This window comes from Cyprinus carpio, chromosome B15, assembly GCF_018340385.1.
Source record: "Cyprinus carpio isolate SPL01 chromosome B15, ASM1834038v1, whole genome shotgun sequence".
NCBI classification, from domain to species: domain Eukaryota; kingdom Metazoa; phylum Chordata; class Actinopteri; order Cypriniformes; family Cyprinidae; genus Cyprinus; species Cyprinus carpio.
In genome coordinates, this window is record NC_056611.1 from 23,154,373 (window position 1) to 23,226,461 (window position 72,089).

Genomic DNA, 72,089 nt, shown 5'->3' on the forward strand with positions numbered 1-72,089 from the left:
AACCGTAATTTTACGAAGCTACGAGAATACTTTTTGTACACGTGATTAATGACAAAATTTTAATTTTGGGGCGGAGTAACCCTTTAAGGTCATGCTACAGCATCTCAATCAGATTTAAGTCCAGACTTTGACTTGGCCACTCCAAAACCTTAATTTTGTTTTTCTTGAGGCATTCAGAGGTGGACTTCCTGGTGTGTTTGCGATCATTGTCCTACTGCATAACCCAAGTGCGCTTGAGCTTGAGGTCACAAACTGACGGCCGGACATTCTCCGTCAGGATTTTCTGATAGAGTGGAGAATTTATGGTTCCATCAGTTATGGCAAGTCGTCCAGTTCCTGCAGCTGCAAGTGCTGTGTTGGTTTTACGCCAGATGTAACAGGACACACACCTTCCAGAAAGTTCAGCTTTTGTCTCATCAGTCCACATAAAGTCTTGGGGATAATCAAGATATTTTTTGACAAATGTGAGATGAGCCTTTGTGTTCTTTTTGGTCAACAGTGGCTTTTGCTTTGGAACTCTCCCATGGATGCCGTTTTCTTTTTTTTTCTTTTTTTTTTTTGTGATCAACTTTTTATTAGTCTTTTACATAAAACAAATAACATCCATTCAGGATAAAACGCAAAAACAACAACAACAGACATATCAATTTACATATTCCAATGAGAGGGGGGGGGGGACAATTTTTCTTTTAAAAAAAAAAAAATACACAAAAAAAAACAAACACAAACATCAACATTACTAATTCTAGCCTTATCAATAAGTGCTGTTGTACATTCACAGGCCACTATTTTAAGAAGACTATGGTTCCAATCAGGGCCGTCCTTATCTGACGCGGGGCCGGTGCGGGGTAGGGAGTGGGGTCCCCTCTCGGTCCGTTCGTCAGGGGGCCTCCACAAGCGCGGGACCTGGTGCGACCACACCAGTTGCACCCCGCTAAGGACGGCCCTGGATCCAATAATTCAGCAGGTTAAACTGAGGTTAGACCACACCCTCTCCCGGTCGACAGATAAATTAATGTCAGATAGGAACTCCATATGCTTTGAGGGCAGAACGTAACTGAAAAAAGACAAAATATGCTGGTAAACAAAACTTAATTCTTAATGCCTGAAAAGAACAAAGGCCTTGGTCATCATATAAATCACGTTTATGCACTTTTATTGCCTAATGAAGACCAAGATGGTTGGACAAATGGATGATTTCCACATAAAAAATTGAGATTGTGCCATAACGGTGTACTGTTACAAAATTTGAAGAATCCTCCTATTAGACGTTTGACCATATTCCAGGTTCTAATAGAATTAGCTATAACCGGGCTGAATTTGTAATTATCGCCTTTTTTCCCTGTGCCAGCAAATAAAATATCTTGAAGTCTGTCTGGTTTAACCATGTCAGCTTCAATCACTCTCCATGAAACTTTAGACTGAGGGTCAACCCAATTATGAAGAGCTTTAAGTTGGAACGACCAATAATACAATTCAAAATTCAAAAATGTAATTTTAACTGTCTGCAAGTGTCTGCAAAATCAAGTATATGGAAGAATCAGCGCATATTGTCAGATGCGTGGCACCCCTTTATAAAACCAGTTTGATCCTCCTTGATCAAACCATGAATTACCTTCTCCATGCGAAAGGCAAGAACATTTAGATCACCTGGGATAAGTGATATATGTCTGTAGCTGGAGCAGTCTAACGAATCTTTCCCTTTTTTAAGACGTAATGATATAAGTGATGTGTTTTGATCTCTATGAAATATACCATGCTCAACTGCAAAATTAAATGAGTTAAGCATGAGTGTCCCTACCAACTCCCAGATTTCTAAATATAATTCGGGAGAAGACCGTCTAGACCTGGCAATTTGCCTTTTTGTAGGCTTTTTAGTGATTTATGGAGCTCCTCCAAAATGAATGAGGCCTCCAAAGATTCTTTATTGATCTGGGAGATCTAAGGTAATTCTAATTTAGCTAAATACTGTTTACAAACTGATTCCTCAGAATCTGTTTCAGCTTTATACAAATTTATATAAAAATATTTGAATATGTCATTGATCATCGTACTGTATAATTCGTGGTGACCTGACCATCTGATGTATGCACTGATATATGCTTTGGACTCACATTCCCTCAGCCTAAGAGTCAGTAAGTGGCTAGGTCTCTCCGATTCGCAATAATATTTTTGCCCTTTGAAAGATTAGCTCTGAGAAAGCTGGCTGCATCGGAGCCCTCCGCCCCCTCCGGTAACTCCACCAGTCGTATGTTGTTTCTCCTGCTTCTGTCCTCAATGTCATTTTATTGGTAAGTTGTTCTAGCTGTTTTCTCAAGTTCGTGACTGTCCTTCTATCCTCATGTGCAGCTGCCTGAACGGAATCTACCTGGTTACACGTCTGTTTCATTGCACTAGCTAACTTTTCAAGTTCTGCTCTTAGCTCTTTAACAGAATTATTGGTCACTTGTATGTCCATATGTAGGTCATGCAATGCTGGGGTCAGTACAGAGTCTATCACATCTCTTACTGTTGAGGCCACAACCGAATCCAAAGTACTCTGTTGTTCTTTAAGTGCTAGCTTGATACCGTTAGCAATGGCGCCATCGAGATCCTCTCAGGAGATGGTGGAATCTTAGAATTTTTTTCTTGATTTGTGATTGCTCGATCTCTCTTTTCCAATTGTCCTTGACCGTTGAAGTACTTATGATGGGTTAGATAGAGAGTGGTTCGAAATTTACTATCAGGATAATAGAATATTTGACAGAGTGAAATAAGTGCATCGCCATGTGATCTCCCATGGATGCCGTTTTTGCCCAGTCTCTTTCTTATTGTTGAATCCTGAACACTGACCTTAATTGAGGCAATTGAGGCCTGCAGTGTTCTAGGGCTTCACAATATATCAAAATTATTGGAATATCGCAAATGTAAATATTGCAATATGAATATCGCAAGGGCGTGTGTTTTCTGAATCATTTTAATAATAGGCTACTTAAATCAAAACGTTGCAAAAGCTCAAAGTGTTAGTTCGATGCATATAGCTGAGAATTGCTTGATGTTAAAAAGAGTTAAGTGCAATAAGTTGCAGAAAACAACTTTTTGCTGTCTTGTCTTGCTGTCTGACTTGCATCTGAAGTGTGCGCACAAGCCGCATCTCGCACAGCGTCTCTTCAGTTCTGCCGCACACTTGCAAAGCGAGTACACACACACAGAGACGCGTTTCAGATGGTGCGTGAACACCGAGTTCATTTGTCTTTCGCATCTCCTTTCTTATGTTTGAACAGACACTTACACACAGAATTAAGTCAGTAGTACCCATCTCGATGATCATTCTCGTAAACGCAGTCTGTTATGTTTTAAATGAATGTAAACAGCTGAGAGAGAAATCGGATGTGTATTATTATACTGGATCCATGCAGTCAGTTTTAAAGTGACAGCACCCTATAAATTTGTGCTGCTGAATATGTCACTAATGCAGTGGTCTCCAACCCTGCTTCTGGAGCGCTACCGTCCTACAGATTTCAGCTCCAATCCCAATCAAACACACCTGAAGCAGCTAATCAAGGTGTTCAGGGCTACTTGATAATTACAGACAGGTGTGTTGGAGCAGGGTTGGAGATCCCTGCACTAATGTTAATCAAACAACAAAACAGCTATAACAAATATTGATCTAAATTTAATTCATACAGTGAACACTTTGCAGTGTTATTTTACACTTATTACATTTCTGTACCTGAATACTATACTGTTTATTTTATCTATGCTTGTAAATTGTGTATTTCTTTTTTTCTTTACTGACTGTTCACCTGCCTTTAATCATGATTGAACTTTCTCAGACTATAGTTTTGCTGTGGTATATGAAGAAGTATTTAAAGTGTATGGAAAGCAAAGTTACAATTATATAAAATTAGTGTCATTAATTAGTGTCAGTTATAGTGATTACTTTTTTTTTTTTTTTTTTTTTTTTAAAGAAAGAACGTGAAACAAATTGGTTATATAATTTTCATTTTTAAATACACTTTAAGCAATATCGTATCACATATCGAATATCACATTTTTTAACAAGGTATTGCATTTTTCTTCAATATCGCACAGCCCTACAGTGTTCACTCTTGGAGTAATTTGGTTTGCCGGCCACTCCTGGGAAGGTTCACCACTGTTCCAAGTTTTCTCCATTTGTGGATAATTGCTCTGACCGTGGTTCGCTGGAGTCCCAAAGCTTTAGAAATGGCTTTATAACCCTTTCCAGACTGATATATGTCAACTATTTTGTTTCTCATCTGTTCTTGAATTTCTTAGATCACGGCATGATGTGTTGCTCTTTAAGCATGCTTCACTTTGTCAGACAGGGTCTATTTAAGTGATTTCTTGATTCAACAGGTCTGGCAGTAATCAGGCCTGGGTGTGGCTAGTGAAATTTAACTCAGCTTTCTGAAAGAATGTGGTTAATCACAGCTCTTTCATGATTTAACAGTCAATTAATTTTTCACATAGGGCCAGGTAGGTTTGGACAGCTTTTTCCCTTAATAAATGAAATCATCATTTAAAAACTGCATTTTGTATTTACTTGCAGTACCTTTGTGTAATATTAAAATTAGTTCAATGATCTAAACAAAAAAAAACCAAAAAAAAAAAAAACACAAAGGGGGCAAAAACTTTTTCACGGCACTATATATATATATATATATATAGTGCCGTGAAAAAGTTTTTGCCCCCTTTGTGGTTTTTTTTTTTTTTTTTTTTTTTTTTTTTTTTTTAGATCATTGAACTAATTTTAATATATATATATAATGTGTGTGATCTCTTATTTTTTTTTTTGTATATGTTTAATATAAAATATAATTTTGCTAACTTTTTTCAATTTGTCCCCATGCATTTCTCAGTTTCCCTCTGCTTTTCTGCCCATTCTGGTATTAATATTAAGCTTGTCTTTCTTTCTTTCTTTGTCTGTATGTTTCTTTGTATAGGAATGAGTGTGGGGTCAGTATTATTCAATGTGAACCATCTCTCTGTCGTTATCAGAAGCAGACATGTTTAAGCAAGCTCTGTCTCGTCTTTGCTGTCCCATATCCAGACCCATGTCTCTCACACACCTTTGTCTCTCTCTCTTACGCCCTCTGCCTGTCTCCTCCATCTCCATCTCACCACAGATACGCCACATTTAAAGAGTAAGCTTTGAATTTGGATTATATTCATGTAGTGAAGGTGAGCGTTTTTAGTTAAGTCTGTTATTTGTACTGTGTTTTGCTAGAGATTTAGGCCACATGTTTTGGGATTTTCATGTTGTGTCAATTACGTTGTCTCGCAGGAGAGAATTTGTCAAAATTCCAGCTTCCAGCTAGCAGAATGTTTATGTTCAAAGTAATACAGAGAAAGTCTGAGAGGCTTTTTTGTGGTGGGGTAGAAATGCAGGGGAAATGCCAGGAATGTTATGAAGTCAATAACCTCTGCATCAGCCCTGAGGGTGAAGATATCATGGAGGAGAGAAAGAAGAGCAGCATGAAACACAGGAAACTTGTCAGGAAACTTGTCTCTTCTCTTCTCTCCTCTCGTCTCTTCTCCACTGCTAAAACTTAATCCTATATCCCGACTGTGACCTGTGTGTTTTTAGTCCCTGGATTCAGTGCATTGTCCAGCCTGCCTGTTGATTTAGAGTCCCTCTATTCATATAAAGCCAGTAGGACCCATCGTCGCCCACTGGGGGATTTACAGATGCAGTATGGACCCTGGCATGTTTATTTTTCTGCGTGTTTGACCAATCAGAAGGCCTGACTGAGCTCAGCCATTCCGAGCTGCAGAAGGTCAGAGTGGTAGTGATGTGTGCGTTCAATGGATGTTGGGAAGATGCTGTTGATCAGATAGTTTTCCAAACAATTTTGCCTGGAGCAGAATAAAACAGGTGACATCCTATAGACTTTCCTATAGGAAAGTGGTGTATTTTGACTTTAGCATGAAAGAAACCACCTAGCAATCATAAGTCTCTATATTCTTACTATATATCAACCAGATACCATACAAAAGTTTGGGGTCAGATTTTCATGTTTTTAAAAGAAGTCTCTTATTCTCACCAAGGCTGCATTTATTTGATAAATATGCACAAACAGTTATATTGCAAAAAATATTATTAGAATTTAAAATAACTGTTTTCTGTTAAATATATTTTCAAATGTAATTTATTCCTGTGATACAAAGCAGTTTTCAGCAGCCATTAATTCAGTGTCACATGGTCCTTTAGAAATCATTCTAAAAGTGCAACCACATTAGCAAATTTCAGCTTGCTGTTGGTCTGAAAAATGAATTGATGTGAATATGAGCAAAATCTGAGTGAGGAACTTTATCACCCTCAATTGAAACTCCCGATGGCTTGGATTCCTATTGGAATAACCAGGGAAATTTCGCCAAGCAGCAGTGAATGTGACTGCAACTTAATATGCTGATAGCATTTGATCTCGCACAATATTTTGTTGGACGGATTGGAGTCTAGTGGAATCATGGGCACTGCCCTGCTTGGTTTCGATCTTATCTAATGGGTCATACTCAATTTGTACAGCTGAAGCAGCTGACATCAAAGCCTTCATACTGTATGTTACTACTGGGGTTCCCCAGGACTCAGTTTTGGGTACTCTCATAATTTTTATTTATCTTCTACCTCTTGGTAATATTTATAAGAAGTTTGGTATTCAGTTTCACTGCTATGCTGATGACACCCAAATTTACCTGTCTTCCAAACCCACCTCTATTTTTCCTTCATCTGTCCTCTCAGATTCACATTAAATCTAAAAGACTTAGATCTGAAATCTAAGACTGAAATTCTTCTTGCTGGCTTAAAAACCAATCTGGCCAAGTCTAAAAGTTCCTTAGTGAATATCGATAATTTTTCTGTGTCTGTGTCTAAACAAGTTAAAAGTTTGGGTGTTATCTTTGATAGTACTTTGTCATTCCAAGCACATATAAACAATGTTATTCACTCTTCATATTTCCACATACATAATATTAACTGACCTTGTCTTTCGGCAAAGACCACAGCGATTCTTGTTCATGCTTTAGTCACTTCCTGTATTGATTATTGTAATGCTCTGTTCTGCCCTCGAAAGCTTCTCTATAAACTTAATTTAATGCAGAATTCATCTGCACAAATTATTTGCAGAACTCCTATAACATTACTCCCATTTTACAACACTTGCATTGTCTCCTGGTTAAATATATATTGAATTTAAAATACAACTCCTTACTTACAAGGCATTCAATAATCTTGCTCCTTCATACTTATCTGACCTTCTTCATATCTACACTCCTACTCATACTCTTAGATCATCTTCCGTACTCACTCTTGTCTCCCTCGAATTCACACAACTTATGAGGTCTCGAGCCTTTAGTGATATAGCTCCTTACTTATGAAACTTGTTTACGCTTAATATTTTTGTGGAAACGGTGATACGTCTTTTTCAAGGTTCTTTGATGATTAGAAAATCAAAAAAAAAAAAAAAAAAAGAACAGCATTTTTGTGAAATATAAATATTTTGTAAGATTTTTTACTTTACTGTCACTTTACTGTCACTTTTGATCAATTTAATGCATCCTACTGAATAAAGACATTTAATTTCATAAAACAAAAGTCTTAATGACCCCAAGCTTTTGAAAGGTATCCCATTCATATTTCATCTGGAAAAAAATATGGGTGTCTACTAAGAGACATCCAATGACTTGTGTCTCGTTTTACATCTGGTATGCATCCTGACAGCATTTCCTGATGGGTTTCCATTGTGTTGTGTTCAGTTTAATTGTTTTGTATTACTGTCAGTCAACTTTCAAAGGAATGTCAATACACACTAGTGTTACTGACAGTCAGCCAGTGAGTTTAACTAATTTTCTGTTGATACGAGAAGACATCTGGATGATGACTACAGGCCCTTCACGACCAGACGAACATTAGCTTGATTATTTCAGACAGGTATCAGATAGATGCCAGATCATATGCATACAGACACACCACACTCACAGTGTCTGTACAGTGTTAGCCTGAGACTGTCTGTGCGTTATGAGAGACTAGGAGGGTGTTTATGAATATTTCCTATTCATTGCTATACTGCTCTTAGTCTGGACTTGGTTCAACTATTTTAAAACTAACACAAGCTGTGTGCTGTGCTCACATTTCACACTTTTTTTTTTTGTAGTCTAATTTTCATTCCATTCTTTCATTTTTTTTCAAAGAACTGTTTTCTTTTCTTATCCTCTCCTCTCCTGTTCTCTCCTCTCTCTTCTCACTTTGCATTCGTTCTCTTTTCATCTCGTCACTTTTCTTATCATTTTTTCCAATTGTCTCATCAAGTCTCATCTCACCTTGTTTCTTAGGAATATGAAATCATATTGGTGGGAATTTCAACTTTGCTTTTTGACACAGAGAATGATTTTGCAAATGATTGACAAATGACTTTTCAATGCGAGACATGTTTTGTACAAATATTTTGAGTATGTTGGTGTGTGTGCTCAGTGTTTACCTGTCAGAACGTGACCTGAGCACACCTGCATAGAGGCAGTGCATCTGCGAGCACAAATAAACTCATTCTTCAGAGCCCTTTGAAGCTACTTGAAGCCCCCAGCACATGTGCATCAGGACTTCTCAATCATCTTTAGATCTCTCAGTAGGCCACATATTTCATTACACGTGCCTCTGTCTGTATTAAAGTCTGTGTCATGTCATATCTTATCTGCAGTGTCAGCACAGTTTATGATTATTACACCTTTCCATGGTACCACCAGAACCTTTTGTGTATGGATTGATGAAATGGTACTGTACACCAGCATCTGGGCAGAAATGTGCAACGGTAGAAAGCCAAAAACAGTTTATTTGTGATATAGAATCACAACTGAATCCTTGTGATCAATGCTGATTCAGATGAGTATCACTGATTTTTGCAAAGATCTCTTAAGGATGCAGGGTTTGACTGTGAGGTCAAAGAAAAGTTGTTTGAGGGGATCTTGTAAACAGAATTTTAAAGAGTTCACCCAAAAATGAAAATTCTGTCATCATTCTGACAGCAAAACTGTTGCTGGACCCCACTGACTTGCAATCTTATGGAAAAAAAATACTTTGGAAGCAAATGAGGATCAGGAAATGCTTTTTTACCCAAATTCTTCAAGATAATTTTTTTTTTGTGCTCAACAGAAGAAAGAAATTCAAACAGGTTTGGAACAACCTGAGGGTGATTAAATGATAATGGAATTTTATTTTTTAGGTAAACTATCCCTTTAAACATAAAGATAATTTCAAAAGAACTTTCAAGCAATGTTACAGTAACCACAGAACGTTAGAGCATGTATTTTTGCCTTGAGTTAAATAAATACACTGAAACATCTCAAGATCAAGATCATCATAGCAACTGTAAGCCACTTGACAGTTTTCCCTTTAGGATTATCAACCCAGTTGGTAATTGTCGAATCGACTCTGCAGTTTTTCCCATCGTGGGCCGACTGAGCTGGGTTCGGAGTGGAAATTGAGCATCAGGATATGTGGGAGAGTCGTCATTTTTTTTGCCATGCATGTGATCCAACCAGCCATTTTTGTTATGCTTTTGCATTCAAATCCATTCAAACACAATAACTAATCCAAGTAGGCTAATAAAAAAAAGACATACTAGTGTAAATGATATCCTCTGCTGGATCATCTTCTTCTGAGGAAAATATAAAGCTTATTCCTCTCAGCGGGTCTTCTTCTGAGGTAAATTCTCTTAAAGAAAAGTCTCGCTGCTTTGTTTACGGAGGTAGGTGTATACATCTTCGACCATCTCACATGGACTATTGTCATCATGGACACATATAAACGTAGACCCTTTACATATTTAAATGATGTATTACTCTTATATGTATGATCAAAAATGACGGAGCATTTTAAGTTCTTTTAGCTGTTATCATTAAAATTGCAACTGGCGTCGCCGGCACCACCGTCGACCACAGGAGGTTAAACAGAGAGAAAAGAATAGTACTTAATTTCTGTAAGTAAAATAGTACTAAATTTAAAAATAAATAAAATATTGAAAATCAATATAAAACTATTTGTGAAATTTTCAAGTAGAAAGACTGTATTAATATTTTTCTCGTAAAATGTACAGAAATCTTTTATTTTATTTTTATTTAGACGAAGACTTGATGGCAGTGGAAAATTATCACTGTATCTCCTAAATTACCACTGATTGCATCCAAAATTACACAGATTGCTTAAGAAATGTCATTGCAGCATATGCATATTGTAGTAATGTCCAAATAACAGTATACCAGAAAAAGATGAAAAGTCTTTCTCTTTCCCACTTTGTCTTCTTTCCACCTTCATCTCCATCTCTCTCTTTCCTCAGGTAAATGCTGGTCTGTATCTGATTCCTGGTCTGTTGTGGTGGTATCTGTACAAAGCCATCTGGTTCAGAATTTTCACAGAACAGTGACTACAGATCTATCATGACTGATAACACATACACACGCACACACTCTCCCATGGGTTCATATGGGCTTATACATGCACCCATACACACAGAATATATATAAATCACATATAATTGCACATCACATGTACAATTGAACTGAAATGGATTCCAAATTGTTAAACATTCCTGAAGTGATCCACTGAAGTCCCACATCCCTGTTTACAGTGTTTTCCCCCTCCAGGCACGTTAATGTGTGCGTATTGTAGCGTGGGTGTATGTCTCTCTCTCTTCTGTTAGTGTTACATGCACGGTAAAACCCAAACAACCCGAACCCAAACAGATTGTCTATCATAGCACATCTGATCATGGCATGTTTGTATACAGACTCTCTTATTCATCAGAACTGCGCATAGATGACATGCACAATGCTAGACAGATAGATCCAGTTACAGCGAACAAGGGTTGCCCCAATGACAATAGTCTCACTAATCTGAGATCATCACGTGTTTTGTCTTACCCTGTCTGACCCTGTGTATCTGAACTTTGGTATCAAATCGACAGTCTGGTCTGAAAAACAGTTTCTTCACACACTCTCACAGAGGCGTCATGCACTTATTATTTTTGAGGGGGCACAAGTGAAGGGGTGGGAAGGGGATGCGTATCTTGAGATATATCGATTATCAAATAGCCTATGTGTAGTAAATACATTTTGCACCTTTATAGATCATGTTAGTTGATCTATACTGGGCGATGGGCAAAGTAGACTAATGTAAGTGTAATCTATTAACTACACAGAAAAACTTAAAGGGATACTCCATCCCAAAATGAAAATGTTGTGATTATTCACTTATCCCCATGTCGTTCCAAACCCGTGAAAGCTTTGTTCGTCTTCGGAACACAATTTAAGATATTTTGGATGAAAACAGAAAGGCTTGAGACTGTCCCATAGACTGCCAAATAAATAACAGTGTCAAGCTCCAGGAAAATATGAATAGCATTGTCAGAATAGTCCATCTGCCATCAGTGAATCAAACGTAACGTTATGAAGCGACGAGAATACTTTCTGTACACGAAGAAAACAAAAATAAAGACTTTATTCAACAATTCCTCTCCTCTGTGTTTCTCCAAATCAGCATAGCGCCATTTTGGCAAATCTGAGCTGTACGCAGGTGGCGTACGCTCTTCTGTATCAGCTGTGCCACAAGGATACGTTTTTTACGTGTATTTACGCTTTGGTTTGAAAGCAAAAAGCACAACTTTGTTGAATAAAGTCGTTATTTTTGTTTTCTTTGTGTACAAAAAGTATTCTCATCGCTTCATAACGTTACGGTTGAATCACTGCTGGCAGATGGACTATTCTGACGATGCTTTTCATTTACATTTACATTTACATTTACATTTAATCATTTAGCAGACGCTTTTATCCAAAGTGACTTACAAATGAGAACAGTAGAAACAATCAGATCAACGAGAGAACAACAACGGTATACCAGTGCTATGACAAGTGTCAGTTAGTCTAGTACAGAACACGTAGCCAGGGTTTTTTTTTTTTTTGAATATGATAGACAAGAAAAAGAAAAGATAAGTACTAGTATTAGTTGGTTAAGTGCAGGCGAAAAAGATGAGTCTTTAGATGTTTTTTGAAAATGAGTAAAGACTCAGCTGTTCGAATTGAGATCGGGAGGTCATTCCACCAGCTGGGCGCAGTCCAGGAAAAGTTTCATACTTTCCTGGAGCTTGACACTGTTATTTATTTGGCAGTCTATGGGACAGTCTCAAGCCTCCCTGTTTTCATCCAAAATATCTTAAATTGTGTTCCGAAGATGAACTAAGCTCTTACGGGTTTGGAACGACATGGGGCTAAGTGATTAATGACAAAATTTTCATTTTGCGATTTTGGATCATGTGACTCTGAAGACTAAAAATTCTATTTTGCAATCACAGGAATAAATTACATTTTTTAAAATATTAGAATATAAATTTTTATTTTAAACAATAAAAATATTTCAAAATATTACTGTTTTATTGTATTTTTGATCAAATAAATGCAGCCTTGGTACGCATAAGAGACTTTCAAAAACAACAAAAAATATTTTTTAATAATTCCAAACTTTTGAATGGTAGTGTATATAAGACATTTGTACATTTAAAAAAAAATAAATGTAAAACATTTACAAGGCAATTTAGATATGACCAACATATAAAAACCCTCAGTCTGTTAGTTTTATTAAAAAAATCAACTCATGAGACATAATAGTGTTTATCAACTTCTGTTGTTGTCAAGGAAGCATAACTTTGCTATTCCAAAGACATTACTGTATGAATCTGTGATCTCAAATAGTGAGATGATGAAACCATGAACCCATGTTTGTCTATTTTTTAATTTTGGAGTTCATCCGTAACAATGCAAGTTCATGCAGAGAGCTGGTGGAACTCCTAGCATTCCTTTAAGTCATGGATTTTATGCAAATATAAATGATGGGTGTCTGCTTTGGCACATCTCATGCCCACAGTCAATAAACTCAGAAATCCTAATGATAAGATGCATGCAAAACCACAAAGGACTAGCATTTTTAATAAATATTTGTCCCTTTTTGGTGACTTTTTTTTTCTTATTGATTAAGCATGAGAATGCCTTATGGTGCTACTATAACATCAAATTCAACCATCAAACCAATGATTTATTCTGCATCTGTCTTATTTAAAGCTGTTTGTTTGCAGAGAGAAATCAGGGTGCAACTGTGAAGGAATCAAAGGACAAAAGGTAATGCAAACATACATAAACATACATACAGTCATATTCACACACAAATAAAAAATAAATAAAAAAAACAAATTTATAAAATCATGAAAACCAATATCCAAACAAAATGAAATAGAGTTCCTGAAGTGAAACATGCAGGGAAATTTAGATTTAAATCAAATGAATATGCTGCCCCCTTCTGGCGATCTTTATTGGTGCAGAAGCTTTCATATTTGCCAAATGTGGAATGATTTCAGATTTATTAGTATAGTCCTTTTCACAATACACATTGTTTCAAAGCAGCTAGAAAATCATGATGTTAATGTTCATAATATCTTAATATCTTCACATCTTTTATACTAACGTTTAGCAGATAAGAGCTGAGCGAAATATATAGTATGAATTTATGTTAAAGGAATAGCTCATCAAAAAATTTTAATCTGCTGAAAATTTACTCAACCTCAGGAACCAAAGCTCCATCGGTGACAGAATGGAGAAAAAACCTTGGGAGAAACCAAGCACAGTTCTTCATCAGAACAGATTTGGAGAAATTTAGCATTACATCACTTGCTCACCAATGGATTCTCTTTAGTGAATGGGTGCCGTCAGAGTCCAAACAGCTGATAAAAACATCACAATATTTCACAAGTAATCCACACCACTCCAGTCCATCAGTTAAAGTTTTATGAAGCGAAAAGCTGCATGTTTGTAATAAACTGATTTTGTAATAAACGTCAAAGCGTTTTAACTTTAAACCATCGCCTCTGGTTAAAATACAAGTCCGTAATCCATAATAACGCTTCCTCCAGTGAAAAAGTTCATCCCCTGTTGTCCTCTCACATCAAAATCCACTGAATTATTTGTTTCATGCTGTCTTCATTAATCTGTAAATGTTTTTCTCCTGATGCAGACTAGATGACATTTTCATTGGATAAAGAAATATTTTGAATAGAGGATTTGTAGTTTAGCCGAAAGGTGTGAAGTTAAAAACATCTTAATAATGGATTTTTTTTACTAACAAGCATGCAGCTTTTCACTTCACAAGATGTTAACTGATGGACTGGAGTCATGTGGATTACTTTTGGATCACTTTGATTTTTTTTTATCAGCTGCTGTTTGGACTCTCATTCTAACGGCACCCATTCACTGCAGAGGATCCATTGTTGAGCAAGTGATGTATTGCTACATTTCTCCAAATCTATTGGATAAAGAAACAAACTCATCCACATCTTTAAAAAGCCTGAGGATGAGTAAATTTTTAAAAGCACCATCATTTCAAAATTACAACTTCTACGTTTTTGTATATTCTCTTGTTACACAACACAAAATATCATTTATTGGTTGTGGTTATCTTTACAGTACATCAGGAATTCTGAATCTTGGGTCACAAGATCCAAAATTTTGTGGTAGTGGGTGGCCTCATGACTATTTCTAGGTGATGTGATAGATGTATTGGCCACCCAGGTGTCCGTATCACACTATCACTGTATCCCTAGCTACACTTTTGATGCCCAAAGCTATAGAACACTTATCAGCAATATAAGTCACGCATCTGCTCCTCTGTATGTGTCCATCTGTGTGTAAAAGTCTGTGTTCTACTTCTTTCAATACACATGTGTTTGGCATACCTTTCAAGGTATGTTCATTGCAATAAAAGCCAGGGATTAGATAAAGTTCATGGAGTTATTTTGCAAACCTTCTTCTGTAAGAGTTTTCCGGTCTCTGTGTTGAGGATATTTGTAAATAATCTTGAAAAATCTGTGTCAAAGTTCATGCTGACAATTCATATTCAGCTTTGATGAAGTTCTCTCTACTTACCCAATGAGAAAATATTACACTTTTGTTTTTAGACCAGTACATTTTAATGTAAAGCCTACTGTATCATAATTCATACACAGAAATAAAGAGCTTTAAATTATCAACATGATCAAAAGTTTGCTGAAAGTCAGTTGCTTAAACTTCTCTAAATGCTTCCTGTCATCTGATGGATAGTTGATACTTTTATCAAAGGAAATTCCTTTTAGTATAATTTTAAAAATGTCCTCCTTTAGTCTTTTTGCAGTGAAATCTTTACAGATTTTTATAAAGTAAACTTAAAGGGATACTCCACCCCAAAATGAAAATTTTGTCATTAATCACTTACCCCCATGTCGTTCCAAACCTGTAAAAGCTTTGTTCGTCTTCGGAACACAGTTTAAGATATTTTGGATGAAAACAGAGAGGCTTGAGACTGTCCCATAGACTGCCAAGTAAATAACAGTGTCAAGGTCCAGAAAAGGTATGAAAGTCGTCGTCAGAATACTCCATCTGCCATCAGTGATTCAACCGTAACATTATGAAGCATCGAGAATACTTTTTGTACACAAAGAAAACAAAAATAATGACTTTATTCAACAATTCCTCTCCTCTGTGTCTCTCCAAATCAGCGTAGCTCCATTTTGACAATTCTGAGCTGTACACAGAAGAGCGTACGCCACATGCATAAGCGAAGAAAACAAAAAATAATGACTTTATTCAACAGTTCCTTTGTCAACAGTCTCCTCTGTGTCTGTCCATATAAACCGTATGCTCTTCTGTATCATCCACAGCGCATCCTTGTGGCGCGGATTATACAGAAGTGCATGCACAGCATACAGTGATATGGAGAGACACAGAGGAGACTGTTGACAAAGGAACTGTTGAATAAAGTCATTATTTATGTTTTCTTCGCTTACAAAAAGTGTTCCCGTTGCTTTATATAACCCAGATTGCACGTCTGATGGCAGATGGAGTATTCTGACGACGACATTTATACCTTTTATGGACCTTGACACTGTTATTTACTTGGCAGTCTATGGGACAGTCACAGGCCTCCCGGTTTTCATCCAAAATATCTTAAATTGTTTTTCTGAAGACGAACTGAGCTTTTACGGGTTTGGAACGACATGGGGCTAAGTGATTAATGACATTTTTTTCATTTTGGGGTGGAGTATCCCTTTGAGAATAACTTTTATACTTGATTACCCATTCCTAATTTTTTTGAAAAATCACAAAAAAACCTACTTGTTAAATTAAGCATTAAATATCATCTTATTAAGACATATTATTGGAAGATAGAGTGACAACTGTCTTTAATTTTTTTTGTATTTAATTTTATACAAGTTTCTTTCAAATGAAACATGCAAATGAAAGCAATAAGTGCTCTAAAATCATTTCATAATATCAAATATATTTGACATATTTTATGTCCATATTTGACTGGCATTGACTTTCAGGAACAAGTGTCAACTAGTCTAGACTGAAATCCAGGGCAAAAACCATAGCATTTTGCTGTTTTACACAAACCATTTACCCACAATAATCTTCTACTTAATCATTAAAGTTGCTAATATTGCTGATAAACCAATCTAGCTGATAAAACAGCATACTCTCATAACATTTTGTAACTTTTTTGTGTTTATCTGTCTTTCTCTCAGGGTGAGATGGGGTTACCTGGCTATCCTGGTGAAAAAGGAATTCAGGGGCATCGAGGAAAAGAAGGACCTTCTGGAATTCCCGGTGAAAATGTATGTTACACATGGCTGCTTTACAAGCTCACAATTTGACAAAATATCAGAATAAAAAATGCAATATATTCTAAATTTTACACATGCTCTTGAAAAAAAAAAAACTGGAGTTTCCCCGTATTTCCTCTCCACTAGTAACACATTCTTTGCCACAGTTGCCTTCACTTGAAATTCCAAGCGAGGACCTTATAGAACCTTATTGAGACATTATAATTTCAGTATTTTTGTTGTATAGACTCTTTATTAGAGCATTGATTAATGTTGGTAACATTTTTTTTTTATATATATATATATATATATATATATATATATATATATATATATATATATACAGGGAAATATTGGATTTCCAGGCATGCCTGGACCTAAAGGTTCTAGGGTAAGGAGTGTATGAGTGTGTTAATATATTTTCTGTGACAGTTGCAGTATAACTGAACACTAGTCTCTCATTCTCATTCTCTCAATAGGAGTTTCAGGGACACCAGGATACTCTGGCCCACCAGGACTACCGGTAAGTTTTGACATATTTTAGAGAATATTTTTAGAAAATATTTTAGTTATTTTGCTTTTAATAACTTGCACTGGAGTGTATCAGGGTTATTACTAAAACTAAAGCTTAAAACCATAAAAAAAACTAGTTTCTCAAAAAACATTTCTCATTTTCATTTAGTTTAAATTGAAGTATTAAAATAACTAAAATGAAAAACTCAAAAATTAATAAAAACTATATAGACATATATAAACATGACAAAAACAACACAAAATGACTAAAATTTTAAATATAAATTTTAAATATAAAAATAATTTTCAACTTTAAAAAAAAAACTATAATAGTATATCATTGATACTAAAATAACATTAGAGTGTATCTGTTCTATTTCTATGTTCTATTTCTGGACACAATTCATAGTCAAAATGGTTAAAAGAGGAATTCAGATGCTACTTACTGTATATGTCATACATTAGGTCTCATCGTTACTTTTAAATACTTGGCATGGCGTTGTCACATTTTTGTGACACCAACATTAGCTGCTTTGACCAACATAGACCCATTTAGAGATGCTCTTGTGAACATCATGTTTTCCTCTTTCAGGGGTTCCCTGGAAAAGAGGGGCCGAGAGGGCCTCATGGTCTCCCAGGATGCAATGGAACAAAGGTAATGCACAAGTATTTTTTTTTTTTTTTTTTGTGAATAAATTGTAATTAATTGTTAAACCAAATGAAAGGTCTTTGTCATCACTGACTTTCTTCTTTTAGGGTGATCCTGGTCCCCCAGGCTCAATAGGGCAGATGGGAGCTCCTGGGTGGCAGGTGAGTTAAGTTAACATATAGTGAATTATATATATGCATATAAATTATAAATGATATATATATGCAATAAACAGAGTGCAGTCAATATGAAAACTTCAAATCTAAACTAAACATCACACATCAAATACTAAACATAACCTCAACATAAGTGGTAAACAAAGACAGGGGTAGTATGAACCTCTCATAAAATGCCACGGAATGATCACTAACATGCCATAGACATTTTAAATTCATATTTTCTTTCAGTAAAGGTTAAAAATGTGGGCGTTGTGGGAAATGAAAACACTTATTTTTTTTCTTTGGGACTTGTTGCGTGTGTGTGTCTGTATTTGAGCCTTACTCTGATTTAAGCTGTCAATTTAAACAGCAAACTTTTTGTGGTTGTTTTCAGGGAATGCCAGGAATCCAAGGACCTAAGGTGTGTTTTATTTGATCAGCTTGAGTCCTTTATGTTAATAAGCTTAATTACGTATTTTAAAAAATGCACTCATATCAATGATACTATTATGACCATAAAGAATTGTTATTTTTAGGGAGATAGCTATTACTTGCAACCCTCTGGACAAGTGAAAGGACTTTGTGGTTTTCCAGGCAGAGATGGAGATAAAGTAAGAGAATTTATTATGAGAATAAAGTTACAAATGCAGATTGAACATCTGTACAAGCACTTTACGCCTTATATTATGTATTTTGTTATATTCTGTGCCAGTTTTTTGACTGAGCTTGCTAATTGGTTGTGGATCTGCAGGGGTACCCGGGATTGCCAGGGTTACCAGGACCAGTTGGACCAGAGGGGCCTAGAGGTTTTCCAGTAAGTCAGTGTTTTTATGTCTCATTCGTGATTAAGATTTTGATTATGTTGTTGCCATATTGATTTAACTGTTTAATGCTTTTAGGGAATAGACGGCATTCCTGGACCACAAGGAGAGAAGGTTTGTTCTGGTTAGCTAATGGTAACATGTCAGGTCAGTGTAATGTGTAAATCTAACATTTTTTTTTTTTTGTAACATATAGGGTCTAGAGGGTGGAAGCATGGTAATACCTGGACCCAAAGGTCATAAGGTCAGAATTATCAACTTTTGCTTTCTCTTAAAAACATGTCTGTGACCTACAGAAAATGAATGTGCAAGGTAATCCATTTGATTTTAGTTTTTAATAATGGTCTCTTTAATCTGATTTTATGAACTCTTAAATGTATTACTGGGGCTCTGCTGTAGGGGGAGAGGGGACCACCTGGTGTACAAGGACAAAAAGGCATAAAGTTATTTGTATCAGGACCAAAGGAGCTTAAGGTAACATGCCCCTCACTTAAAAGTCATCCATTGTAATTTTTATGTGTTTTTGCCCAATATATACTGTTGTACTCTGTAATCCAAATGAATGAATTGGAGTTTTCTGAAAAGTCACCCTCTTTTTGGTTTCAGGGTGACCTTGGGGATCCTGGAGACATTGGATGTCCTGGCCCAGCTGTTAGTAGACAAACCCATTTTTTAAAGTTTTTTTGTTGTTGTTGATGCTGTTGTTTAAATTGTTTAATTGAGATTGCTTTAACTGATGTGCAATCACTCACAAAGTTCAACTGATGTATTCTGCAGGGTTTCCGTGGTCGTCCTGGTCCTAAGGGGGAGAAAGGGGAAATTGGGTGGCCTGGGGGTCCGGTAAATAACTAAATTGAGAGAGAGAGAGAGAGAGAGAGAGAGAGAGAGAGAGAGAGAGAACAACTCAAGTTCTCCCAATTTGTACTTAAATCTATTCACATTAAGTTCAAATGTTTGGCATAAAACAAGATTTTAAAAAGATTTTATTTACTTGACAACTAGTTTCATTGGTTTCAGTTTCATTGGTTTGGATGCCATTCATTCATTTATTCATTCATTTATTCATTCATTCATTCATTTTTAATCTTGAATCTTTATTGGAAGGATTGCTTACAAATATTTTATATAAAAATTAAATTATGTGTAATATAATTAAATATTAATATAATATAAAAAATGTGTTTGTACACACACACACACACACACACACACACACACACACACACACACACACACACACACACACATATATATATATATATATATATATATATATATATATATATATGCACATACATACACTAGTCAATATTTGAAGTGGATCAAAACCTTGCATCAAAGTTGTCCTAAAACCTAAAACCAAAATGCGCTCTTGTCTTAGGACAATTTTAATGAACTTTTTTGATCCACTTCACATGTTGACTACTGTATATATGGATTTTGAGTATTATAATTTAGGTTTTATTTGATTTATTTATTTATTTTTTAAACCATGGCTGATTTTCAGGGAAAATCCGGAAAGGATGGACTGACAGGAGAATCAGGCCTTAAGGTGAGCACAAAACCAAATATAAAAAAGCCTACAGGTCACCACACTGGGCAGTTTTTGGTTATTAAACCATCATGTTCTTCAAATTCAATAATAAAGGTGAAGGGAAAGGGTATTTAGATGGAATGCAGGTTTTATGACAATGAGGTTTGTGTTTTGTCCTCCCAGGGAATCCCTGGAGACCAAGGATATCCAGGAGTTACTGGAATAGCAGGGGGAACGGTATCTCTCTGTCTGTCTGTTGTTCAGTCATGTGCTATATACTATGTACAGTGCTATCTCACTTTGCCTCAAAAAGTGCCAAATGTACATTAAAAAAAGATAGTTGGCTATTTTAAGTGCGATTGAATAGTACCCTCTTGTGGATGCTTTTTTCAAATGTAATCTCATTATTGCTTTCCAATTCATCATACTTGAATTCATTCATCTGTTTCTTTGTGTGTGTCTTCAGGGTCCAAAGGGTGACTGTGGTGCCCCTGGTGTCCCTGGAGAGGTAGTGATACATTCACTTATGGAAGTCATACAATCTCCAAATGTTTAATCTCACTCACATCATGTTGCCAAAGGCTACACTTTTTATTCTATTTCATTAGCTGATGAAGTAATAATAAAATACGACTGTGTATTTTTTTAATTGGGAATTTATATTTTTGTAAATTACTGATGAAGGGTTATTAAAATTTGTGCTGTATTTTAGTTCATTGTAATAGATAATGGTATCAAAGGTCAGAAAGGTTTTCCCGGGCTTCCAGGACCTCCTGGTCTACCAGGTAGTGAAGGTTAGTAAACAAATTAATTATCTTCTTTCATGCACAAAGAACAACCAACAAAAACAGCTAAAATTATTTTCTTTCTTTTGTTAAGGGCCACAAAACTCTTTGCTGTAAACACAATATTCGTTTCACTTTCTATTCATTGAAGAATCCTGAACAAATGTATGTCATTTAGCAAGAATGCATTTATGTGATCAAAAGTGACAGTAAAGTGTTTCACTTTCTATTCATTGAAGAATCCTGAACAAATGTATGTTTCTACAAAAATATTAAGCAGCACAACTTTTTTACTTTCTATTCATTGAAGAATCCTGAACAAATGTATGTTTCTACAAAAATATTAAGCAGCACAACTGTTTTGAACATTGATAATAATAAGAAATGTTTTCTTAACAAATGTGCACATTAGAATGATTTCTGAAGGATCATGTAACACTGAAGCCTGGATTAATGGCTGCTGAAAATTAAACTTTGCCATCACAGGAATAAATTATATATTTTTAAATATATTACAATAGAAAACTGGTACTTTAATTTTTCACAATATTACTGTTTTATTGTATTTGTATCAAATAAATGCAGCGTTGTTAAGCACTTCTTTCAGAACAATTTTAAAATCTTATACTTTTGAATAGTAGTGTATGTAATAAGTTATTATTTATGTTTTATTGAGCTAAAGTAACCAAAAAAATTTTATCATTGATTTCTCTTTTCTAAAGGTTTCATTGGAATTCCCGGATATACAGGTCCTCCAGGTAAATTATGCATCTGCGTTTATTCCTCTCTTTTTTGCACACACACACAAATACATACATAGAAAAATAAATACTCCCTCTTCACTCAAATATGTTAGGGGACGGCATCCCAGGACCTATGGGAAAACCAGGTCCCCCAGGGTTTAGAGGTGTGAAAGGGGAAAGAGGAGATCCTGTTCCTAACAGGGCAGGTCCCAAAGGACTAGATGGCCCACCAGGGGAACAAGGACCCCCTGGTGACCCAGGACCTCCAGGAATTCCAAGTAACTCTCCTTTGTTAAAGTCCGCCATCTTTAATTTATTTTATTAACCAAGCATGTTGCAGTGGATTATAGGGAATACCTTATCTACAAAGAATGCAGTACATGTGATGTCAGGCAGCTCACTAGATATTAGAAAAAAAGCAATTTTTTTTTTTTTTGCATATTTCAGTAAACAAGTAAGATAAGCATAAGAAAAGTTACAGAAAATCAACTTAGTATAGCAGTTGTTTGTATGATATGACTGTTTTGTGCTCCTCTCCTGCATCCCCAGAAGCCGACCCCCGCCTGGGAGCAAAAGGGTTAAAGGGTGACAGAGGCCTAACAGGCCCTCAGGGTCTGCGTGGAGATCCTGGGAACCTAGGTAAGTTTCACCTATGTCATGGCGTATGCTATGTTCCAGGTTAAATGGCTAAATTAAGCTCAAGTTAAGCTTTATTTATTACCATAAAAAAGTATTTAATTCATCTTTTGTAATGTCCTTTCCTATAGAAATTATTTTCTAAGGCAATCGGCAGCATGCCACAAATGTTCCCATATAGCTGAACACTGATCATCCCCCTAAATAAAGTCTAAATTACTTTATTTACTTTATTAACAACCAAAAACTGTTGTCCAACATTTTAATATAGGTGACCAAGGAGAGCTTTGCAGGCTTTGTGCTATTTCTGTTGCTGACCCTGGACCTCCAGGACAACGTGGAAATTCAGGAGACCCCGGAGAGCCAGGTGAAGTCATCATTAGGTTGACCAGAACACCTAGATTTTAAAACGCTAGGCATCATACACTTGCTGACTTTGTAAATAGTCACAGAGGAAAAATTACTAAACGACTAAGGATCACACACTACCAGACTTTAAAGTTGTTCTGATCACAACAGACTAACAAAGAAACGTGTGCCTCATTGCTAGGAGTTGTGTGATGAATGAAAACAATATATGTTCTAAAATCAGTTTGAAATTTTCAGAGCCAACATCAAATTTGCTTTCATATTTTCCAGTGTAGTTACATTTAAAACTCATTGGAAGATTATAGATCATAGATCTATTTTGACACATCCAGTGAATTTTACAATTAGGAACACACAATTATTCAGGGCCTATAGTATGCTAATGTTACCAGCCCAAAATAGTAATTTATTGTATCAGTTGATATTGCATATTTAATTATAACACATTCTAGATCTGACATCAACAAATTCAAATTCATTGTGCAGGAGTTGGAGGATATCCAGGCAATAAAGGATGCCAAGGATTCAAAGGTCCATATGGTCCACCTGGTCCTTCGGTCAGTTTACCTGCATACTGCCACTTTACCCATTCATCATTCTCATTACTCAGCCAAAACTATAGTTTGTCCAATCCAGTTATGCAGTTGGTATTTTTTTTTTTTTTTAAATGCCTTAATATTCTCAAGAATAGTTGAATATGATGAGAATTAAAATGTTTGCACAGGGTAACTTAGGTCTTCCAGGGCCTCCAGGGCCTCCAGGACCCAAAGGAGACATAGATATGAGGCATGTGCTTGGGGAGAAAGGTCATAAAGGAAACTGTGGTGCAGAAGGACCACTGGGGATAAATGGGCAAGATGGCAGGCCAGGTACCCCTGGCCTTAAAGGACCACCAGGAGCAAAAGGAAATCCAGTTAGTACTTAGAACTTTAAACCATAACCTTTGAGAAAACTTCAAAAACCTTTGCTGAAATTTGTGTAACCAACTTAAAAGCCTTAAAAGTTTTGATGTTGACAGAACTTGAAACTGACTTATTTTCCAGAGTCCTATAGGCCCCAAGGGCAAACAAGGAGATCCAGGGATTTGTGGGGAACTTGGCCGCCCAGGTCCAATGGGCAGCCAAGGGTCAATGGGTGTTGGGCAACCAGGGGCACCTGGAGAGAAAGGAAGTATGGGAGTAGTTGGCCGGCAAGGAAATCCCGGAGAACCAGGTATGAATGGAAAAATATGAGATGTTACACCATAGTTTAACCCCGGCAACTAAGTATAGAGTGTTGAGCAATCTAAAGATGATAGCAAGCTTCATTTAAACTTTATCTAACTGGAGAAGAAATTACAGGCTCAGATATTAAAGTTGCATCCCACAGGTGAGAAAGGATCTTCAGGTCTAGTACAAATGACACCAGGAAACCCAGGTGAGCCCGGACAGCCTGGTCCACCTGGTCAACAAGGACCTCCAGGTAAGCAGAGGGGATAAAAGTCTTGGCAGATGATAAATGGATTGAGAACAGGATGTAAAATAGATAACAATTGGTTTAACGTGTTTTAGGTAATGATGGTTATGGAGGAATTCAAGGATTACCAGGATTCAGCGGGTTAAAAGGAGAGAAAGGACCATCAATGCCAGGAGGTCCTGGATTTACTGGTCCCAAAGGTGGGTAATGTGAACCAATGCAATACACCTTCATAAAAAAATCTATTTCTGATAAATCTGGAATATGCATTCATTGGTTTCAAATTAGATGTTAAATCATGGTTGTGCATCCATTTTTTTTCTTGTTTTTTTTTAATGTTGTTGATTGGTGATGTCAAATGATAACACTCCTCTTCTATGATTTCAAATTCTTTTACTGTTGCAGGAGATAAGGGTGTGAAAGGGAAACAAGGTCCACCTGGTTATGGAAGTGTAGGCCGTCCTGGACCCCCAGGACCACCAGGAAATCCAGGTCCAAAGGTCAGGGCGGTGATAGTCAAGTCCAGAGAAGTCACCATTATTTATATAGCGCTTTTTAAAATGCAGATTGTGTCAAAGCAGCTTTACAGTATTACAGGGAAATAGTGTGCCGTTCTCCTCTGGCCAGGCGAAACCAGCAGTTTAATTCTTGGCTGCAACCTCGTCAGATTATGCAGAGAACTCATCTGGTTCACATGGTCCTGTCCTGATGGCGTCTAGATGATGAGGTCTTCAGAGAGGATCTGTCTCTAAGGGCTCATCTAGTTGACATTGTCTCAGCTGACATACAGGGCTGTTGAGGTCATCTCTAGGTGCTTATCCACCATCTGGTCTGGATACGGACTGGATCTGGGTGGCTACCATGACCTCGTGATAAGAAAGAAACAGACTAATATTAGCGTAGATGCCATTCTTCTAACGATGTAACAAGTACATTGTGTGTTATGGGAAGTGTTCCCGGTTCCGGTTGACCTAATTAATGCAGCCTATTATAAATCCTTTAATGGATTTGAAAAATAGAAATGTGTTAGTGGGTTATGTGTAAACCAGGTTAAAGAGATGGGTTTTTAATCTAGATTTAAACTGAACAGAGTGTATCTGCCTCATGAACAGTATTAGGTAGATTGTTCCAGAGTTTGGGAGCTAAATAGGAAAAGGTCTGTAAAAAGGACTATGCTATACTAAACCGACAGTTGATTTTGATATTCAAAGTATTTTTAAATGGACAGAGTTTTACAAAATATGTGAAAATGTGCATTTAGCTTAGAGCACCCTCACTAACCCATTCTTGAATTAAAACAACAAAATACAAATGAACTAAATTAAATTATTTAATAAATACATATTTACAATTTAAGCACTAAACTAAAATAAGTATTAAATAATAAAAGAAATAACTAGAGAAGGCTGACTATAATCAGCTTGCTTCCATTTAGTGAGAAAAGCCTACTCTTCACCTGAATTAGAAAAAAAAAGCTCCTCTGGTCTTCAGTGATGTGAGAACAACTTTTGAGCGTCAGAGCGAGAGCCAATTCATAAAAGAACAATGTATATTTAAAAGTGCATGTCCAGTTTTGCGTGAGTGAAGGAAATCTGCTTGCGAAGATTAATACTAAAAAGAAGCCTATAGCAAGATATCTCTGGTACCATGTAAACTCGCCCCTCCAATGGACAGAGCAGGTGGCCGGACCATGTAGACTCGCCCCTGCACCTAGGTTACAAAATCAATAAAAAAAAAGAAAATATCACATCAAGTATTAGACAGTGTTCTAGGTTTTTACATGAAGAGGTTTTTGGTCCTATAATTAACACCTCTGTTTTTTTCGGAACAGCCCATTGTTTCAAGCTGTTTAGTTACATGATATGCCATAACAATCTATTTTTGAATATGTGCATACATAAGTTTTTAGAGCTATGGGATAAATGGTCAATGAATAGGGCCTAATGCTTATATTTTGGCCTGTTCTCTATAGAAACTTCATAAGACTTGGAATATAGTGGCAAATTGTATGGGTCACTTTAAATCAGTTTTATATAGCATTTTCGTTTTTTTTTTTAGCTTGACAGTTCCTACAACAGAAAGAAAGACAGGTTACAACATATAGTATTAGCTTAGCAACAAAGTATTATTAATCATGGTTTTGGAAGTGAAATTAGCAGAACTTAATTATATTACAGTCACATGAGTACAGGTATGATATTAAAAGAAAGTAAATTTAAATTCCACCTGCAGGGTGAAATATCATTTGGCTCTCCTGGGCCCAAGGGTCGGCCGGGCTTGCCAGGAGATGAAGGGTGCCTTGGGCAACCAGGAATTCCTGGCCCCCCTGGATTATCAGGATGTCCAGGTCAAAGAGGAAGGGATGGGCCACCAGGAGAAAATGGTTGGTGGATTCCATGCCAAGTTCTTTAGCACAATCCTTCCCTATAGAATATGCAATATACACAACAAGAGTATACAGTACATACAATCTGTTTCTTTTTTATTCCGTTCTCTCTCTGTGCATCTATTTATTAGTTCATCTCTCACCTGAAAACTGTGCACACAGGTGTGCGGGGTCCTGATGGTTTGCCTGGAATGGCTGGTGTTTCTGGATACTGTACGCCTGGAGCCAAAGGCGATGAAGGGCCTTTAGGCATTAAAGGGCTAGATGGACCCAGTGGTAAGTAAATTCCACAGTTAATGGCAAAAGCTGCCATAAATATACCATGGTGCTGGTATGTGGTTGCTTAGGTGTTTTGAGTGGTTGTTAGCTCATAGCAGGATGAGTTATATGCCAAATTAATTACTTAGGGCTAAGAATTGATTCAAATACCCATAATGATGTTCACTGTGACATATGTTGTCTTTAGGGCTGCCTGGGCTGAAGGGGCCACAAGGTGAAACTGGACCACCTGGACATGGTGTACCTGGTATAACAGGTGAGATTGGAATACCTGGAAAAATCGGAGATGCTGGTTTGGTTGGTATCCGGGGATCAAAAGGTTTCCAAGGTCGGGATGGCTCACCAGGCTTTCCAGGTACTTGACATCCAGTTTTTTTTTTTTTTTTTTTTTTACTTGGAGGCTGGTCAAGCAATTAATGAATAGAGCTACTATTTTGTAAAACACAGAAACCAATTTAAGCTGGTTTTCCACAAAAAGGCTTAGTGTTCCCCTTTTTTCCTTCAGGTACACGGGGAGATCAGGGAAGTCCTGGAATGGCTGGTCCACCTGGAGTAGATGGAAACCCTGGACCACCGGGATTCCAGGGACCCAAAGGTTCAAACATACACGCATACAAATCCAGCAAAATTTTATTTAAGGTGCTTTTTTTATTGGTGTAGCTTGTCATATTATGATGATGATCATGATCTCTCATCAGGTTTAATGAGAAGGAATGGAGTGCCAGGTGATGTAGGAAATCCCGGGAATCCAGGAGACCGTGGGGCTTGTGGTCTCAAAGGACTGCCATCAAATGTTATGAGTCCTGGGGATCGTGGTGACCCTGGCCTACCAGGTGACCCTTTCAACACCTAGTTTCCACTTGAATATTCAACTTGAATATGCAAGCCGTTATGTCCATATAATTAGTTTGTCTGTTCCTCAATACATTTTCTGTAATCTCAACCCAGTTGATGTAACTGCAAAACTTTGGAGACATTATACGCAACACCTTTTATGTGTTTTAGGTCTTCTTGGTCTACCTGGCCCTAAAGGGGAATTAGGACTCCCAGGCAATTATGGACCATGTGGGAAGAATGGATTTCCAGGCAGACCTGGTCCACCAGGTACAGATTCTGAAATCCAAAGCTTTGCTGTCCACATTAGAACACATTACAAACATTCTCTTTTTCAGGCCCTCCTGGTGACGCTGGCCAGAACGGACTTCCTGGAAATCGAGGTCCTGATGGATACTTTGGGGATCCAGGAGTCATGGGGTTTCCAGGCAAGTTCATACACACCCATGGATCTAAACCTTGTTTCAACACCATGATGCTTCAGATGTCAGTCGTTTCACATGTGCAGATGTCTTCCTCTTGCAGGAGTGAAAGGCCTCAAAGGTTTACCTGGTGTTCGTGGGGAGACTGGGACTCCTGGCGTCCAAGGTCCAACTGGACCAAAGGGGATCACAGGTGAACCCAGCCCGCCTGGGCCAGGGCCTCAAGGACAACCTGGTGAAAAGGTATCAATTTCCATAATTCAGTTCTTATTGATGAAAAAAGTGACACTATCACTGTTTCAAACCTAGTGCGTTGCCTTGCTGACATCATAGGTACTTTCCTTAAGCCACTCTCCCACTCTCTTCCTTTCTTTCTCTTATTCCAACAGGGTGAGCCAGGCAGTCCAGGGTGTAGAGGGGAAAGGGGTGAAAAGGGTTTATGTGGGACGAGTGGGCCCCCAGGTTTTTCAGGGGCTCCTGGTGAAAGAGGCGAACCTGGAGTACCAGGAGTTCCAGGTATTTAATTTAGAAATGAATTCAATACTCAAAAAAGTATCTTCATCCCATGTCATAGGCACATGAAAGCATGATCCTGTTATCCAATGTCACATTGTCAGGACCCCCTGGAGCTCCAGGTGATGAAGGTTTAAATGGGTTTTCAGGTCCACCTGGATGTGAAGGGCCCTGTGGTCCACCAGGTACAATCCCATTCTTGAATTATAAATGTAAAGTAACAATCCCATTCTAGAGTTGTAAATGTAATGTAAGAATTCACTCCTGGAGTGCATTGTTTTTTTCCAGTGATGTTCTCTGTTGTTTCTTAGGTGTTCCTGGTTCAGCTGGAGATCCTGGGCCTCCAGGACTTCGTGGAGACCAAGGCAAGGATGGCTTTCCTGGACCAGCAGGGGATAAAGGAGACAGAGGGTGTAAGATGTCATGCTCAACACACTTATGCTCACATGAAGGGATGTTCTTATTCTTATTAAACAATCTTTATTTTGTTTTTTAGGCCCGGCAATTGGAGATCCTGGCCCACCTGGCATCAAGGGTGAGAAAGGTAAGTCCAAGAAAGGCCACCCTTCTAAAACACAGATCTTAATCACTTAGCCGTGCTTACAGTATATGTGTATGTTTAATTTCAGGTACTAAAGGCTGTTCTGGACCCCCAGGGCCATGTGGACTACCAGGACCTTTTGGTCCAGCTGGAGATATTGGTCCTCCAGGCCAACTTGGGGAAATGGGGCCGCGCGGGTTTCCAGGTCCACCTGGTGCCTGTATCAATGGTCCAAAAGGGGAGCAAGGCCCTAATGGATCACCTGGCCTACAAGGTGATTAGCTGTCTTTGATTATTAGTGGTGCTTGCTGATTACTATTGCTCATACTTTTTGTTAGCATTTTTTTAAAAACCCTTTACCCTTTTATAGTTGCTACAGACATGAATGATACCTCAAATTCTGAAGCTTGTTCAGGAGAGGTGTGCCATTACTTTTCTAAGTGGTCCGACAAAGAAATGTAGAAAAAAAAACATAGAGACTTGTTCTTTTGAGCAACGGCATAGCAACCTGCTATTAATTACTGATCACATGTCTTATGGTCGGTTTCTCTGTGTATTTTTGAATACAGGACTCAGGGGACCATGTGGGCCTGCTGGCGACCCAGGTCCAGGCATAAAGGGAGATAAAGGCAACATCGGGCCCCAGGGGCTTGTGGGATCACCTGGTTATGTTGGTGACCGGGGAGTTCCAGGGTTGCAAGTAAGTGGACACAAAAGGAGATAAATGCACACTCAACGTGGAGATTGTACTGTTGACTTCTACAAAGTTTTATGTTTTTAGATAAGTTTGCAGAAACATGGAGAAATATTCTGTAATAATGATTGCTGAGGAACCACCATTTAAACTCAAAGGCATTTATAGTTATTATAAGATTAAAAAAAATTAAAATCTGATTGTTATTTTATATATTTTATAGTTTAATTTTCATTTAAATTTAAGTCTTAGTAGTTATTTGCTTTTGTATTTTTTTTTATATTTATATAGTTTAATTTAGTTTTTTAATATGTATTTCTGTGTAGCTTTGTTAATTTTTAGTTTTAGTAATTTTAGTACTTCTACTTATTTCAATTTTTCTTAAGAACAAATTTTTTATCTAATATTTATATTTCATTTAATTTCTAATAGTTTAAAATTGTTAAAATAGTTCAAGTTAAGAATAACAAGACTGATTCACATAGAATTTATTTTTTAATAAAATGTGGAGTTTGCTTGATAGATCCAGTCATGAAAACTGTATTGTTTCCAGGGTAAAGATGGAGATCCTGGTTTCAAGGGTCCAAAAGGAGATATGGGGCCATTGGGTATTGCTGGACCAGTCGGTAAGAAACCTGAATTAAATTTGAATTTAATAAAAATAAAGAAATCTTCAGTTAATGAAACAGATCAACTAGTAGATAAATATGAATTTTATTTTAAATTTGTTTCGCCATACTTGTATTATAGGCCAAAAAGGACAATGTGGTCCAATTGGGCATCCTGGATTAAAAGGATGCAAAGGAATGCCCGGAACTAAAGGTGAGCTTTTATATACTGGCATAATAACATTTTTATCATCATTTTAATAACAATTAAAAATGAAGAAAATTGCAGTTAGAGTCATATCTTGTATATATTTTTATGAGGAAATCACAAAAACGTGCAGGCCTGAAATGTCCAAAAAGTGTAGCTGTGTAAGCCACAGTAATACAGTAATATTGTGAAAATGAAAAAAAAAAAATAATAAATTAAAAAAAAATCCAACAAAAATGCAAATGTGAGGTAAAAACCTTTACTGACATAACGTTATATACCTTCTCCAGTGCCTAATCGAGCTTTACTGAGGAACGACAAACATTTTAGTCACAACATGGCCTTCTCCAGTGCCTAATCGTATTGTTTTATGAGCAAATATGAACATTTTCCTACTCTTTGTGAATATTTAGGGTCTAAAGGATGTGATGTTGTGGCTCAGGTCATGACTCTCCCAGGAGACCCTGGCTTCCCTGGACAAGTCGGGGAAAAAGGAGAACCAGGAGAACAAGGACCTAAAGGGCTACAAGGTCCAAAAGGTACAATGCTACAAACACAATGCTCTAATTTTCTCTGAAGTTTTATGATTTCATCTTATATTTGCATAATTACCCACCTTTTAGGAACACAGGGTCAAAGGGGAAGCAGAGGTGCAGATGGAGTTGTTGGACAAAATGGGACACCTGGACCAAAAGGAGACACTGGCCCAAAAGGAGCAAAAGGTAAGTCTTAAAACTTAAAACACCTAGAAGGTTTTCTATTTGAACTATAGCTAATAATACACTACCATAAAATAAAAAATAAATAAAAAGTTTTGGATCTGTGACAAATTTTTAAAGAAGTCTCTTATGCTCAAATTTATTTGATCAAAATTACAGTAATAATGTGAACATTTTTAATTTTGTATAGAAATCACATTTTCCTTTAGAAATCACTGTAATTTGCTGTACTGATACTCAAAAAACATTTCTTATTATTAGCACAGGTGAAAACAGCTGTACGGCTTACTATTTTTCTGAAATCTTGATACATTTGTTTACTATTAACTTTTGAAAGGTACTATATATCAGAAGATATTTGCTCCATTAATGATCTTTTAAGAGCTTAATCCCCCCCATGCCCCCCCCCCCAAAAAAAGTTCAGTTTTCAAAATACCAAGTGAAAAGGTTTGTGATAAATAAACTTTGTTTGTCTCCTAGGTTTTCCCGGTTTGTCAGGCGAAGTGGGTCCCAAGGGTTCACAAGGTCCACCAGGTTCAAGAGACGGATTCTTTTTTACCAAGCATAGTCAGAGAATATCTGCCAGCCTGTCCTCCCGAGTCAAAACTTGTGTACTCTGGATATTCGCTTCTCTTCATCAATGGCAACAACCGCGCACATGGACAAGACCTAGGCATGAAACACAGACAAAACATTCATAGTGGGGGTTCGGTGCCTTGCTTAAGGGCACCTTAGTCATGGTATTGGGGGTGGAGAGAGCACTGTACATTCACCCCCCCCCCACCCCAGGAATTGTAGGTACAGTTATGGCTGCAGATTTTCACAGTCTGTGTATTTGTGTGTTTGCAGGAACTGTGGGAAGCTGTTTGCAAATGTTCTCTGCCATGCCTTTCCTGGTGTGCAATCCCAACGACACATGTCACTATGCCTTTCGAAATGATTACTCCTATTGGCTGTCTACAGACACACCGATTTCTCCCAACATGGAATTGATATCTGATGATTTGGGCAGTTATATCAGCAGGTAAATGCATAGCATGTGTTTCCTCAGTAGTGCTTATATCATTTTGTTAATGAGGTGGTGTAAGTTCACGGTTAAGTGATTAAGATCTGTGTCAGTTTGTTTTAAACTGTAAGACATCTGTGGATAGATAATAAAAGTTCAACGGTCTTTCTCCCAATTCCTCAAAGGTGTTCAGTATGTGAGGCACCATCTAATGTAATAGCAGTTCACAGCCAGACTACAGAAATCCCAGAGTGCCCTAGAGGATGGCTTTCACTATGGAAAGGTTATTCCTTTGTAATGGTAAGAGGCAGCTATTATTTACAAACTATGTCAATATAGACAACTTGATAGCTTGAAAGGCTTCTGTAGATTAGTGTATTGTTGAAAGTTATTATTATTATATATTTTTTTTTTTTAAATTTAGCACCTTGAGTTATTATGATCTATGCAGTATAGCTGTTGGGTGAAGTTCAGTATTAAAATGAAAATGAAAGCTTGTACTTCAAAAACAAGTTTCAGGATTTACTCTATAACCTCTTGAATTAGAAAAAAAAAAGAAAAAAAATCAGTTCTTTGTAATATTGCACCAAAAATGGTTTGGGGTCAGTATTTTTTTTTTCATTCAGCAAGGTCACAATAAATAAGTCATTAGTGACAGTAAAGACTTTTCAAATAAATGCTATCCTCTTGAATTAGAAAAAAAAAAGAAAAAAAATCAGTTTTCACAAAAAATATTAAGCAGATAGCTGTTTTCAGTATTGATAATAATAAGAAATGTTTCATGAGCAGCAAATTGCCATATTAGTGTAATTTCTGAAGCAAAATGTGACACTGAAGCCTGGAGTAAAGACTTCTGAAAATTAAATTTTACCATCACAGGAATAAATTATATTTAAAAAATATATTAAAATAGCAAACATTTAATATTATTTCACAATATTGCTGTTTTTACTGTATTTTTGACCAAATAAATGCAGCCTTGCTGAGCATGTAAATAGTAACATATGTATACATTCACAGTATATAATTCTGCTTGTTCTGATTTATTCCTTAGCAAACGGGTGCTGGTGCAGAAGGTTCCGGACAGCCACTGATTTCTCCTGGATCCTGTCTGGAAGAATTCCGGATGGTTCCATTCATAGAGTGTCATGACCGTGGCACTTGTAACTTCTATCCTGATTCCTTCAGCTACTGGCTTGCATCACTTGATCCTAGCAAAATGTTCAGGTACAAGAAATTTGAAGATTGAAAATGTATTTTAATCCAATTTGCCAATTTAGTCTAGATGAAATAGAAGTAGCCTAAACCTTTAAAGAGCTTAAGAAAAAAAAAAAAAAAAAAAAAAAATATATATATATATATATATATATATATATATCTATATATATATATATATATATATATATATTCTCAAATCAGATTTGACTCTCTTCCAGTCAATCTTCACTATTCACTACTTAATCATTAAAAATGATTTTAAAATAATACTTTTATATTAAATAAACAACATTAGGAACCTTTATCCTTTTTTATTCTCATTCCTCAGTACTCCAGTCCGCCAGAGAGTAAGACAGCAAGACATCAGCCGCTGTCAGGTCTGTATGAAGCAGTAGTTTTTACGTCAGAGGTGACCTTGGTAAAAGACTTGAACTATGAACTTCCATTCGTCAGTTTTTCATGACTTGTGTAATGTCAGTAGGATTTGTGATGTCAGCCCTCAAGTGCTTCACCCTAAACAACTGGATATATAGTTCTCCCCCATGAGTGATTGTCATTATGTTTGCTGTGATCCAGTCCAGGAACAGTTCACTCAGAAATGACAGTTTCCTAAAAATGTACTCACCCTCAAGCATGGCCTGCTGGAGTTACCATTGGGCTTGACTTGGCTGCAGCCCATGGGCCCCGCCTTTGCCCATTTACATTTGTTCGATTTGTTCAGTTACTGTATATGCAAGTCTTAAGTCTAGCGCACACAAGGGCTAAATGAGCCAGCCGGGGCTAACAGTTTCCAACTATGACCTTCGAGGCCATAATCAAACAGCATGAACTGGTATTTATAATTATTTCACATAGAAGAAGGACACGTACTGATCGCGTCTGCTCACATTACTTTATCACATGGCTCACTTTGAACAGCTCCATTAAGCCTTTAGCCCAAAAGAGCGCACATATAGAAAGATAATAATACATTTGTGAAATGTTCACACATCATTTCATTAAAGATGATGATTGTATATTATATTAATATTCCACTAAATTATGATATCTGAAGAGTTTTGAGCGCTGTCTCCCGTCTCACTGCCATCACACATGGGGCAGAAATTTCATCAAAATGATTTAAAAAAATAAAAATAACCATTTAATGAGTTTCTGTTTTCATAAAATAGTATGCCTATTATAGGACTTATATCTATACCTATATACCTTACACCTATCACACAAACAGGGGTCCTGCCCCCCCCCCAAAAAAATATCTAGCCATCGCAGATGTAAAATAAAGTACGACTTACTGAACTTTCAGACAAAAAAATCTGTTTTGGTCCATTAGAAAGAAAATAGAACAAACAACAGAACCGCTGTGTCTCCGAGCAACACAGCGTTTTGTTTCTCAGTGTTACACGGACCACAAATAATTCCATCAGGCTATTAAGTGTCACAATCCGGTTCAGAAGATGATGAAGAAAAAGGTTCAAATAGGTATCCAAAGTTTCCTTACTTTAGCAAAGGAAAACCATTATCCTCTTGGCTTATATCGAAATCCTCTGACATTCTTCTTTACAAATCCTCGTTTTGTGCTTCTAATTAGTGACCGTTGTTTTGTTTTGATCTCTCTGCTGCGTTTCAAAGCTGACCTCATACGTCATTCCCCCAGAACTGCTTCGTTTACAGCAGTGAGCGCAAGCTAGATTCAAGTGATTATAACGTTTTGAATATGGATACTTTTCTTACAAAAATGCATCGATTCACTACAGAAGGCCTTTGTTCACCCCCGGAGTCATGTGAGACACTTTTTTTATGGAAGGCCGCTTTTTATTTCACGTCTTTTGGACTGAAGCAGTGCAACACTTGCTGACCCCAATGATAGAGCTTGAAAGATCAAAGACAATTTTTAATATAACGCTGACTAGATTCGTCTGAAAGAAGAAAGTCATACACACCTAGGATGCCTTGGGGGTGAGTAAAACGCAGCCTGATTTAGATTTTTGGGTGAACTAAACTTTTAATATTACATCTAAAATTTGACTATAGGCTAGACATGTTGCATATTAATAGTACTGTATATGAACCTCAAAGTATATTTTAATTTGTGTATTTTGTGTTGCTCCATAATGATGTTCTAGTTAAGGTGAATTGTAGTGTATAGGGCCCAAACATAACCTCAAGCCCAGGGGTCCCGGCCCCTTAAGTCCTGCCCAGCCCTTAGGCCAAGATGTAGATGAGGCTTAATCGGAATAGATTTGGAGTAATTGATCATTACATCACTTGCTCACCAATGGATCCTCTGCAGTGAATGGGTACCGTCAGAATAAGAGTCCAAACAGCTGATAAAAACATCACAATAATCCACATGACTCCATTCCATCAATTAACCTCTTGTGAAATGATAAGCTGCATGTTTGTGAGAAATCCATCATTAAGGTGTTTAACATAAAACTGACGCATCTGGACAAGATACAAGCCCATAATCCATAATAACACTTCATTCAGTGAAACGGTCCATCTCCTGTTGACTTCTCACATATTTGTTTAGATCTGTTTTGGACTGTTTTTGCATCTAAATGGTTCTTGAGCTGTGCATATTTCTATCCTGATTCAGATGAGACAAAATTTTCACTGGAGAAAGCAATATTATGGATAGAGGACTCATATTTCAGCTGAAACAATGGTTTGAAGTTAAAGGCATTTTAATGATGGAACATGCATCTTTTAGCTACACAATATGTAAACTGATGGACTGGAGTTGTGTGAATTACTTGTAGATTGTGATGTTTTTATCAGCAGTTTGGACTCTTATTCTGACGGCACCCATTCACTGCAGATAAATAAGCAAACTCATCTACATGCTGAATGTTGAGGGTGAGTACATTTTTAGAAAGTTTTCATTTTGGGTTGAACTATTCCTTTAATGAGTGGAATGATACAGTTATGGGTGAAGCAGTTGTTTGATTTTTCAAACACTTTTCAGCCATTTAGAACTTTTGGACAAATTTGGTTGATTGTATTTTTTTTAGGACCACAACCAAACAAAATAATACAGTAGACAGTAACTTAGTAACAGAAGTTCTTTGTTTTGGATTTGCTAAATCCAAAGTACCAGTCCAGTGTTTTTCACTTCAAAGGATTCTTCAGCATTCTTTTCTTTTTCTTTGACATGTCCAGCACTTGTAAATGTGTTTTTCTATCAAAATTACTCATAACAGAATTTGGAGTGACTTCAGTTCAGCTACTTCTCATTACTAAACTGTTTTTCATGTGTAGTTAATTATGAATGACTTTTGTGTGTGGGAATAGCAGTAGAAGGCCATTAGAAAATCCTGGCTAGATTCAAGTGAGCATTGAGAAACAGGCTCTGTGAAAAATAATTTCAGATTTCAGAGTTCAGATTGCTCATATTGAACATAAACTGTGTACTATTATTTTTGTATTTAAAACAGAAACAATATAGTTAATCTACACTCTAGTAATGTTACTGAAAAATTGTTTAGTAATTAAAATTGCAGTATTTTGTTTATTTTTGTCATTATTAATTGTTAACTAATGCACTTCCTTAGTAACAATCTATAAACAAATATGCTAATGTTGCTAATTTAATAATCAAATAGTAATAAATAGCATAGAGTCTTCCGAGTTCCCAAATTTATTTTAATACAAATCCTTTAAGTAATTCCCTAAATATCACGAATTAAAATTTAGTAGTTCCCTGATTATGTATTTTGGATGTGTGTGCAATTGTCAGTATAAGCCAGGTGTGCTTATCATTTTGACTATGATTTTCTGCTTTAGTATACAAATACTTTACTATAGATCTACTTGCTATTAGGACTTTATTCAAAAAAGAATCAAAGTCTTGTTTCTTAGTGTACAAAACTGTTTGTACAAAGCTGTTTTTGGTGCTGAGGTTTTGCAGAGCATATTTAAGCTTGTTCATATTTAACACTGAATGACTTCGAGTTAATGGTGCTATTTGTTAGATTATGAAAAAGAAAAAGAAACTTGAGACACGTTGCGAGAGAGACAAAGTGTGTTTATGTGTAGTCATTATGTGAATTTACCTGAAACTTATTATAGCATTGCATTAAGGAGCTTTCACCATAACTCATATTCAGTTGTAATCAATTTTATATTGTAAACAGGAATTGTAATGAATTATTACATATAAAAGAGTGTCAATGCCAAATCAACTGAGAAATCAGGAGTGTATTCTTGACAACACTTCCTCTACAGAAAATATAAAAACTGTCATCATTGTATCATTGTATCATTTATCGCAGATCTATTGCACTCAGTCAGGTGTATATTTCTTGTCTTTTTCTGAACTAAATCACACTGTGTTTCATAATTGCAACTAAAATAAATCAGGATTGCATATGTTTAGTATAGAAGTTAATGGTCTTTTTTTATCTGCAGTGTTTAATCGCTCAAGAACTGTATAATAGAAAATCCTTTAATTGTTTTTGTCAGAATAATAATAATAAAGAAAAAAAATAACTATGTGTATATTTTGAATATTTCTTTAGAAAATGTCTATGTATATTATAAGATCCCAATAACTTCTCAGTTCTCTTCTATACAGATTTTAATTGGCCAAATGACCATTTTTACACCTTAAAAACACAAAATATTGTGTTTGGATTTGTAGTAACATTGTACTAATTGAATAAATAATCTTTTGGATGAAAATAATATATAGTCATGTTTATTTATTTAAATTTGGACTGTATACGTTATTATATATAAATATTAAGGATGTAATGGCATATATTTGAAAAATGCAGTGTTGTTTTAATCACTGCATATGCGTAACTTCTCTGCTTAATGTAAACTCTGATTTTTCCCCCTAGGATGAGACAATATAGTTTAATTTTATATACTTTGATTTTGGGAACACAAAAAAAAAAAAAAAAAAAAAAAATGAAGGACACAAATTGAGTCTTAAACATGCATTTATAAGCACGACAAACTAAATTATAAACCTACTGCCCTACTGTTAAATGTGTGTGTCAAATGTTTAATATATGAATTCTAAATTTGATGTAAACTGGGGTTAAATAATTTGTTTGCCTTTCCTAAGTCATGACTGCTTAAGGCTGACCACAAGATGTCAGGCCAGAGTTTCTTTTGAATACCTAATGCAAAATTGTTTGTCACTTTTGGCTTTGAAAATTCTCCATAAACAACATTAGTTTATAAAATTCACTCTTTTTTCTATTAGGTGGTGATCTAAATCATTTAAAGCTTAAATTGAATGTGACATTACAGGAATGTGACTGCACATTCAAAAGCCCCAGTTCCATGTTTTCTAACTAAAAGCTACAACCTGGGACTTAAAATAGTCAGAAATATAAATAAATGAACAATTTTGGAAAGCTGTCTGTAAAAATTAAGGTTCTTTATTGGCATCTCTGGTTCCATAAAGAACATCCATATAACCTTTCTATTGCACAAAAGGTTGTTAATAGTGGAAAAAAGGTTCCTTAGATTATTAAAATGTTCTTCATACTAAAAAAGAAATGGATATTTTAAGAACTGTTTACTGAAAGGTTATTTCACTCTTAGAAATAAAGGTGCTTAAAAGGATCTTCACAGCGATGCCATAGAAGAACCATCTCTTTCTTACCTTTTTATAATCTGAAGAAACTTCTTTTGCCACAAAGAACCTTTTGTGAAACAGAAAGGTTCTGCAGATGTTAAAGGTTCTTTATGGAACCATTTAGACAAAAAAAGGTTCTTCTGTGGCATTGTGAATCACCTTTATTTTTAATAATGTTGGGCAACCAAAAATAGTTCTTCTATGGCATCACTGCAAAAACTGCCTTTTGAAAGCTTTACTTTTTAAGAGTATAGATGCAAAACTCACTAGCAGAGTTTTGGATGGTTGGCAAGGCATTGTTATGCTGTTGCTAGGGTGTTCTGATTGGTTGCTAAGTGGTTACTTACTAGCCAAAGTCAAAAAGGCCTACCACCATCATATTCTTCAATTCTTCTAATAGTTCTTCTATGACATTTCTGTGAAAACCTTTTGGAATCTTTAGTTTCAAGACTGCAGATTGGTTGTTTGGTAGCCCATATTAAAAGAGCCCAATTCCTATAAATTATATTCTGGTCTCAAAATATGGTTTGAGGGGTTTCAGGTCCATATGAGCAAAAGTGATACTTGTCTTAGTATAATAATGCCTTCTACTGTAAAGATTTATTACATTTGGGCTTTGTTTTCTAATCCATATCACAGCTGCCACTATATCTTTAATCAATGCTTTAAAGGTTAATTCAGAATTAACTTATAATTAAATTCATTAATTTATCTCTACAGTGCGAATGGAAGATGTTCCCAACAGCACAAACGCTTGTACTTCTTGAGTTAACACTTCAAGAAACATACATTAAACTCTTCATTCAGAATCAATTAAGTTTATAAAGGCTTTTATTCTTCACTTCTGCCGCGGCGTGTGTGCGTCAGAGCGACGGAGACGCACACCCAGGCATTTCTCTGTTGTATTTGTTTTAGATTAGCTGAACAAACCCGAATCCATTCAGTCTAATGCTTTTATTGAAGCCCACATTGTCAAGTCGCAATTCGTTCATTTGCGTTATCTAAATGAGAGTGTTTCCCATTAGTGTGGGACCAGAAGAATCTAAATGCTTTATGACATCACAGTCCGCTATCACCCAGCAACCTGGGCAGCTGTCAGTCAACCGTACCAGTGGAAGGAGAGTTTAAAAAGAGCGCTTGGGATTCCCGAGGGTCCAGAACCAGAACCACAGCTACAAACAGACACTCCGTGAACAGAAGACAGAGGTTTGACATGAGACTGTGTGAGCTGCAGTGTTATTTGGCCCTGTTGGGTCTGTCCCTTATGCTATGTGGTCGCAGTGCAAATTCTCAGTTAGAACCGGACCTGGACTTCCGCCATCGCAGACTTATGCAGAGAGCAAGAGCGATTGGAGAGGCTACACAGGTAAGTTTCAAACGAACATTGACACGAAATCTGGGGCCTGTATTTATCAGCTAGCATCTGGTTTTCCATTGTCTGCATGTTCAGTGTTGCCATGCATCGCAAACTCCCATTCAACAATAATGAATAATAATTGTCATTTACTCACCCTCATATCACTCCAAACAGGTACAGACTGACTTTTTTCTGCAGAACACAAAAGAAGCTTTTCAACTGTTTTTGTCCGTACATTCAAAGTCAATGGATTCCATAACGTTGGACCCCATTGACTTTCATTGTATAGACAAAAGATTTGTGTTCTACAGAAGAAATTATGTCAATAGGACTTAAGGACGATTTGAGGGTGAATAAATAATGACAATTTCACTACATTTTTGGGTGGACTATCCCTTTAAACAAAGCAACCAAACATAAATTTTTGCCATTTCAGGTTGCAGAAATGCTCAGTTTGTTTAATGCTCTAAATCATTCTGCATTTAATAGATGTTTAAATTGGAAATTACTACAATCCCCATCTAATTCTATAGGAAGACATCATTACTTCCAGTCCATCTCTCTTTTTCACTCGCATAGCCTACACACATTTCTAAATGACCCTCTGTTTTTCTCATTTACGTCTTAGCAAGTAAATGCATTATCTTTTACTATACAGGAACTCTGAGTTAACTAAATGCATTTAGTTCTAATCAAAACACACATTATCCTTTAAATACAAAATGGCTTTTCTCCCTTAGCCTCGGTTACCTCATGTTTACCTTGATCTAAATGAATGCGCACCATTAGCTTTGCTAGACATTGCTTATTCCCCAAATAAAAGGGGGGAAATTAACTGAAATACTGATCCCATCTTTTATGTCTTAACATTTCTCTCAGGACTGGACTAAGAAAGATGTAGAGGAGTTCCTTTCCCTGCTTTCCATGCCTGAAATGGAGATGCGAGAGACTGACGTTTCAACGGCAGGTGAAAACAAGGACCTGCGCGTGGAAATAGAACGTTCAGCAGAAAGCTCAAACCACCTGCCCGCTCGGGAACGCAAAGCAGGATGCAAAAACTTCTACTGGAAAGGCTTCACTTCATGCTGAGGCCCTCACTTGAAAATGCCAATAAACACCTTCTCGAATCTATTGCCAAGCTAACTGCTAAGTTAATTGGTTCTGTCAGTCAATCGATTGATTGTAAGTTAATAAAATTCTAAATAAAGAATAAAAATAAAAGAGCTTTTTGTTGTGAATTACATGATGGTATACTATAGCCTCCATTTAGAATGCTATCTGTTCTTTGGACTACATTTGTGAGGGAACATTATCATAAATGATAAGTGTGTGTTTGTTTATGTGATGTCACAATGGTGATTAGTGGTGGTAAATAAGCATTAGTGATCATTCCATTCTATTAAACATGGTGAGAGGCACGAAACACCAATATGGTTTAGAATGACAAAGGAGAGAGAGTGACAAAAAGATTCTGTTCTGAATGTTTGTAGACGCCCCATCCACCTTTCCGCCATTAAAAGCCGCGTGTCCTCATCTTCAGAAGAGCACGCATGACTGACGGAACATCTATGTAGAGAACAAATAACTCACACGCATCATTTGCATTCTCGCTCTCTCTCGCGCACACACTCCAGTTCGATGTGTTCTTCATAAGCGTGTTATTGGCTGTGAAAACAGACACTGCTCCATGATTTCAGCTCCGTCCCTTGAGGCTCGCGCACGAACGCGCAGACAGGGTGGAAAAGGCTGTTAGTCAGTTGTAATTGTTATTTAATTATGAGCCTGAAACACCGCAAATATTTCGACACATCTGGACTGTTTGATTAGCGAGACTTCGTCAGGCATTATGAATGGTTCTCTGCTGCTGTGTTTACCTAGTCCACACATTTCCACTGTGTGTGTGTGTGTAGGTTTAGGCTACACATAATTCTTACACTCTATTACCCGACGAGCTTGCATTAAAATGTGGGTAGAACTATATAGCTATATGTGTGTGACAGAAGGAAGGTGCAGAAGATTTTTTTTTATTAAAAAAACCCCCCAAAACAATATCTTTAATTTCTCCTAGTAAAAATTAGATTAAATGGAAAGCATGAGTAAATGACCCCAGAAATCTAAAAAAAAGTGTCAGACTGTGCTCAGATGATCTGTTATCAAAAGTCTGAAATTGAAAATATGCTCTAATATTTCCATGATCAACTTATCTGCCTCTTATTTGTCATTGTTGTTGTGATACACTTTTTAAAATATCTATATCTTTATATATATATATATATATATATATATATATATATATATATATATATATATATATATATATAAAAGAGCTATAAAAGCTATAAAAAGGCAATTATATTTTTGTCTGGATAGGAAGGAAGATTTGTAATAATAGCCCTATCTCTCTCATGCACACATAAACCCCGCATAAAGATTTTCATGGTATTCCCTCATAATTCCCATCATCTAGCTAAAACAAAACACAAATATGCCACAACTCCTATGTTATGAGGACAACAATAGGCCCAATGAATGAATTGAGTGTATCTTCTCTGTCCACACAGCTCTAGCAAAGCCAGTGACGTGTCACGCTCTCTGAACAAAAGACTCATTACTGTCTTTCACAGTCCCCTCAGCATGCCAAAATAAGTGAAGGAAAACTGGCACAGAGCCAAAGTTATTTCAATTCATTGCAGTGCAGCTTATATATGGTATTTTGTTACTTAACTATTTTTATTTCACTCTGGTCAGATGGAGATATACTGGCCACTGTGTCTGCAGCTGTCAATCAAACCAATTAGTCATGCCACATTGAATGTAATGAGTCATCATGTCAGCTGGACGATTTCTCTTTATCGGCTCTCACTGCTTGCCCACAACCAGCTGATGTTTCTCATGGAGACATATTTAATTTTGTTTATGTTTAGTACAAATATCTGCGAATGTTGCACTGTGATACTGCCAAACTGCTGTTAAGCTGATGCAAAAGTCAAAAGCTATATAAATAATATTGGCTTTTGAGAGACAGTTAAAGAAATTCTTTATATTTTATTTTATTTTTAAATTAGTATATATATATATATATATATATATATATATATATATATATATATATATATATATATATATATATATATATATATATAATTTATTTATTTATTTTGTGAGGGAAAAAAATTGCCTAAAACAGAATCTCCTCTGAGGGCTTAATTCATTTTTAGCATTTGCTAAAATACAATGTAAATAATATAAAAATAGTTGTTTTTTTATTATAAAGTTTTTTTTACCTAACTACAATCTGTTTACTTTTGCTAAACAGCATAATTTAATTATAAAATGCAGGTATATTTATTGCTATTTTTCAATTTAGAATTAGTCTGTAGTAATTGTTTTGTCTTTTAATTATTAATAATAATACTAATTAGTTATTTATTTGTTATTGTTATTCTTATTAAGAATACCAATTTTAACTAGTATTAATGATACTTATTAGTCATTTATTATTATTAGTAGTAATAGTATTATTATCCCCATTATTATGAATCTATTATTATACTATATTTTTATGATTATAATAATAATATTTATTATTATTAAGTCAATAGGTAAGATGGATGGATGGATGAATGGGTAGGTAGATAGATAGATAGATAGATAGATAGATAGATAGATAGATAGATAGATAGATAGATAGATAGATAGATAGATAGATAGATAGATAGTGGTAATAATACATATTAATAATAATAATAACTGTTATAAACATAATATAAGTTTAAGTTATGTTCTCATTTAGATAAATATTTTGATAAATGTGTCTAAGTGTGATTACGTACATGTGCGTGGTCTTAACAGAATCATTAGTCCGTAATCATCAAGAATTATTCAAATAACACAAATCACAATCACTCATCCATTTGAGAGAGAGAGACACAGCACGGCTTCTTAAACACAGTGGTGTGTTCGTTGAGTGTTTATGTGTGCTTTGAGAAGACCAGCATGCTGTCTGCACACACTGAGCTGGTCCATTAGCCTTTGAGGCCTTAAACACTCCCTACCATTCATCCCATTAAACTCCATTTAACATTCTCCCCACTGCTAGGCCACCTATCAAGATCTCTCTAGCATGTGTGTGCGTTGCGTATGGTTTCATATGCTCTGATGCTGATGAAAGCTTACTGAACTGATGATAGACTGTGGCTTGGTCAGAGGTCTATTACATCACACCCTGGCAACTAATACTGAGAATACACGACTGAACTCATGCATGTGAACACGCAGATTCTCTCAGGTCAAAACATTTATAGGGATAGTTCAAAAGACCAACAATTTAATCATTATTTTCTGGTAAATGATTTCAAATGAATCGATTTGAATAAATAAAGTAGCCTATGTATTTATTGATGGATTCATATATATGGAGGCTAGGCTATACTAAAATTTGGCTCAATTCGGACTGGTCTCCCTTCGTGTTTTACATGTAAAAATAATTTAAAAAGTCATTTGTTTGTGAATCAGTTTACACTGGTCGCACTGTATGGTTTCTTTCGCTAAAAAGAATCTAACCCTGCGTCCCAATGTGCATACTATCCACCATATCTGCCCTAAATAGTATTGAAAATTACAAATATCACATAGAATTTAGGATGAATAGTATGCACATTGGGACGCAGGCTAAGCTAAAGTCTCATAAGAGTCATTTCGTAAATAAGACTACACAGTTGCGTTGTATGTTTTTGATTCACTAAAAAGAACCGGCTCATTAGAGTCATATGCTTGAGAATCAGACAACTCTAGTCATGTTGTGTTTATATGTGTGTAGCATTGCAGGTCGCGGGACAACTCAAAACAAAATTCGTTTTTGTCATTATTGCTCAGTAGCTATGCAGTCTTTTATGACATCACATTCAGCGTAGACTGCGAACTCAAATTCTCAACTCAGATAAAATATGGTTTATTGGCGTGACACTGAAGATTCATCAAAGGGCAGCGGTACAGTTACGCTACATCGGAACAGGAAACACTGGTACGTGGCTTTTATCGTAATTCTTGCGTGTTTTATCGGCGAGAATTTCAATTATGCATCTTATTTGAAAGTTTTCTACCGCAGCAAAGTTCTAATGAGGTCCTGTATCTAGTAAGAAAGTGTTCAACGCAAGGCAGTAAAAAGCGTCGCCTTCTAGTCATTTTACACCGACATTAAATTAACTTCATTAACAGCACACTGCACCATCAGCAGGGAAAGAACATTAGAGAAATGAGCCAGCACAAATATGTCCACTTCTGCCTCCAAATCCCCATTTAAACTCGCTTAAAGTTCTACCTCCTCAGTGACTCGTATAAAAAATGACTGTAGGATAAACCGAAGCCAGACTGTACACTGAACTGCTTCAGCTGAACGGCAATATGTTTTCATCCATCATTAAAACACTTTGGAGGACTCCTTTATTGTGTTCTGGTGTTTCTGTATAGAAAAAATTTGAGAGTCAGTAAGATATTTTTTGACAAAGAAAGAAAGAAATTAACCAGATGTGACGTGTTGTTTTTTCTACTTCTAATTAATTTGTGTATGCACAAGTTGTTGTCAGATGTCTTTCTCAGATACTTTGCTGCCTTTCTGTATAGCCAAGTGATGAGCTCATGTTTAAGTGATGGCAACTGTTTTTTTCTTACACATTGATCTTGATACTTCTCTGGTGTATTTTTTTATTATGAATGAACATGAACATATAACCATTATGAATGAATGCTTTGTTTTTGAACCACCAGTCCTCATTAATGATGCATCATAATAGAAATAGAATAACATATTTTTGATACATAAAACTGAACTATTTGACATGCAGTTTTCTGTATTTTCAGGAATAGTTCACCCAGAAATGAAAATTTGCAAAAATAAATACATACATACATACATACATACATACATACATACATACATAATGCACTCACCCTGAGGCCATTCCAGCTGTAGATGAGTTTGTTTCTTCATTGTTGTAGATTATTGGACTCGTAATTTGGCCAGAAGTGGCGGTTTAAAATTAAAACACCTTAATGATGGATTTGTTTCTTACAAATATGTAGCTTTTCCAGTTTTTCCACTAACAGGATGTTAATAAATGGATTGGAATCATGTTGATCTCATGGATTATTGTGATGTTTTTATTAGCTGTTTGGACTTTCATTCTGACGGTACCCATTTACTGCAAAAGATTTATTGATAAGCAAGTGATGTGATGCAAAATATCTCCAAATCTATTCGGATGAAGAAAGAAATTAATCTATGTCTTGGATGGCCTGAGGGTGAACAAATATTCAGCAGTTGTGTGTGTGTGTGAACTATGCATTTAATACTGCTTTGTGTAATCTTTTCAATTTCAAATATCTCAGTAAAGGCTATTATTTGTCATATGTATTATGATTTTATGTTGGTGCACTGAGGCTGTGGAATAATGTGTCTGGGATCTTTTCGTCACCTTCACACCGACAAATTAAACTCATTAAATCACAGATGCTTAAAGCAGATTTGATGATATATCCCTGCTAAAATATTCTGTTGTTCATCATGCTGTCCTATGGGAAAGCTAGTTTGGCTGTTTTAGAAAGGGAGATATAGGACGAGTGAGTGAGGGAGGGAGACCAACTGACCTTTATCCAGCAGATACTGTATTTTCTGTGAAATGCCTGCAAACCATTGCAAATACAGTCTGAATAAGGTGTGTATCACATCTCTCATTTCCATAAAGGTCAGACGTGTGTATAATACAGGCAGACAGATGCATAAACACAGACTGATAGGTCAGCTGGTGGCTGCACTAAGAGCCAAAGAAAGGATAAGATGTGAATGTATTGAATTTATTCCCTATATCTGTGGTGTTCGTGCTGTTTTGAAAAGTGTTCGGGAATGGAACCCCTGGAACTTCTTTGGAGTGCCTGTTAAAGACCCCCCAGTGGTGTAAAACGAGTTTTTAATGTTGTTTACATGTCTGTCTGGTGTTTTTGATATGCTTAAAGGCAAACCATGTGCAAATTCATCAGTCAAAACCATTGCTCCGCAGAATACAAAAAAATGTGGTTTGAACCAGTTCCTGTTTCCTACTGTCACAAACCTGTAACCAATCCCTTCAACCTGTGGCTGAAGCTTTATCATTAGCGAAGCATTTCTGTGCTGATTTTGAGAAGTTAGCTGCCTAAGATGGTGAACAGGAACATGGTTTGTGTAAGCAAGACATTATTATACAGTAGCTGTTACATAACAGGCCAAAGGCTAATGATATCAATTATGTGTGCAACGCTGTAGAGAATGATACACAAAATGTATTATCATTCTGATACATTGACTTGTAAACAACGCTGTATAACTCGCTCTTCCTCTTGTTCTTCATAATCACTTAATGCTTCAAACATTCATATATGGCTGAATTAATCCAATATTGCCATTTGGCATTGTGTAGCATTTACTACATAAGTTAAGTGAAAGTGGAGCAGGTAGTCCGAGTTGGTGTGATTGGTGGAGGCAGTAACAAATTTGCATATTCATAGTATAGGCCTTATGTATCCACTCCCCTTTTCCACACTTGTTGTCTTCCGTTTGTATTCCACCAAGTGAAGGTAAGGTCATACGAATTTTATGAATAAACCACTTATTTTAAAATCTTCCCGGTCTAACTGACATTTGTTATGGCACCTGCTTTAAACGTTACAATTCTCATGGTAACTTTTAACTTTTAAAAAGTAAATGCACTTCACCATCTAATTACTCTTCAACAATGATGCTATAGATCAGGGCTGTCCAAACCTGTTCCTGGAAGGCCACTGTCCTGCAAAGTTTAGTTCCAACCCTAAATAAACACACTTGAACCAACTCATCAAGGTTTTCAGACTCACTAGAAACTTACAGGCAAGTGTGTTGGAGCTACACTCTGCAGGCAGTTGGCCCTCCACGAGCAAAATTGGGCAGCACTGTTATAGATTAACCGCAAAGGATGAAATTCTAAAAGATGGCTGTGCACTTGTTTCTCTGATGCACAAGGTCTATACTAAGGATGTAGATGTAATATTCAAGCCATTGTAAGGCATGAAGAAAAAAAACATTTAATATGTCATTTCGATTATCAACAATGCGTTTTAAGGGATAAAATTAGTGACTACAAGAGGAAAGTAAGTAGAATGGAATGTAGAATGATGTCATAGTGAGATTCCATGCCTTTGTAGTGCATTGTTCTAGAAACCTCAGAATGGAATATGTAAGCAAGTATGACTCACATTCAAATGAATATGTAAATCACAGAGGTGACCGTAGGAAGTGACATCATGGCAAACTGTGTCTGATTGTAGCGACAGCTTCAAAAGGAACTAAATAAATTAAGCAATTAAGAAGTGCATGTGACGAAAAACTGATAATTGCGCAGTTCATTAAACAAGCAAAGTAGTTTGGAGTTGTCTGCTGATTAGCATGAATTCTGCGTATGCATGAATAGCTCCCGAAACTGGTTACGTTTTCATATTCCTGACACAGAAGAAAGAGATTTGATGTTATTTAAGCTGCATAAAAGAATCACAGCGGTTCAATTGCAGCCAATTCTTTGTTGCAAAAACGGAGATGAAAAGTTTGAAAGCAATTTATTTCGAGATGTTCAGGAGATCATTTTGACCTGCTCAAAGACATTTATACACACACACACACACTTGAGAGAAAGTATGTTCTCTCCGTCTGAGTTGAAGAGCTGATTAGCAGTGTGAGGGTGGGTAGACGGGGTTCGGCGAGGCTGTGTTTAAATATCAATGCTGAATGATTCCACTGCCAGGTGCTCTTTTCTCTCGTCTCTGCCTGACTGCTCCATCACTAAATACCATTGATTCTGCTATTACACACTCACACGGGGTGTAACGCTTCACAGCAGTACCATTTGTTTGAGACTGTGTGAGTATGTTTGCTTGAGCCTGAAATACAGTGAGTAATGTTGTATCATAGGGAGGTGTCTGAAGCTCATGATTTCACATTGCATAGAACTGTGAAGATGTTGAATCATGTTCTCTACATACTGGATGCAGTACATTATACAGAAAGCATTAACTTTATGAATGAAAGATCAATGTGACTGCATAGGATTTCATGCAAAGTAAGTATTCTTCAAAGTCTTCAAAGTTTGTGCATACACACAGTGCTAAAACAAATATAAAATCTGGGTGGGGAACACGTCAACAATATTAAATAGCCATTAAAAACAAGCTATCCTTTATTTTTAAAGCATTTTTTATTTAAAATCAATCTTGTGAGAGACAAAATTTCCCCTAGTTGAAAAATCACCTCTATAAAGTGTGGGTTTATAGCACATACATTTTTTATGCTTAGACACTGAAATGTACAATGTATGTTTCCAAAATGAAAACCTTTTTACATACAGTATGTAGACTTTAATGTTTTTACAAATGAAATACAAATGAGGATTTTATTGCATTTATTATAAATGACATTAGTTAAATGTTTAATGCCATTGCATTTATCTAACAGTTGAAGCATTTACCTAATTTTGCATTCTGTTTTGATTCTGTGTCATAGATTTTCTCATATTTCATACTTGAGATTTGATTTGAATTAATCTAAACAAAGAGTGCAAATGATTTTACTTATGTTAGGCTCTCTGGATTCATTTATAAATAAAACTGCCATTAAAAAGCTCATTCTCCGATAAAGATTTTCTATCATTTACTAATAAATGAATGTTTTGCTCTGGGGTGTCTGAGCACTGAACTCGCTCACCTGTGAAGTTACCCTCACAAAGGTTCGAGTTTTTAAAGGATTTCAACAGATTTGTAAGTATTCATCATTTTGTATGTATAGTTGTAAAGGAGGATGGCATTATGGTGATGCTGGTATTGGGCATTTTATACTCTATTCAAACATAAATGTGAGAAAGTAAAGAAAAAGAGAGATAAAGGCCTAAAATTGCAAGTTGACCTTTAACATAATTAAAAGACTTATGGGATTGTTTCCAGTTTGAAAAATGTATGAACCACTCACATTTCTCAGGCTTGATTCATTTAAACTTTGCTCATCTTTGTGTAATTTCTTGAAATTAGCTGGCAGCTTATTAAAAATCTTTCGATGGGAACAGAGATAAGAATGAATAATAAGAAATCAAAAAGGACAATTTTATGATTTCATCAAACAATAGCAAGCGCAAACAGAACACATCAACGCAGTGGAACAGACTGGCCTTAATTTCATTTCAGTAAACGTCAGAAGCTAATTTTTCATCAGAAGCTTCGTTTGCTGTTCTGTATACATTACTTTTTATTGCAGCTTTTGGATGTGATTCTATCATAAACATACTTGTATAGACATACAATTTTCACCTCTTGGGTGATTAAACAGAGAAAACATCACACGGATATTGAGGAAGGGGACCAAGTCACTAAGACCAAGTGTTAGAGATTTTAGCAATGGATTTATTTGGCATAGGCCTAAATACTGCATAGGAACACCCTAGCATCACAACAGTTTTGCACAGGAAATCATTGTTCACTATTTCTTTGAAATAATACAAATACAAATAATAAGATCTGTTAGTCTAATTGCAGGGATGAATGAATTGTATCCATGTGTGTTTGTGGTAAATTTCCATGTGTTTGTTGTGAGAATGACAGGTTCTGTGTTCACTTATGCTGCTGTGAGCTTGTGTGTGTGTGTATGTGTATGCGTGTGGCTGCAAGTCATTTCACACTTTCATACACAAATTTCCACACTTTATGTGTGTGGATGTGAGGAAAGAGAAAATGCCGGCGGAGGAGGACGAGCCTGCGAGGTGGACAAAGGGCAGGGTGAGTAATTCCTCCAAGTCTCTGACGAGCCCGAATCCTGACAGACGAATTTAAGAGCATGCAATTCAAATCAAAGCATTTATTCATCTGATCTGCATCTGTGTTGGCATCTCCACCTTTCCTTCTCTGTATCTAAAATCTTTATCTTAATCCTAATGTAATGTGCTTATATGTATATATAAAAAAAATATATATGTGTATGTGTGTGTGTGTGTGTTATATATATATATATATATGTGTATGTGTGTGTGTGTGTGTGTGTGTGTGTGTGTGTGTGTGTGTGTGTGTGTGTGTGTGAGTAATCAAAAAGATAAAAATTATTATATTATATATATATACACACACACACACACATACTATTTAAATCTTGTTTTATATTTCATATAGTTTACTATTTATGTATATATATTAAGCTATGAAGATACATTAAACCATCAATTTATACATTTTACATTTATACAATAAATACATTTATTTCATTATGCATGCGATCTCTCTCTAATCTCTGTCTTTTACTTCAGTTTCTCGTTATGATAACAAATTAGTCCACAAATAAATTAAAATGATCAATGATACACTGGAGTAAATATATTTATGGAAGGAAGGAAGAAGGTGGAGAAGCAGTTAAGGGAGGTGACAGGATGGCAGTGAAGAAGAAAAAGGTTAAGGGAGGGAGGTAAAATGAGAGGAAAGTAGATGTGATTAAACTTAAAATTAATGGAGCATACAAACCGCCATCCCCCAAACGCCACACATCCACCTTGACACATCCCATTTCCTCCTCTTCACAACACACACACATCATCCTAAGCCAGATGGCCATGAAAGACTTCATCATCACCTCCAACATGTGTGAATGTGTATGCTGCACACTGCACAGTGGGTTTGTGCTATATATGTGTGTGTAGGTGACATGACTTTGTTTTAAAATATGATTTAAACAACCACTGCTAGACAAATGAATGGAAAGGTGTTTGTGGACAGGCCAGTCTGCCTCCGAGATGATGGACAGATGTGTCCAGATTGCTATGGCCACCTGGAGTGACACTAAGCACCTGACCCCATTTTGTATGTGTGTGTGTATGTGTGTGTGTGTTTGACAGAGGTTAATGACCTTTCCATTAAAACAGATGAGCCTTTTTAGCACCTCATCAGTCAAACATCTCTATGTTTCAAAAAAATCCCAGTTTCCTGGAAAGTCGCACTCCATAAATTCCAATTAAAACTACAAAAAAATTGAATTGAACACCATTATGCTTGGGTTGCTATGCAATTGATACGTTGTTTTGAGTAGTCTTTAGCATGTTGCTTTTCTGTAGATCCATTGTAATTTTTTTATTTGTTTATTTCTGGAGCACCCATTAGTAAAGATGTTTGGCTAGATGTGCTAGCCAAGCAACTGCAATTGAGATGATTGGGAATTCTGAATATATAGCTTTCCAGTTATATTACAAGTCACTGGTTGCTCACTAACTCAAGTGAAAAGAGATGACCACTAACTCTCAATGGTATTTTGGTCAGTAGATATGGCTCAGATCCTACTTTTACACCTGACTTGTCATTGTTACACACTGGCTTAACAATTGGGCTTCACAACAACATTTTCTATGAGTTGTTTTGTTGCACATTTTTCTCCAGCTTATTTTCTCTCTCATTTAACCTGCCTGAAAGGAAAAGTTCACACAAAATTATTATTTGATTTAAAGGGATAGTTCACCCAAAAATTAAAAATTCTGTCATTAATTACTCACACTCAAGTCGTTCCAAACGCATGTCCGTGTTGAAGTAAGCAGCAGCGCAATGCGCATGCCACGTTTACGTGAAGCGGAAGTGCGAAGACAGGATGAGGAGGAGAAGAATTGTTGAACAAAGTCTCCTTACTACGTTTTTGGGCCTTGATCATGGTAGTACCCTTGCTGTCTATGGGAGGGTCAAAGAGCTCTCGGAATGCATCAGAAATATCTTAATTTGTGTTCCGAAGATGAACGACAGTCTTATGGGTTTGGAAAGACTTGAGGGTGAGTAATTAATGACAGAACTTTCATTTTTGGGTGAACTATCCCTTTAAATTTACTCACCCTCAGTCCATCCAAGATGTAGATCTTGTAGATTTAGTTTATTTCTTCATTAGAACAAATTTGGATAAATTATCACTTGCTCACCAAGGGATCCACTGCAGTGAATGGGTGCCGTCAGAATGAGAGTCCAAACAGCTGATAAAAACATCAATAATCCACGAGTAATCCACATGACTCCATCCATGAAATATGAACTAAAAGCTGCATGTTTGAAACAAATCCATCATTTAAGGCATTCTAACTTCATACCATTGCTTCTAGCCAAACTATTAGTCCATAATCCATAACAATGTGTCCTCTAGTGAAAAAGTCCATCTCCTATTATATTCTAACATCAAAATCCACCGACATATTTTTTAGAACTGTTTTGGCTTGGTTTTGCTTGTAAACAGTACTTGGTCTGTGCATATTTCTCAAGATTCAGACAAGACAACTTTTTCAACAGAGAAAGCAATATTATGGATAGAGGACTTGTATAAGCCCAAAATAATGGTTTGAAGTTAAAAACGTCTTAATGATGGATTTGTTTCTTACAAACATGCAGCTTTTTGCTTCACATGACGTTAATTGATGGACTGGAGTGGTGTGGATTACTTATGGATTATTGTGATATTTTTTCAGATGTTTGGACTTTCATTCTGACGGCACCCATTCACTGCAGAGGATTTATTGGTGAGCAAGTGATCCCCAAATCTGTTCTGACGAAGAAACAAACTCATCTATATCTTGGATGACCTGAGGGTGAATACATTTTTAGTGAATTTTCATTTTTGGGTGAACTATTCCTAGAAAGGCCATAGTGCAGGTTGCAACACCAGGTGAAAGTTGCAAGGTTTATTACATAGAGAAAGTAATGCTTTTAATTTGTGTTCTCATTCATGTCTCAGGACAAATTACACTCCAAAGTTTAATAATTGATGTTAGGGGTTAAAAACACGTATTAAGTGTGCCAACTGTTGTCTAAGTATGAGCAATCACCCTTAGCAAGCACCTTTAATTAACATTCCCAAACCTGAAGGCTGACTCACAATCAAACAGAAAAGTGACTGGGGAACCAGTTGGGTGCTGTTTGAAGCCCAATTCTGATTAGTGATTAGTTTTATTAAACTACAAATTAAATATTCTTTGGTTTGTGTGGTTAATCAGAAAGGCCTTTTCTTGCTGCAGTGTAGGATTTCAGCCGCTCAATTTTAACTTCAATCAGCACATTCATTATAATGAGAAAAGGCCAACATCCGTTTCACAGAGAAAAGAGAAAATGAGATTGTAAACTGCCTTCAATAAACCAAAGCTTTAATTAAAACACTGCAGGTTTGTTAAACCAATGGAGAGCACTTGGTAAGAGTGTCTGTATTTGCAAGTGTTGAAGTACTTAAACTTATCTGAATGCTTAAAATGCGCATTAATGTATGAATTTAATGAATTAGTAGCAAAATATAAAACCAAGTGGCATCTGCAAAAAAATTAAGCTTTTCTCAGAAGTGACTTCACTTTTTTGCTGTTTTGAAGCATATTTTATCATCTGCAACAAATGCTTTTTTCTCTCATTTTTTTGGCCAATATCTATTATTTTATCATTTAAAACCTAACTTTTTGTGAAATCATTCTTTATTTAAAATAAATGCCACTTGGTTTGATCTAAAAAAAAAAAAAAAAAAAACTTTTCATGACCTTTGTGTTTAACTTGTGTGTCTGTGAATTTTTGCATGTACTGACAAGATTGTTGTGAATCTAAATCTCAAAACTTATTCATGAAAGTTTAGAAGGCCTACGCAGTTCGGTGGCCTCTGCCAAACTCTATAGCACTAATAGAAATCATTGACATCAGCCATGTGTCTAAATATGTTTGTAGTCTCAACCGCCAAAGGCTACTGCGTGTGCTCGAAGCACACATGACTGCAATTAGCATTGAAAAATACAGGCTGTGAAAAATACTGTCGGTAAGGGTTAGTCTGAAATTCATTTGCACTTAACATCGTGCGCAGCGTGCTGGGTGAAAAATAGTAACTGCGTAAATAGTGCTGCTTCGGATGCGTCTCAAGTCACCGGGTTCGCAGGACATGAGCGGGTGCGACCGTCACACCGTCCCCATGGGTTCAATGGAATAAGCGCGAGTTCTCCTCTAACACATCACGGATCAGGAGACGCGCACGGCGTGGATCATGACTGGCCATTACCATCACTTAATCGGCGCTTGTGTCTTGATTAGAAGAACGGAGGCGACCGAGAACCCCCACGGAGGGAAGAGGCAAACAGATCCACTATCCGCCCGGCCCGGGGAAAGCAGTAGGACACGAGGCTCTTCTCGGAAACCTTGACGTCAATGCGCACACGCATGAGGCGGTGTAAACCAAACCACCATCAATTAATGTCTTTGCACTGGGCAAATTACCAGAGAAACCACTTGAAACCAGCTCTGGAATCTGCCCTAGGAATATGATTTCTATACAATTTTAAACCTATTGCTGCTATTACTTTTATTTTTTGTTTCCTGTGACTCTTTTATTATTATAGGCCTATGGTCTAAACAGATTTTAAAGAGGCAATATAACAAGAGTGTATGACACCAGCCTAGTTATTATTCAATTTAAATGAATAAAATGTAATATTTTACATTTTAGAGACTGTATTTAAAATTAAGTTCCAAACAAACCTCCAACAGGTTTTAAAGGGATACTTCACCCCAAAATTAAAATTTTGTCATTAATCATTTACCCCCATCTTGTTCCAAACCCATAAAAGCTTCGTTCATCTTCAGAACACAATTTAATATATTTTGGATGAAAACTAGGAGGCTTGTGACTGTCCCACTAACTGCCAAGTAAAATACACTGTCAAGGTCCAGAAAAGTATGAAAAGCATTGTCAGCATAGTCCATCTGCCATCAGTGGTTCAACCGTAACGTTATGAAGAGACGACAATACTTTTTGTACGCGAATAAAGCAAAAATAATGACTTTATTCAACAATTTGTGTCCCCTGTGGCACTCCACTTCAGCATACCACCATTTTGGAGAATTTGAGCTGTACGCAGGCAGCATATGCTCTTCGGTGTCAGCCGCACCACAAGGATACGTTTTCTACTTATATTTACTATTTGATTTGAAAGAAAACAGCGTATCAGTACATCACGGCTTTTACGGGTTTGGAACGACAGGGTGGTGAGTGATTAATGACAAAATTTTCATGTTGGGGAGGAGTATCCCTTTAACAATACAATAGTGATGGTGCATTCCCAAATGATTTACTGTTTTTGAACAAATCAGTTGCATAAATGATTTAAATAAACACTATTTTTAATAATTAATTATCCTTGTTGCGGCGTATAGACTTGGTCAATGTAGACAAACTCTGACAAACACACACAGAGAAAAAATACAGTATGTGTCTGCAGGGTTGGAGTGACGATTGCAGGTTAAATCGATCATTAATCCCTTTCATCTCCAGTAGGATTCACGCCCCTAATCGGTGTCATCTTTGTCACTCAGCATCACTCGAGCGCACGCGGAGGAAACCCCCCTCGCCTCCTGACGTCAGGCGGATCGTTTAAAAGGCAACTTTGGAGGAATGAGCTGCAACAGAAGGAGCAAATAGATAGAAGAGGCAACTTACAACTTGCGCAGCACTACCCGACGCATCTCTCTTCTTTTAATTTCCCACCAAATCAATACTTTCAGAGATGCTCTCCACGCGTATCCAGTGCGCACTGGCGCTCCTGTCACTTGCGCTTGCAGTCTGCAGCGTCTCAGCAGCACCGACAGACGCCAAACTCCGCCAACTTCTGCAGAGACCTCTTCTCAACCCGGCTGGAAAACAGGTCAGCGAATGCATACATAATATACTAGTTTAGGTAATTTTATATATGTTATAAATGACTTTAGATTGAGTTCTAAATCAGTAGCAAACAAACAAAAATCACTGTCCATGGTGCTGAAATCGACGAAAGCGTCTACATCTTGAGACTTAACTCATGGAGAATATATAGGCTAGAAACGTCGTTTGAACTTGCATAATGTTGATTATGATTAATATAATCTCACGCAAACATAAATTGATGATCATGGAATCAGAAAAGGCAAAACATAGCTATGTCCCATGGCTGAAAAAAAAATATATCTAAGATATATAACATAAGCTTAAAACATTTAAGATTATACATTTTTGTCTAAATATAAAACGGAAATAAAGTCAGATAACGAAAGTCGGTTGACAGTCCGACTGAAGTTAAAAGATTTCTATGGAGCAAAAATATAAAGTTGCAAACTTATTCTCTAGTTAAGACAACGTTTAAAAATAGATGTAAAACTAAATCAGTGTCTACATTTTTAGACAGTTATTCGCTTTGTGCAAACGTTCATTTAGATTTTTCACAGTTACTGGAGCAGTATACTTTCAAAAGGTCCTAATATGTACCTGTTCATATTTAATATTTAGAGGCAAATAAGGTACACATATGTAACTTTTAGCTTTCGTTCCCTAGGGTACCAACCCAGTGACAGCGATGAACCTTTTTTTTGGCAGTGTTCACATCATGCGCACCTTTGGCAACAAGTATGCAAACATAATAAAGTTTTGATTCTCTCTCTCTCTCTTGATTTCTTTAGGAACTCACCAGATACACACTTGCAGACTTGCTCTCAGACCTCGTGCAAGTAGAAAACGAGGCGCTGGAGCCCGAGGATCTGTCTCGCGCTGTGGAGAAAGATGAAGTGCGTCTGGAGCTCGAGCGCGCCGCCGGTCCCATGCTGGCACCTCGCGAGCGCAAAGCCGGATGCAAGAACTTCTTCTGGAAAACATTCACGTCGTGTTAATTTCTCACTGCGCACCGTTTCCTTTTGACTTATTCTTTTTTTACTCCTTCATATTTCTTTTTCCCGTCTTTCACGTATTCTTCATCCTATCTAAAATGTATAAAAGAAAATAAAAGCGATTATATTTGTCGTTTAACCACGACGATAGCTTTCATTGACTATGTTTGAGGCTATTGATGTGTAATCGGAAAGAATGTTTTGCGGATGTGTGCGAATCTGCTTTTAATTGTACTTTAGCAGATATCACTATTTTTAATTGCTTGTTTGAATAAAATCTATGTTTCAGAGCCAATGCATAATGCAACTTTGTTCCACCAACTTAAACACATACAGACCTCTTTATAAAACACTGATGTTTCTAGAGTGTAAAAGCCAAAGGCTTGGAAACATGTCCAAAGATAACAGAGAAAGACCTCTTTCCAGGGGAAGGAAGATGTTTTTTATTTATAGATATAATCAATAAATCTTAGCAATTATTTCACCAAACAGTTATGCAATGCTAAATATGAAAAGTGATGGCAGGTGTGAGCTTGGGAGCTTATCAATAAGGTGTAATTTAGTGGTGACCTGCACTGTGTGCAAATCTTTCAGAGCCATTTAGAAGCCAAAGTGAACGTGAAAGGAGAGAGAGACTCTGTTTGGCTGGTGAATCACAGAGACTCTTAATAACCTTTCGTTTTCAGCATTAAGAGATTCAGTTAAGAAAGCTCTCAAACAATTATGGGGTTGTGTGTGTGTTCCTGCCAGCTGACAGATCCTTTGCCCACTGTGTGTGTGTGTGTGTTATCTCCCTGTGCAGCCTGGTTGAGGTTGAATACATATTGTGAGATTGACAGGGAGACCTACTAGCAAAACATGGGGACCACCGTTCTATATTATGAACGTGTCATGTTCAGCATTTTTTCTTTTGACACATATATGGCCTCTGCTCTTATTGCCCTCATTCTGGGTATGTGCAGTTACATTTAAAACACATCATTATCTCTGACATTTACAGAAAATAGGACATAGGAAGACAGCAGTTGCAGTTCACTCGATGGTTGTTTTACTGTCTCTTTTTCTCCTGGTCCTTCATCCCTGATTGTACACATCTCTTTTAAATATATCTACAAAGAAAACCATGAAACTATAAACTTATATTTATCAGTTTTATGTGTGTTTTGTAGTTGTGTAGTTTGTTTTACTTGTATATAAGTTTCCATGATGGTACTTGGGTACTCAATAATGGTACTTTGGGAATAATGTTATCGTGCCACTCAATATAATTTTTGCAATGCTGTATTTAGCTATGAAGCCTAGTAAATACAGTATGTGCATATATAACACAGTGTATATATATATATATATATATATATATATATATATATATATATATATATATATATATATATATATATAGTATATATATATATATATAGTCTTATAATATGTAAATACTGTAAAAATATGATATTTTCCATAAACTTGTCAGAAAACATATTAAGCCATGTTGTTATAAAAGATAATCATAGATAATAAAATTGTATTAGCTTTAATTTAACTTAACTGTGCACTTTTATTTACACTATCTATTATAAAGGGCATATATTATATATAAATATAATATATATTTAGTTTGTATATACGTACAGATTATGAATATGGAGCACAGCTTTCATCAAGCACAGCTGGGCAGAAATCTACAAAGGTTATTTTCCATAAACTCGTTCAGTTATGGTTTGATAAAAGAAAATCTAAAGAAAATTTTATTAGTTTTTTTTTTTTTTTTTTTTTTTTTTAACTTTGCATGTAAAGAAAGTTACTGACTTAATCCTCTTTGTCCCGTGTGAGACATAAGGCTTTGAGTAAAGAAAGTTGAGATGCTTGTAAAGTGTTTAAATATTGTTAAATGTATTTATTTAAATGCACACAGTATAAAATATATTTTTATATTTTTTATAAATATTTCTATAATTTTTTCCAACTATAACTATTTTTATAATAGTGATAATAATGCTTACTCCCTATGCTTACATTTACTGTCCCAGTGAATATGTGTGCATGTGTGTGCCATCAGCCTTCCTATTCTTTCATGGGGGTCCATATCCACCCACCCACATATAATCTCTCTATTTCAAAAGACGTCAATACCTATACCACTCATACAAATACACAGAGACAAAAAATCATTTTAAACGGTTCACATTTTCATGCCATGCGTCACACCAATCTTGACATCTGCCTCAGAGCTTTTAAAGTGATTAGCAAGCCTTCAATGCACTTCAATACGACACTCCGCAGCATCTTCATTTATTACAGCTAATTAAAGACTTTAAAAGAAGTCTTAAGAGATTGTCGCATTTAATTCAATCTACAAGTGCCAATATTGCATCCTAAAGTGGCTAATTCATTGTGGGGGGGTTTGTGTGAAAAGGTAGGCACATTTCCAGGGGCGACGGGTGGTGTCGGGTTGTTCTTTCTGTGTGTTTGATATTTCCTGTGGTGGTATTAATAGCAAAAGAGTTTAAACAGCCCCACCTCATCTCTCTGCATAATGACACCACACTTTGACTTTCCGGAAGGAGCGAGGAGGGTATATGTTGGTGTGAGTGAGTGAGTGAGAGAGTGTGTGTGTGTGTGTTATTCCTGTATTGTTTATTAGTGTGTATAGATGTGTGTGATTTACTTTATCTTAGAATTAAGGTAAAAGAGAAATGGAAAGATAGCATGAACCATGAAGAAGTGATGAAGATCTCCACAGAGAGAAACACAACCATCTCGTTATCACATTGATCAGCACATCGTAAAATTGCAGTAGTCACAAGACTGCGAAAAGACGTAGAATCTGAAATTCTTCACACTGCTGGAGCTTCATATAATCACACAAGAGCAAAGTCAATATTCGTAATATGGCCCCAGGTCCATTAGCCCCCAGCGGCTGAAGCAGTTCTCCAAGAGCTTTAGATTAACTGGTGTGTAAAAAATGTGTTTTCATTATGCAGTTTGTTTAGCTGTAATTGTCCATATTTTGATTTTAAATCGCACTGTGTAATGTCTGTAATATATGTGTGTTTTGATTTCATACTTGAGCGATGATGACAATGATTATTTTGAGTAAACAAAGACATTAGCATGTTCATTCATCCAATTTACTGTTTTCCCTGACTCTCTCTCTCACTAAACCAATTCCTTGTTTTGCGTACTTAACTTTGATTAAGCTGCCATAAAAACATTAATTTTTTCACATTGGATTAAAGGTGAATTTTTAAAAGTAAAAGCCTGAAATAGTATTTATTCCCATAATATTTAATTAACAACTTAAAAAATAATAATAAAAAATTGCAGTGTAAAATAATATGAAACATTTTACACTCATTGGCTTTCAAAATATCTTTTTGTTTCGCAGAAGAATGATAACCCTTTTTTTGGTGAACTATTTCTTCAAGTGTTTTAAACCTTTAAACATGGCAAACTTTGTCAAATCCATTATTTCATACCCTAAAGTACTTGCTAACACATATACACTCTTATTCTGAATCTATTTAACACCGTTTCTTCATGAGAGGTTAGTTCCCTGAAACATGGGGAGGTTAATTCAGTTCCACCTCAAACTCAAAAGCATTCTCCAGATCTGCTCACATTCACGCATCCCGGAGCAGTTACATGTCTCTTTTGGGGATTCAGAACTGATTCAAATTTGAGTTGGATCCCTCTCTTGAGAGCCAAAACTGCCAGTATCTGAGAAATTGGTGATGCAGGTGTGAAGATATAACGTCTTTTGCAAAGAGCAACCGACGTAAGAGAGACCCCAAGAGGAAAATGTCCAAACTTAGAATTAAAAAAAAATCCAAAACAAACTCAGAAAATGAGACACTGCTGTGTGAATGAGGAGTTCTCGTGGAGAAAAACCTAAGTGTCAGAGTGTTAAACTGGATTTCTTCATGCTTTAATAATGCGAACAGATAAGCATTGTCTCTCTCTCACACGCCACATGCAAAAACACGAAGTGCAATCATGAGAATCTAAATCTATGATGGGTTAGTAATGATGTCTACAGAGAGCTGAAAACTCAATCAGAGCCTCAGCATGTGCGTGTGTTTGCATATTTGCAAAGTGTAGTAGTCTTTCCAAATGCGACCAGGTCTGTCTGCCTGTTTTTCTCCATCATTAGCAGCTCTCAGGGGGGCAGGGGCCCGCGGGGTGTGTGTGCTGATGACATAGCACCCCTTGCGCTTACTCCTAATGGCATACTTTCCTCATAACTCATTAAATCTCTCTTCCTCTCTGTGAAGGGGGTGAGAATATATTTCTGTAAACTAGTAAACTATTCATTGTCAACCATAATGTACTTCTAAATTATCTTTGTGACACTGCACCCACTTCATTCATAATCTTTAATGATTAGTCAGGGTAGCACCATATTTTTGACAAGAATGAAAATGAGGCTGTGAGGGATTGAAGCACAGTGCGTTCAATGGATTGTACTTTTGTTTAACAACATACTGATTGTTCAACTGAGACGTATTTTTGAACAAAACAACTCCAAACTTTAAATACAAAAACGCATAGTTTTTACAGTGTGCTGTAAAAATTACGTCATATTGTAAATAACCTACTACTGTCTATCCCTGAATATGACGTCTCTGACTAAGGTCTAGTGTTAATTTCAAGGCAAAACAGTTAATAGGCCTAAATAAGAAAGATGACAAAAGTTCGGGAAACAAGCTGTATGTTTTGGATTCACTAAAGGGAACCAGCTCATAAGAGCCATTCATTTGAAAAATCAGGCTAAACTGGTTTGGGAAACACGAAGCAGTGGTTGTGCTGTGTGTTTTGATTTACTAAAAGATTCGGCTTAGAAGAGTCATTTGTTCGGACTGCATTACTGGCACTGTATATTTTTGATTCACTAAACAGAACTAGCTCACAGGAGTCATTCGTTTGAAAAAAATCAGGCTAGACTGTGTTATGATTCATTAAAGGAATCAAAGTTATTCATAAGTTACAAATTCATAAGTTATTTGTATGGGAATCTGACTAAATTAGTGGCGCTGTATTATTTTGATTCACTAAAAGAACTCAAGAATCTTTTGTTTGGAATTCAGGGTCACGCTGTGTTATATGGTTCACCTAAAGAATTGGGATACACTTGTCTTGCTGTATATTGATTATGATATTGACTCAACTGGCTAAAAGTCATTTGTTAGGGAATCAGCCTACACTGGTTGTGATGTGTGCTTTTGATTCACTGAAAAGAACCGGCTCATAAAAGTAATTTGTTCATGAATTGGGTTGTGTTATATAGCCTAGCCTTTATTCGTTTCCATGCAGCCATGAGGACAACTTAGATAGATGCTTAACTTTTCATTATATACAAAACATCCTGCAAATTCAAATTCACAACTCGGGTAAAATATGATTTGTTTTGCAGAGGCACCAAAGATTCCCCGCTACTGAAACTCTGTGACGTGGAATTGCATCATAACTCAATAATATCTGCTAAAAACAATGTGATTGGTGCTATAATAACTAATCTACTTTTCTTTCGACAGTATCTCTGTCATGTCCATCTATGGTATTTCCCCAGCACATCAAGACTCGGTAAGTTTTGTCAAATGAAACATGTCCATTAGCTGTATTTACATATCATTTGCATAACCATTTTCACAACTGACTTGAAAAGCATTGTGGGTAATAGACAGCAGCAGCGCCAGGCTGGAGATCCTCATTTACACACAGTATGTGGTCAACTGATAAAGAGAGAAGAGGAATGGCTTTGGTGTGTGCTTAACTGATAAAAATTGAGATGATTTTTATGGGGTTTCACTGAAATAATGACTTCTCTATTTGCAGTAATCTGTCCTCTCAGAATCAGTTACTGACGTAGCCAGTGGAGCCCCTTTCTGACACAATATACATTAACACACACACAATTTAAGATGCAAAATCTTGAAAACACAATTTTCCACCAATAAAAACCTATTGTTTTAGCATTCTGTATCACTTTTGTGGAATACCGGAACTGAATATAACATCAAATGCACATTGTTCAGCACACACACTTACTTGATCTCAATATATAAAGCCAATCAAAGACCAACAAGAGGCTTATCCTGGATCTGTCTGAAGATGATTGTCTCTGATCACTACAGTGATGAGTGTGTCGGGGTTGCTGGTGAAAAGCATTATGGGAGCAGATAGAGATCAGGCAGGACATGCCTCATGACTTTATCTGAAGGAGCACAAGGATATCATCAGATATTCTTTCTCCTAATACTTATCATCATAATCTTCCTATGCCTTTTTTCCCAAAGCTTCAGAGAGTGATGTGAGGTGCTGCTGTGGTTGACCTTGACAGGATTATGGGATCCAGCAAAGAGGCTGAAGAGGGTAATAGAGGTGAACATTTCCACTGGGGCACACTGAGACTTTTATAAGCCAATCACACACAAATGACAAGGAGGGAAAACAGAACCTGTTGACTTCCAACTTTTGGTTGATGAATGGTGTTCGTCTCAGCTGGAAACTGGATGTTCTTCCCAATAAGCCTATTTTGAAAATATATATATATATAAATAAAAAATATTGAGAGTGAGATGAAGTAATTATTGTATTATTTTGCAGGTCTGTTTGACCTGAACTGATTATTTTTTTCGGGGGTGGGGGGGGGATCTCAGCATTTTATCAATTTTTCGTATTGAGGATCATGAACATGCACAAAAAAAATCAATTTCAATTGAATTTTTGTCAATTTCTCAGCCATCTTAGAATAAGTGCTTTTCCACACTTCTTCTGTTCACAATGTTAAAATGTTTTTTTAAAAAAGCTTAAAAACATAGTCGCAATACTGTTTCAAAAATATACAGCTTGTGACAAAATGTTTAAAAGTAGATGCTAAGTTAAGCTTTAAAATCAAGTCTCGTGTTTTTATTAATTAATTAATTAATTAATTTTTTTTTTTAATGTGTAGGAGCTGTTCATGTTAAAGGTTTGCTTTTTTACATAATTTTTTCATAGTATAATTTTTGGTCAATTATATTGAATCCAATTAGGATAACATAACATTTTACACAGAATTTAAATGTAAATAAGGTAAATAAAGGACAGACAGAAAGAAAACTACATTTTACGTAAACAAGTGTTGGATGATGTCACGTCATAGGTGTGGAAGATAAATGGTGGAAGAGGAAAAAGGTGGGAGGGGATGGAGGGTGAGGGATGAGGTTCCTCTGTTTAGTCTCCATTGTTGTGCTGTCTCTGTGAAGGAGGCCATTACCCTAACAAAGGAGACAAAGTACTTTAATTCAGGCATTCAAGTAGACAATGCAGCCACTGCTGCAGGAGTCTGCTGATAGAACGCCTCTTTAACCCTGAAGCCTCCCACACACACACACACACACACACACACACACACACACAGACACACAAACACACAAACACGTAATCAAAACATACACAAACATGCATCCATGAATATATATATATATATATATATATATATATATATATATATATATATATATATATATATATACAAACTCTAACAAGCATATGCACACATGCACTTACAAACAAATCACATCGCCCATTCATATCAAATTTATATATCATCATGTCTCATACATTATCATTATTTGATTTCAAAATGTGTGCATTTGTGTGAGTAGGCTACCATATGCTAATCATCCATTTTGTCATCTTTATTCTCTAAAGCTGCGATAATGAATGTCTAAAACCAGATTTTAAAAAACCCAGCATTTTCCTCATGGCCATGAACAAAACCATCATCTTTCACAACAAAAAGGTTCTTGTGACTGTTGATGAGAAACAATTTACCTGTATTTTCATGGTCACTGACACACACATATACACAGATTGTGCTGAAAGATCTTCTGGCTGATAGTGTTTGACAGACCTAAATATGTGACTGATGTGTGATTCATTTCATAAAGTCAGCCATGATTCAAAATGAGAAGAATATTGAGCAGAACTGTTTACCGTGTGTGTGTTTTTCTGCTGTGGAGTCATTTATCTTGGATATTTATTGATTAAAGTATTAAGCTTCTAAAGGGAAACAGGGTCAGTTTAATATGGGGTAAGATAGATTAAAGATCGACACCTGCACACACACAACTCATTAAATGCAATTAAACTTTAGCACTGTAATAAGAGTAATTAGCTTTCAATGGAGTTTGGAAATAAAGTTTTCTAATAGTGCCCCAGGTGGGACATGAAAGAGATAAAGTAATACAAAGACATATTATACACTTAATGAAAGAGAGGTGTTCATGTTTGCAGAGCTGGATATTTAAAATAAATTAATTTAACTTAACATTTAACTTAATTGCTCATTAAGAGTGTATATTTTCAATATTGGAGGCTGTTATATTAAATACACAATCCCCGTACATTACCATGCAATTGTTACAACATAGTTGCTACTACTGCAAAATCATTATAAATTGTAACTTTAAAAAGTCAGTAAATCACTAAAAAAGTGTCACAAAATCACACTTGGGTTAAGCTAGTCCCAGACCAAAATGCATGTTTGAGCTATCTCAACTGAAAATATCTTGCTCTGACATATCTTAAAATATGTGAGTGCCATTGTTCTGTGTCAACATGCACACCTGTAACGTATTTTTGTAAAAGCTGCTTAAGTATCTTAATTTAACTACCCAGACAGCATGTAGTAATCGGCCCGAGCTCAGCTGGCGGCGCCCTCGGCTGTAAAGCACTGGCCCGATTCCTGTTCACCGTAACTCGGCTCGGTTCAGTCATACATGGTTACATTAATATAGCAATAATTTACATAAAACTGTTTTAAACTTGGCTTAAGACCTTTAAAGTATCTAATAATGTTAACGACACATTTAATGTCTGATAAAATTTAAAAACAAACAAAAAACAATATTTAAAGTGCTTTATAGGACAGAACGTTCTCTATTTATAACAATAGCAAATCTACTGTATATTTATGCAATGCAGCAGGTCATTCTTATATACGCTTACTTGTATGTATTTTGAACTCGCTTCATTGCACTCTCAGGTGATTCACTTATCATTGAAAAACACATATAAGGAGGAGGTTCCAGAGGAGAACGGATATCTGGGAGGAGACCGGCAGACAAAGACCAGGAGGGCGACGAAGGAGGGAGGAGCCAGAAGCAAGGGAGGAGACAATGGAAGGAGGAGCCAGGGAGGAGACAGGTGGAGCTTGGAGCAGGAGGACCCAGGCCACAGCCATGGTGGAGCCGATGGAGGGAGGAGCCAGGGAGGAGACGATGGAGGAGCTTGGAGCAGGAGGACCCAGGCCACAGCCATGGTGGAGCCGATGGAGGGAAGAGCCAGGGAGGAGACGATGGAGGAGCTTGGAGCAGGAGGAGTCCAGCTGGACCCAGGCCACAGCCATGATGTCGACCCATGGTGGAGCCGATGGAGGGAGGAGCCATGGAGGAGGAGCCCGAGGCGGAGAGCCAATGAGCCAGGGGGATGCCGAGGATTTTTTTGCCTTTGCCTTACCGAATGTGGTATCCTGTCAGAAATAACCTGTCTGTGGTCTCCTTTGATTACAGTGTAAATCATTGCTTTAACTTTGTAAAGTGTAAAATTAAACTTGCAAACTGTCTAAACTGAATTATACATGCAGACACTCATATGAGGAGTTTTAAACAGAAGATTAGTCATTTAGAGAACAAATTTTATTTTTGAACATGAAAGATTTACCTCATAGCTGGCTATGGCCATGGGCCTTAGCCTTACCTTGCTTTGAAAATTAGCATTATAACTTTAAACTCAGACTTTTTCTCTCCTCCTACCTTGTATCAATGTTCCCTCTTTCCCTTTTTTTAAACACAATTTCTTATAAACATTCATGAAAAATAATCTCAGTGTGACTAGGACTTCGCTTATGAATATATATCCTGCAATGCTGACGTTACTTGATAACATTCCTGAAGCGTCCAGTCACGTAAACTAATTAAAATTCATGAGTCAAGCAGTCAGCATAGGAGCGGAATGGAGTTTGTCATCTGGCAAAAAGCGATCATGAGCTTGCAGAGGTGGTCAACACTTCCCTCTAGAGGTCAAAAGGGTATTTGCACTCCATTCAATTCTATTGACTCTGTCACCTATCCACTGCAATTACCCAAGGCAATCTTACAGTGGCAGCTGCCATTTAGAAGACATTCTTTATCCAGAGTGATAGTGCGCTGAAACTGTCCTCCTAAAGCACCTGGGGTTAAGTAACTTGCTTAAGGGCACAATGGTAGTAATGCTGGATTTTGATCTTAGTTACTCAGTTACCATGACCTATGACTGGACCTTCACCCATTAATGATTTGGCAACACACAACTCAGTCATCTGCTTTTAAAAAGTTCATATTTAAAAAGATCATTTGGCTTTTTTCCCCCTTTGCTCTTTTGTGTTTTCGGTGTCTTTCACATACTCTCATTGCTTTTCTAAAACAGCTCATTACCCAACTGTCGACTATAACAGTGTTGTTCTAATAGTCCAATTAACTCTCTCTCGCTGTATCTCATAGTGAGAAAACAGCAGGATATGAATCTTTCTGGAATTAAAGGACTTCTGGTTTAAACACATTAATCAGCTCCCATCACCCACAGTGATAACCCATTAGAAATCTGGATTACACACACACATATGTAGAGGTGACCTCAAACAAAGTTAGGTGTTAGCTAGTGGGCAATGAGCACATTACACAAAATTAAAAAAATATCACTTTTGGTTAGTTCACCAAAAAATGTAAAAATTCTTTCATTAATGCCTCATCTGAAGGATACTCATTTTTTGTACAGGTGCCGATTTAACTCTTTATCAGAAGTTTGCTTCTTTTTACATTTTGAAGTCTGCATCATTATACTAAGACTTTTGGACCTATACAAGACCTATACAATTTGTTGTCTGCACCTTAATAAAGTTGCTCTAATAGAGGGGTAGCGCATCCTGACAAGCTCAATACGGCCATCAGGATGCGCTACCACCTCATTTACTCACCCTCATGTCGTTCCAAACCCGTAAAACCTTTGTTCATCTTCGGAACACTAATTAAGATATTTTTGATGGAATCTGAAAGCTCTCTGACCCTCCATAGACAGCAACGATGTTACCACGATCAACGCACAGAAACATAGCAAGGACATCAGTAAAATAGTCCATGTGACATCAGGGGTTCAACTGTAATTTTACGAAGCTACGAGAATACTTTTTGTGCACAAAGAAAACAATAATAACATAATTTATTCAGCAATTCTTCTCCCCAAGTTACCGTATTCTGCCATTTTGGAGAGAACGTAATCAACGTAATCAGCACTGTTTAAGTTCAGCATGCACGCGCTTTCTAATTAATGTAAACAACGCTGCTTTTCAAGTTGATTTTCTCAATATTTTGATTTTTTTTGCACCCCAAAGACTCCAGTTTTTCAAATAGTTGTACCTCGGGCCAAATTGTGTCCTATCCTAACAAACCATAACATAGAAGCAAAGCTTATTTATTCATCCTTCAAATAATATATAAAATTAAGCCTTATGACTGGTTTTGTGGTATAGGGACACAAATATCTTAAAATCATATGAAATATGATTATAATATCATCCAAGTATGTCAAAATATGGCTTGAGGCTTTGTTGGCCTCAAAAAAATAAATATAGAAAATGATGAAACTATACTTAATCCAAATCCATTTCAGACAACATTTTAATCTAAACACTGCTGCAGCTACATGACATATTTCTGTTCGTGTCCATATTATTTTGTCAACATCACAATATGGGACAGTAATTTCACCTGTGCATGTAAAAAGTTTTGGTTGCTTTTTATTTTTTGAAATGCATACACATAATTTATCCTCCCATAATGTATTTCTCTTTATGCAAATTTCTACTTGCATTGTTAAAAAAACACCATCTATGTGTTATTGTTGTTTATACTGAAATACATCTCTTTTGTGCAAGTAACTAAAACACAAACTTCCACCCCGCCTCGAGTCCCGACACACACAGAGTCCGGGGGAGAGAGAGCTCACTGTAAACAGTTGCAATGTGACGTGTGGAGGAAAACTAGAGTTCAGACGGGAATGCAGCACCTTCCCCACTTACAGAGGAATTTATAAAGTCATGGAGCTTACACGGTGAGAACTCTATTTCACGTCTTCAGCTTCTCTTCTTCCGTAGGCTAAGGTGTCCATTCCACTAAGTGGTCTTGAGATGTATCGAAAATAATATCAGTCTGTACATATCATCAACAAACTTTCATTATAACCAACTTGGAATTATTTTGTATCCATGACGTATTTAGTCCGCGTGGGAATGATTCCTTTTAGGGGGGTTAACGTCATTTAAGAGAATTCCTGTCAGTAACCTTGCCGCTGAAATCTGTTTTTTTTTTTTTTTTTTTTGTATTTTTTGCCGATCTTTTAACGCCAACTATTTTAACGTCAACAGTTAAAGAAAACGTTTTGTGATATACGTGGTATATAAAAATGTGATAAATGATCAAGTGATAAATAATGACACTTACCACTTCAAGTTACCGCTATTTGCCATCGCCTGCGAATAATTACTTAAGGCAATCTGAATAATTTGTAATCTAACATATCTTTGGTTTCTAAGGCTTTGCTGAACACTATAATTATTCCCCCTCCACCTAAACCCATTCTCAGATTCTTACAGGAATTAATTCCACTGAATTAAACTCACTTAATGGAATATTTGACACATTTTGTTTAATCTTAATGTTTACAATGTTGAATTTGATGTGTGCGGTTTAAATAAAAATGCCTTTATACACAGTGTCATTGTGATCTTGGCCCAGTGTGTATGGCCCTTGTGGACTCAAGTCATCCACCTCACAGACATATATGGGACCATCAAGTCTCCAAACTTTCCTGAATCCTATCCAAAAGAGATAGATCTACAGTGGAATATAACTGTACCAGATGGATATCAAATCCGACTCTATTTTATGCACTTCGACATAGAGCCGTCATACTTATGTGAGTACGACTACTTGAAGGTAAGTCAATATTTACAAATGCTTCAGTCTCCTTTTTAACAAACTCACCTCTACTAATTCATGTTTAATAAATATTTCAAAAGAACATTAACCTTGCCAGATTTGCAGAAGCAAGACTAAGGTCTATTGTGGTACTGTGGTGGTATCATATGGTAAAACTATGGTACTGAATGATTATTATTATTATTATATTTTTATGATATTCCAAGGGAATAGTATTATGTCAACTAAACTAGAACCTTGGTAAATGTCTAAAAAAAACATAGTAGTACTTTGGTATACATATATGTTATTGTTTCAAAAGTTTAAATGACCCGTTTATAACCTTTTCTTGGTGTTGATTTCAAAAGCTCTGCATTTCAGACAGTTAAAGTGCAGCTCGGTCGGTCGAGAGAGACGCTCTCCCAGACATTTATTATAAGCATCTTATTTCCAGTCTCAGAATCTCATTGTTTAAATGGGTAAGAATGGGTGAGAACAGCATTTGACGGACATGGCAGACACCCTGGATCCCTGGGCGGATGGAGTTAACAGCATTTATTTCACAGGAGCCAGTGTGTTGCCCACCCCACAGGGGGGCATATTCATATTCAAATACCCCCAGTGGGTGCCACGGCAACCTGCTATGGTAACAAGCCACGGCAGTGGACCAAAAA

General features: G+C 36.5%; 4 protein-coding genes and 1 long non-coding RNA gene across 8 annotated transcripts in view; all 5 read left to right on the forward strand.

The window, feature by feature from the left end:
• The first annotated feature begins 13,102 nt into the window (after positions 1-13,102).
• Positions 13,103-35,369, forward strand: col4a3 (collagen, type IV, alpha 3). Its single transcript, XM_042739899.1, is given in 52 exon segments — positions 13,103-13,158; positions 16,593-16,682; positions 17,017-17,061; positions 17,149-17,193; positions 17,776-17,838; positions 17,940-17,993; positions 18,385-18,411; positions 18,527-18,601; positions 18,742-18,804; positions 18,890-18,925; positions 19,008-19,055; positions 19,211-19,285; positions 19,418-19,462; positions 19,589-19,651; positions 20,319-20,363; positions 20,529-20,582; positions 20,812-20,853; positions 21,058-21,139; positions 21,853-21,888; positions 21,987-22,151; positions 22,423-22,512; positions 22,781-22,876; positions 23,365-23,435; positions 23,603-23,791; positions 23,922-24,090; positions 24,247-24,339; positions 24,429-24,533; positions 24,739-24,833; positions 26,566-26,716; positions 26,882-26,995; positions 27,186-27,353; positions 27,504-27,593; positions 27,697-27,831; positions 28,004-28,102; positions 28,171-28,260; positions 28,358-28,497; positions 28,644-28,770; positions 28,872-28,952; positions 29,079-29,180; positions 29,264-29,311; positions 29,397-29,582; positions 29,878-30,008; positions 30,556-30,628; positions 30,753-30,824; positions 31,232-31,357; positions 31,442-31,540; positions 32,018-32,108; positions 32,110-32,210; positions 32,387-32,561; positions 32,729-32,843; positions 33,598-33,770; positions 34,090-35,369. Coding segments are annotated over 51 exon segments (4,809 nt in total). The 5' UTR covers positions 13,103-13,158; positions 16,593-16,598; the 3' UTR covers positions 34,157-35,369.
• A 104-nt stretch (positions 35,370-35,473) lies between these two features.
• LOC122139840 lies at positions 35,474-38,447 on the forward strand. Its single transcript, XR_006156604.1, has 2 exons — positions 35,474-38,146; positions 38,188-38,447. It is a non-coding gene; the product is annotated as an uncharacterized LOC122139840 (long non-coding RNA).
• A 2,018-nt stretch (positions 38,448-40,465) lies between these two features.
• LOC109073025 (somatostatin-2) lies at positions 40,466-41,934 on the forward strand. Its single transcript, XM_019089209.2, has 2 exons — positions 40,466-40,720; positions 41,591-41,934. Exons 1-2 carry the CDS (start codon positions 40,568-40,570, stop codon positions 41,798-41,800), a joined length of 363 nt encoding a protein of 120 aa, XP_018944754.1. The 5' UTR covers positions 40,466-40,567; the 3' UTR covers positions 41,801-41,934.
• A 15,234-nt stretch (positions 41,935-57,168) lies between these two features.
• sst1.1 (somatostatin 1, tandem duplicate 1) lies at positions 57,169-58,707 on the forward strand. The gene is made up of 2 exons (XM_019089204.2): positions 57,169-57,426; positions 58,214-58,707. Exons 1-2 carry the CDS (start codon positions 57,289-57,291, stop codon positions 58,418-58,420), a joined length of 345 nt encoding a protein of 114 aa, XP_018944749.1. The 5' UTR covers positions 57,169-57,288; the 3' UTR covers positions 58,421-58,707.
• An 11,681-nt stretch (positions 58,708-70,388) lies between these two features.
• Positions 70,389-72,089, forward strand: part of masp1 (MBL associated serine protease 1) — a 13,434-nt gene continuing 11,733 nt past the window's right edge. For 2 of the 4 annotated variants that reach the window (XM_042739900.1, XM_042739903.1), the window contains exons 1-2: positions 70,391-70,549; positions 71,211-71,433. In XM_042739900.1, the coding sequence (XP_042595834.1) occupies positions 70,536-70,549; positions 71,211-71,433 (237 nt within the window). In that variant the 5' untranslated portion in view covers positions 70,391-70,535. Of the gene's footprint in view, positions 70,550-71,210; positions 71,434-72,089 lie in introns of all 4 variants that reach the window. The other 2 variants (XM_042739901.1, XM_042739902.1) reach the window with 2 other exon arrangements.

What these genes read in the sequence shown, in the direction of transcription:
- sst1.1 (XM_019089204.2), top strand. Translation starts at nt 57,289, where the DNA reads ATGCTCTCCACGCGTATCCAGTGCGCACTGGCGCTCCTGTCACTTGCG. An exon ending in TCAACCCGGCTGGAAAACAG is followed by an intron (nt 57,427 to 58,213) that starts GTCAGCGAATGC and finishes TGATTTCTTTAG; the next exon opens with GAACTCACCAGATACACACT.
- LOC109073025 (XM_019089209.2), top strand. Translation starts at nt 40,568, where the DNA reads ATGAGACTGTGTGAGCTGCAGTGTTATTTGGCCCTGTTGGGTCTGTCC. An exon ending in CGATTGGAGAGGCTACACAG is followed by an intron (nt 40,721 to 41,590) that starts GTAAGTTTCAAA and finishes CATTTCTCTCAG; the next exon opens with GACTGGACTAAGAAAGATGT.